Source organism: Podarcis cretensis, assembly GCF_951804945.1.
Source record: "Podarcis cretensis genome assembly, chromosome: 8".
In the NCBI taxonomy this organism is placed as follows: domain Eukaryota; kingdom Metazoa; phylum Chordata; class Lepidosauria; order Squamata; family Lacertidae; genus Podarcis; species Podarcis cretensis.
Genome location: NC_137177.1, coordinates 38052331 through 38105352, shown reverse-complemented (window position 1 = coordinate 38105352; position 53022 = coordinate 38052331). Strand labels below are relative to the sequence as shown.

General features: G+C 47.5%; 1 protein-coding gene across 1 annotated transcript; it reads right to left on the bottom strand.

Annotated features, from left to right (window-relative positions):
- Window positions 1–13787: 13787 nt before the first annotated feature.
- CCDC102A (coiled-coil domain containing 102A) lies at window positions 13788–51476 on the bottom strand. Its single transcript, XM_079988430.1, has 9 exons — window positions 50741–51476; window positions 33334–34261; window positions 29277–29503; window positions 29073–29181; window positions 27325–27441; window positions 25656–25865; window positions 23753–23923; window positions 22298–22401; window positions 13788–14819 (listed from the first exon to the last, which is right to left on the bottom strand). Exons 2-9 carry the CDS (start codon window positions 33934–33936, stop codon window positions 14693–14695), a joined length of 1668 nt encoding a protein of 555 aa, XP_079844556.1. The 5' UTR covers window positions 33937–34261; window positions 50741–51476; the 3' UTR covers window positions 13788–14692.
- Between the last annotated feature and the right edge of the window lie 1546 nt (window positions 51477–53022).

The following is a 53022-nucleotide window of genomic DNA, read 5'->3' as shown; positions in this document are numbered from 1 at the left end:
TTTCTGGGTCAGCAGAGTCTGTAACCTGAAGCGTATGTAACCCGAGGTACCTCTGTAGACCTGTAAAATCACTTAGATCATCTGGGGAAAGTTCACTCATAGAACCGCACCCTACAAATTATCACACCAATGACTCAAAAACAGCCTTTAATGCCATTGCCCCTTCCCACTTCCATACATTACTGTTGGTGTTGTTATTATTTTTATTACCTGCCCTTCACCCTAAGGTCCCAGGGCAGGTTACAACACAAATTCAAAAACAGTTTAAAACAACAACCACAAAAATAAAGTGGGTCCTAACAATACAGATTTCAAGTGTCAAAACTCTACACCTCAAATGTCTTCAGACAGCTTGTAAAAAGAAATTTTTGCCCAGCCTTCTCCAAACCCATAAACTAATCCTGAATTCTTATTTCCCCCAGCTGTTTTTTATCATACTGTATTGTTTTTTAAAAAGAGATGTATATTGTTTTTATGTTGCATTCTGTACATCACTTACAAGATTTCAAAAAAAATATCAAGCAGTTTAGAAATGCTTTCAAATAAATGAAACAAGAAACAAACAAACAATGCTACTAATGTTGCCAGGATACCCTTTTCACAAATGATAGGACTCGGAAAGTGACATTGTCTACGCGGGGGGCGGGAACCATGCTGGGTATTCATGGCACTGCCTGGCCCACCTCACAGGGTTGTTCTGAAGCTAGACTGTCGCTCTGATCTGCTTGGAGGAAACAAGGGGTTCAGAGATAGAAAAGCAAGGCATGGAGAGGTGGGGTGCATGTTATGCTTTATGGCTGGGGGGTGACCAGTTTTTTATAGTCCTGTCAAAACACAGACAGAGCGCCCGGCACGGAGGATTTCTGAGAATTACGCGCATCCATGCGCGCGGTTTCCAGGTAGAGCGGCTCTCCTGCCAGCCCTTCGGGGATCACCGGTCCCTCCGATCGCTTGCAGCTGAGCTAGAAGGTCCCGGATCCGGGCTGCGAGGGCGGGATGCACCCCCGAGAATACAGCACCCCATCTTTCCGTGAAGACTCTGGAAAGCATCCTTTGGAGAGGGGGCAAGACGGCGACGGGGAGGAGACCCCGGGCCCCCTCCTTACCTTTCCTTGCGGGGAAAAAGGCTGGCCAGCCGCAGCTCCGCGCTTACCTGCGCCCCTGCTCCAGGAGTCGGTCCCTGCAGTGGTGCGCCCTGGCGTCGGAGCGCGCAGTCGGGGCGCCTCTCCTCCTCCCGCGCGGCGTGGCAAGCCCGGCCTGGCTCAGGGGCGCGGGCAGCGGCCGAGCCCGGCGCCAGCGCGTGCGCTCGCTGCTGCTTGTGGGTCTCCGCCGCCTGCAGACGCCGCCGCCGCCTCGCCCGGCTCCGCAGCTCGCCTCTAATCTGTCCCAGACACGTCGAGACTCAGCCCCGGAGGAGAAGGGAGGGCCCCTCGCCTGGCCTCGCCGCGCCTCCTGTGCTCTCCAAAGCCTGCGCCAAAGGAGAGGGAAGGAGGAAGGGGGGCGCTTGCCCTGGGCACCCACAGCGGGGAAGGGGGTGCCCAGCCGAGCTCGGGCAGGATTCTCTGAACAGGGAGCAGTCCGGGGGCATCAGGGAGTGGGCTGGCAGGGGCATCGCTGGAAGGGCCTCTTGCACCGTCCCTCGAGGCTTTGCAATGCTGCACGGGCTGCGCAGCTTGCAGAAATTGGCCCAGGGTCCGATCTTTTTAGGCCCTGAATCTCCTGGCCTTATTAGCCACACACAGAGAGATACCGGCTTTGAGACGACCACGGGGAGGACTTCAGTGGCAAAGCCCCCACTAAACGTTTCTCTGCTTCGTCTCCCCACCCACCTTCCAACTGTTGTGCCACAACTGCTCTCGCCTTCCTGGTATGTTAGGGCAAAATAATAATAATTTTAAAAATCGGTTTGGCAATCAAGATATGGGAGGGGTAAGCTCTGATCATGTGCAGCTTCACATTTTAAACTCAGTGAAATCATCACAGTTGGGAGAGTTGGCGTTGAATTTGCTTCTACCTCCATGTAAGCACATGCATTTGGGAATCAGCACTGTTTTGCTTCATGCATACATTTGTTTATGAACCCCTTCCTTTGAAGCATCTGAAAATGATTTCACAATAAAAAATAAGGAGAATACGAGCACCCACAAGGCAACATACCATATTTTGAAGAGCAAAAAAAGAGGACACTATGGTGGCTATTCAAAGCAAATAAATGCAATTTGTCTCAAACCTTACCCCTGAAAAAGAGGGTGTGTCCTGGAAAAAGAGGACACATCGCAACCCTACCTGCTTATCAGTAAGGACATACCTGCTTGGCCTCCATCTCTGGACTAGAAAACTTATCTTGAAAAGAAGGTGGAGGAGGATGTTGTGTCAGCACCAGCCCCTGTAGACCTCCAGCTTGGTCCAGGGTTGGTTAAATACCTGGATATTTTATCTGCTTTAAGATATTTTGCTTAATCAGGTATTTGAGCTGTGGAGTTCTGAATTTGTTTGTTAATCCCCTCCCCACACACCTTGATTCACCAGGTTTACCTCCTGAGACACATCAAAATCCAGCAGGCTGTGGCCCCGACTTCCCACAATCTGTCAAGACACTCTGCTCTCTCTAGTCAAAACCTCACCTAAACCAGCTACTTGTTTATTAAGTATAAATAAGCTAAGGGCAGCATACATGGTTTTGTCTCCACCCATTTGATCCTCACAACAACCCTGCGGGGTAGGTTAGACGGAGAGATAGTAAGTGGCCCGAGGTCGCCCAGTGAGCTTCATGTCCATGACCAGTTTTGAATCAGTTTTCTAACCCAAGTATAGAGGATCTTCTGTTCCAGAGGCCAAACAAAGCTACCCAGGCTTTTCTATCCAGTCCTTGGGACCGTTCCCAGACTAAAGGTAAAGGGACCCCTGACCATTAAGTCCAGTCACGGACGACGCTCATCTCGCTTTACTGGCCGAGGGAGCTGGTGTACAGCTTCTGGGTCATGTGGCCAGCATGACTAAGGCACTTCTGGTGAACCAGAGCAGCACACAGAAACGCTGTTTACCTTCCTGCCAGAGCAGTACCTATTTATCTACTTGCACTGTGATGTTCCTTTGAACTGCTAGGTTGGCAGGAGCAGGGACCGAGCAACGGGAGCTCACCCCATCGCGGGGATTCGAACCGCCGACCTTCTGATCGGCAAGCCCTAGGCTCTGTGGTTTAGACTACAGCGCCACCCGCGTCCCTGTTCCCAGACTAGACACCCAGTAACTGGTCCTGCTTGGTGTCCTTTCGAAGTGCTTTTGCATGGCTGGGCTGTGTCCTTGAACTGTAATAATACATCTTGATGGAGGATAAAAACATGCTGAATGAGTGTGTATTAACCCTTTGGGTTTTGCATGTCCAATGTGTACCCAACTGTACACAGATAAAAGTCATACAGAATAATGTGTGCAGTGCAATAAATAAATAAATATTGCCCCACCCACTTTTGCCTCAAGCCCCACCTACCACTGACATGCGGCTTCCAGAAGTTTGCCCACAAAGGAATATGTGCTCTCAACCACTACGCCATGCTGGTGAAATCACAAGTTGCCAAGAACTTGCTTTCCCCACCCCCTTTAATTGGGGCTGTCAGACCCAGGGCCTGAGGCTACTCCTGTACCTTTAATAGAGGTTTTGGGTTTTGTTTGTTTGTTTGGTGTTTAGTAGCCAAACAGTAGAGAATCCATTTTAAAAATAGAGTCTGGTTGACCTCTGTTGTAGTATATGGAATCGTTTCTGGAATGGTTTTGGGATGGCTGACTGAAATTTGACTCCTCTGCCATTTCACGCCGACCAGGCGTTCTCTCCTTCAATCCCTCTTTTTAATTGTTACTCTTTATTCTGCTTTCTCTTTGATATCACAGCATCCTGTGGTTTCTTGTACAGCTTTAATTATGTCGTTTCTGGAACATGGAAAAGTGGATGGCTGCAAATATATAAGAAGGGGAGGATCTGCCAAGATTATCATTTGCTGGTATCTTGATGCTGCGCATTGCAAACCCACTATGTCTTGAGCACTAAAAAATTAAAAATGTTTAATTTTATAACATTGCCAGTTTCTTGTGGTATCTTCTGTGGCCACTGATAAAGGAAGCCTTAACTTTGTAAAACTCTTGTCTTCTATGCAGGCCTTAACAGCAGAAGAGCTCTCTCAGGGACAGAAACTTGGGAAGCTTGTTTTGTTTTGTTTTGTTTTGTTTTGTTTTGTTTTGTTTTGTTTTGGTGACCCCTCCCCTTCCCCAGGCTCCCTACTGAGCATGGAGATGCTTCCTGAAACATTTATTTCTGGCAACATCCTGTAAGGAACCAAAAGGAAAAGCACCAACAGCTTGTGACATCCTGGAAAACCTTTTCAATAGGAAGCAGAGGAAGGAGGAACTGACATACAGCCTCGTCTTGAAGGCTTTCACAAGGGATTTTTGGTGGTGTTGAAGAAGAAGTAGAAGTAGAAGTAGTAGTAGTAGTAGTAGTAGTAGTAGTAGAAGAAGAAGAAGAAGAAGAAGAAGAAGAAGAAGAAGAAGAAGTTGTTCTGTGTCCTGGCCAGCAACCATACCCTTAGGCAGTGTGAGGCAAATCCACCATTTTGGAAATCATGCAACTGTTTACTCTGGGCATCTCCGAAAGACCTGATTATTGAGGATTTTTCCAGATTGGCTTATGGACTGGCTGTACAACTGGTCTAAACCACTGACCCCCTTGGGCTTGCCTATCAGAAGGTCGGCGGTTTGAATCCCTGCGACAGGGTGAGCTCCTGTTGCCCTGTCCTAGCTCCTGTAAACCTAGCAGTTTGAAAGCACGCCAGTGCAAGTACCGCTTGGATGTGCTAAGAATAGGTACCGCTGGCTGTGACAGGAAGGTAAATGTGGTTTAGTCATGCTGGCCACATGACCCGGAAAGCTGTCTGTGGGCAAACGCCGGCTCCCTGGGCCTGAAAAGCGGGATGAGTTCCGCAACCCCATAGTCACCTTGGACTGGACTTAATCATCCTTTACCTTTTTTTTTTACCATTACAACATGTAGCATTAATTTGCTTTCAGGATGTTTATATGTCTTCCCTTTAAACATGACATAATCTTTATTACATTGTCATGCTGGCTGGGCCTGATGGGAGTTGTATTCATTTATCTGTTTCATTTCTCCTTTCCTCCAAGGAACTCAAGGTGGCGTGCTTGGTTCTACCCAATTTATCCTCACGAGGCAGCTTAGGTTGAGAGACTGTCACTGGCCCAAGTGCCACCCAGAGAGCTCCATGCCTCAGCAGGGATTTGAACCCTCGTCTCCCAGGTCTTAGTCAGACCCTCTAACCACTACACCACATGGGCTCTACACAACACCATGGTGGCTATGTAGGCCAAAACCTCTGGAGGGGTCACCATGTTATGGAATGCTGCTGCGGAGGAAGCAGAGGAAAAGGAGGCATAGGATCAAGGGAAAGACCTTCATCAGAAACCTCAAGCCTGGCTCTATTGGAGAGTTGACTACTTCCCCCAGCTCACTGGGGAGGGGGTGTGTCAGATTCCCAGGGTTGAAAGAGCCTGTCACTTTAATGCAGACAGATGGGGGTGCAGGGAGAAAAGAAACAGGCCTGGCCAGAATGAGTGACAGGCAGACTGGGCTAAGCATTTTTCCCCTTAACCCCTCGCATGCCATCCAGCATCTGGAGTTGGGGGCAGCCCACTGGCAGCTCTGGAATTGACTGCTTTGCCCCAGAGTAAACTTGAAAGTAGGGTGACTGTTATACTTAATGTCTTTTTTTTTTAAGGCAGCTCAAGTTTATCTGTTGAGATACACCCCTGGGGGAGGGGCATAGCCTAGTGGCATCTCCAAGGACCTGGGAGGTACGTTAAGTTGAGAGTCAGTGGCTGGCTCCCCAAAGCCACCCAATAAACTTCATGGCTGAGTGGGGAGTCAAACCCTCATCCCCCAAGTCCCAGTCTAACACACTAACTGCTACACCAGTCTGGCTCTCATCTTACCCTGGGCTTTAACTGAAGTGTAGGCAGCCAGGAAGGCTACAGAGCCCACAGCGTTGGTGGGATGAATTTCAGAATGAAAGAAAGGAATGTTCACAAACACCCCTCTCTGGCAGCACAAAAGCAAGGTGAGTGCCAACAAAAACCCATCGGAATTTCACTAAAATGTTTCCTCTTTGTTAATAACTTTAGATTGTCATTTATTTTCTTATTATCTGTTGGCAAATGGCCAAAAGACAAAAACCACCATAAGATAATTTTTCAGCACAGCACAGAGAATAGATTCCCCACCCAGAATTATGCGCCTGAGGAATGGGGAAAGGCCGCTATCAAATGGTAGCCTTTGGACACAGTTCGTAGGTGTGGCATCCCCTCTGCATGTTCTCGGAAACTGAGGCCTCCTCACACAATCCCGTATGTGAGATACAGGAAAACGGAGGAGGAGAGAAGGAAACCCCGCTTGGCATTGAAATGTTGAAAGGCTCAGGGTGGTCTCCAGCTAAGTCATAAGGCAGTAGGTCCACTGTAGCCAATAGGCTTAAGTTACTGTTGCTCATTGAGACTGAGTGTGACTGACATTAGATATTGCCCTTAAAGGGAGACAATTGAGTCAAACATCATATTGGAAAACAGTAATATACATAGAGTGACAAGAGCACTAAAAAGCCATCAGCAAATGCAGTTGTTCAGTTACAACCCCCCCCCCCCAAATTACTGATGGTAGATTCTACCACCTCTATTTTCAGATAGAAAAGCCCCTTTATCTGCCCCATGCCTGGCATCATATGCAACGGTAGGTGTAGGGTGGATGGCTTTGGCTTGACCAGACAGCCTCGCCAGCCCAATGGGGAGGTCCACTGGGCCCAATTGGCCCCATGGACCTTGTTTGAAAGTATGGTCACATGCGCAGCAGAAAATTGCACTTAAATTTCAGCTGCCTCCCATTTGCACCCACGATGTAAAGCGTCCCAATAAATCAGCCCCAGAAAGTATGGCCAGTGGATAGGAATGGTGGCAACTGTAGTTCAGCAACATCTGGAGGGCCAAGGGTTGTCCACACCTGATTTAAAGTGACCATCAGGCTAGCCCCGCCCACTAACTTGTTGGCAGTGGGTGGCACACTCACTGCATATCTATCTGCTGTTGCCACAGGTGTCTGCTGAGACCTCACTCTCAGTTGCCATGTTTACACTGGCTACCATGTGCAAACAAACATAGCCGTGCCCATGGAAACCTGGAGGTGTAGTCATGTTTATGGGCATTGCCTGTATATTTTATACTGTGTGTGTGCGCGCGTGCGTGCACGGGCATAGAGTCATAAGGAACCATACCTGTAATTTTTGCTGTTGCAAGCCTTGCAAATACTGCAAGGCACAAATGGTTGGCATCTGTTTCGGGATACAATGGAGCATAGCTGTCAACTTTTCCCTTTTCTTGCGAGGAATCCTATTCGGAATAAGGGAATTTCCCTTAAAAAAAGGGAAACGTTGACAGCTATGCAATGGAGGAGTGCCCTTTGGGGGTGAAGTCAAACCGTTAGAGCGTTATAGAGCCTGTGCAGCTGTTGCTGTAGAGACAAATATGGGAGAGACATGTTTTATTATAGGTGGGGCAGGTAAACACGTCCGGTTATGCTGTTGCAGATGCACCAGGTTATTTCTTCTTTCTGCACTCCTCCCAATGCTCATTTCTCCTCTGGTCACTGCTGTAGCTACGCCACCTGACTGTCTCCAGGTGCTGTCGTCATCTGCAAGGGATGGATGTTGCCAGTGTTCATGTCACGGTTGCAGACATCTTTGTGACACAGAGTTGGTCTGCCAGTGGGCCTGGTGCCTGAAGCCAGAACATAAGCTTGAGGCACAAACTTTACTCAACTCTCTGCTACTCCTGCAATGGAAGTCAAAATGGCTGCTAAGCTCATTGCTTCACTGGTGATTGGACCTCGGATCTCCTCTGTGAAGAAGACCTCCTCCGCTGCTGAGCTATGGCCCTTCCTCATCTGTGGAACTGCTTCCACAGCAAACGGACAAGGAATCTGAGCCCCATCCTGACCAAGACCAGCTTACCTCATGAAAACTGTCCTCCCAACCTTTGCTATGTGCAGCTGTCTTAGCTGGTGCTTATGATTTGTGGGGACACCTCATCCACTCTGGGCTTGATTTACTTGGCTATAAAATTTATTAATGTTTGCCACAATTTTTTTGTATTATAAAAAAGAACAACAAGCAAGGGCGCTTCCTTTTAGGCAATCAATTAAAAGCCAGAGCAAGCAGAATTATCTCATTGAAATATCAATTTTTAATACTGTTGCATTCCCTGCTTCCTCTCGGCCCTTGGTTCGAGAAGGGCTCTGTGGCTCTCTCTTCCTCTCTGTCACTTTTGCATGGCATAAACATGAGGAGACCTCCTCCTTCCAGGCAAAATGGGTTTGAAATGAGCCTGCCAAAGAAGGATTGCTTTGCTCTCCCTCTGCGGACCCATAAAACCTCCTGCTTTCATCTTGACTATCCTTTCGGCAGGAAGGAACCAGTGGAGGCTGGTCTCAGAGGGCATATGGATCACTGCCCTGCCAACCTCAGTGTGCCCTCAGCCAGCACCCACCTGCCTGTGTTTTTACATAGAACTGGTTCAGGAAGCAACTCTGTCTGTCAGTTTCCTCCTCCTTAGTCTCAATATTGCTCTTGTAGGACTTGCAGGGAGGAGGCGGGCAACACATCTAGAATTAGCTGATTGTACCTGTTGTTGTCTGCCTGTCATTGGCTGTGGCGCCACCTACTGTTGGTCTCCCTGCCTTCTGCCCTATCAGGCCTGATGGGCACCAGCCACCACTGGGAGGAGCAAGGCTTTTTACCTCACCTCCAAACACTCAACACTGAAGGGTTCAGAAAAGGGCAACCAAAATGATCAGGGGGATGAAGTGACTACCTGATGAGTAAAGGTTTCAGCTTTTGGGACATCTTAGCTTAGGGAAAATGTGCAGAAACACTTAAAGTGGTACCTCAGGTTAAGTACTTAATTCGTTCTGGAGGTCTATTCTTAACCTGAAACTGTTCTTAACCTGAAGAACCACTTTAGCTAATGGGGCCTCCCGCTGCTGCTGCCGTGCCGCCACTGCACAATTTCTGTTCTCATCCTGAAGCAAAATTCTTAACCCGAGGTACTATTTCTGGGTTAGCGGAGTCTGTAACCTGAAGCGTATGTAACCCGAGGTACCACTGTATTTATCTCTCTCTCTCTCTCTTCCTCCCAAAGCCTTCGAACAGAAAGGAACTTAACAGCCTATTTATTTTAGCATTAAGCTCTGAGTCCCGCCGCCACCTTGAGTCTGCAAACGAGTCTCTTTATTTTAGGGGAGCCATGTTGCTTGATTGTGGGATTTAATAAGCATTTATCCCTGATGTGTCTGGATAGAGTCGGGGGGGGGGCATATTTGTCCCTAGGCCTCATCACCCCTATTTAAAGCTTACTTGGGACTGTCACCACTGCACTGTGTGCAATGCCTCCCTGTGGCCCACTCGGTTTGTGCGACTGCAGTTGTTCTGAGATGCATCTGCAATGGCAGCCTGAACTGCCCACCTGCCTGTCACAGGTGTGGTTCTACATTATCAGCTGTTACAGGTGGGGGTAATCAGAAGCAGATGGGCAAAGATTTTATATATGGCAGTTCAAACATGGCAGGAACAGGAGCTCCCACAAGCTGTAACTCACTGGCAAAGCATGTGCTTTTCATGCAGAAGGTCCCAGGTTCAATCCTGGCATCTCCTGGGAGGGCAGGAAGAGACCCCTACCTGAAACCCTGGAGAGCTGCTGCCAGTCAGTGTAGACAGTATTGGGCTAGATAGACCAATGGTTTGACTTTGTATAAGGCAGCTTCCTGTTTTCTAAATGAGAACCAGTGTGGTGTAGTGGATAGAGTGATGGATTAGGACCTAGAAGATGAAGGTTCAAATCCCCTACTCGGCCATGAAGCCCACTGGGTGACCTTGGGCCAGTTATTGCCTTTCAACCTAACCTACCTCACAGGATTGTTGTGATAGAATGAGGAGGGGAAGAATCACGCACACCACCTTGAGCTCCTTAGAGGAAAAAGGTGAGCTATAAATGCAAAAAATTAACAAAATTAAAGCAATGGTTCTTTCCCAGCAGTGTCAAAAATGGAAATCACAGAATGCATAACACACACACACACACACCCATTTCCTACTAAAGAGACACAAAACATGATTCCTGAGCATACTAAAGCTGTCCAATATCGGAAGCGATGGGGAAAGCAGCAGTATTTTTCGGAAGGGATCCCAAGGTTCATCTAGTTCAGCCCCCTGCAATGCAGGATCTGATCAGACAGAATCAACTCCCGCCCTGCCACTATACTATGTGAATCAAACCTTGGATCCTCTTAAGGGGAAAGTAAATTTTCCCCTCAGGGCCCATCTGTGCTTTTACAAGGGCCTGATCACCATTAAATCAGGATTTTGGACAGGAGATGCAGGGGCCAGTGTAGATGTCAGCATCCCCTGTTCCACTCCCTTAAAGTGCCCCTTCTTGGCAAGGCACAATGTTGGGACGGAGCAAACTCCCATGGAGGACTAGCCTTTGAAAGCTTCTGCCGTAATAAATTTGTTCGTCTTTTAAGGTGCCGCAAGACTCTGTTATTTTTCCACCCTGTTAGGTTTCCTGCATGATTGGTGGGAGCCTCTGAGCGACTGTGTGTCTCTGTGTGTGGAGGAAGTGAGCTCACGCCAATTACATCACTCGGCAATGATGGAAATATAAACCTCACATTTGCTATAAAACTGTTATCACGGGCCATTATTGCTTAATTTTTAACCATTGTTTTAGGCTCATCTCCAAGAACCATATTAGCCGTAAAGCCAAACGAGCTTCGGTGAGCCTGGTAATTGCAAGCAATGATGTTTTATTCATGGAGCAACTCATGGAAAAGATCCTTTGTGCACACACAGAAGTGGGGGGAGAAAGAGGGGATTTGATTTTGTCAGAACATTGATTGAAAGGCTGTCAAATGGAGACCCCTGTTTCCCCCCCGCAAAAGCAGATCTCAGAAGGGTGCTGCTAAATGAATGCAGAGGGCACCCAAATGCTTTTTCTTCACCAGAGACCTTTCTGTCCAAGGGGTGCAGGAGATGATGTTCGACTTGGAAGAAGATACTTGCCAGATGAAGCAAAATGGAGTGAACTGCTCATCTTCTCCATTCTACAGCTTCTACTGCCCCAGATGCTTAACTAAATACCACACCTAGAGAGGGATCATAGAATTGTAGAGCTGGAAGGGACCCCAGGTCATCTGGACCAAGCCCCTGCAATGCAGGAATCACAGCTGGAACATCCCTGACAAATGGCCATACAAGCTCCGCTCCACTGTCAAACAGCTCTTATTGCCACAAAGTTCTTCCTAATGTGTCAAGATGAGAAAGGGCAAGGATTAGGTTGCATGTGCCAATGACCTGAAGTGGTCCCCTCCATTAGGGCAAATTGCTCAGAGTTGCAAAGCAAACTCAGAGGTTGGGGTTTTATGAGGTTTGGTGGTGCCTCATAATTGGTACTCAAGGTCGGCTGACAGCACTGAGTCAGGCGGAGAGGCTTGTTTGGCAGCCTGCAGCAGCCAAATGACGCCATTGAGGGACACAGTCCAGCCTCCTTGTGAAAAAAACATAGTCCTGGGGCTCCATGGAAGTTCTGGGGTCTAGTTGCCGGGAACCCTGCTTTGAGAGATGGCAGCACATGCACACACACACCCTTTTATTCTCCAATATCCAACTCTCCCACTGAACTACACCTCGTACAGGCATTTAGTATAAACTCTGTTTTATTATTACAAAAGGTTGACTGAACGGTTGCCGTGCTGTTTATAAATGATACCTGTCAGAGGCAGCTGTGGCCCCCTGAGCCTCGCCCGGCCCCCTCTCATCACATCGGGATCAGCTCAGTTAAATGAAGGGCCACTCACACTCTGCACCAAACAAATCCAAATTCTGCATTAAGGATGTCTGATTTAGAAACCCAAACCCACCAGCCTGAATTCCTAATGCAAACCACGGGCAGTTCCATGCTCTTGATCGTTGGATTCTAGGAGTCAGTGTTGCAACCACAAAGTATTTGGAATTCTCGAGCATGGGATGAGGGAACACAGGAAGGGTCCAGAGATTTACAGGCTGGGAAGGAGGGAGCCAAGAAATGGGACCCATACAGGTAAAGCCCAGTCCCACAAGTCCCCCTCAGTCCTTTTCTGCCCTGAGTTTGCCAAATGCAGCCCCAAGAGTTTGTTTAAAGGGTGGGTGGGGGAACAGATGGAGTTACATGGGAAATTTGACACCAGATGTCCAATTCCACGAAGGCATTACTATCCAGCAGATCTCCGGGCCTAGAAGCTGAGATGGTCCCCACCTCTTTCAGAATTGCAGAGAAGGCAAAATTTCAGCAGGTGGGGGGTGAGCAGGCTCCCCCATTATTGCAGTCCACAATGCTATGGCAAGGGGCCTGCAGAACCTGTGAGTTACCAGGCTGAGCGCATCCCATCAGCCCATGTGTGGACACCCACCAGGGGCTCAATGTACTCCTGGTTCTGATACACAAACAGGTGGGTTGTCAAGCATCTCCCTGACCATCACACATGACTGATGGATGGTCTTCTGTTGGGTTGTGCTACCTTTTATAAGCAACCATCTCACGATTTGAACTCATAAAAACCCAAGAAGTGCCTGCTTTATTGGGTCATCTAGTCTGGTTCTCACAGTGGCCAACCAGATGCCTGAGTGGTAAACTTGAAAGCGGGGACCTGAGCACATGAGCCCTCTCCCCTCCTGTGGTTCCCAGTAACTGGCATTCAGAAGTATTGCTGCATCCAACCATGGAGGCAGAGCATAGCCATTGATAGCCATCTCCTCCACCAATTTGTCTAATCCTCTTTTAAAGCCAACCAAGTTGGTGGCCATCACTGCATTTCCTGTGGGAGCAAATTGCATAGTTTAACTCCACATACCCAGGAGCAGAATGCACATGAACTGGCAGAGGGCATTAGGCAGGAACTACTCAGAAATAGGGTGAGGGGCTGTTACTGCAATACTAATATTAATTAGCCTTCATATAGAGCTTTCAAGTCCTAAAAAGCGCTTCACATATACAGTGGTACCTCAGGTTACAGACACTTCAGGTTACAGATGCTTCAGGTTACAGACTCCACTAACCCAGAAATAGTACCTCAGGTTAAGAACTTTGCACCAACAGTAATATATGGAAGTGGGAAGGGGCAATGGCATTAAAGGCTGTTTTTGAGTCATTGGTGTGATAATTTGTAGGGTGCGGTTCTATGAGTGAACTTTCCCCAGATGATCTAAGTGATTTTACAGGTCTACAGAGGTACCTCGGGTTACATACGCTTCAGGTTACAGACTCTGCTGACCCAGAAATAGTGCTTCAGGATAAGAACAGAAATCGTGCTCCGGCGACGCGGCAGCAGCAGGATGCCCCATTAGCTAAAGTGGTACCTCAGGTTAAGAACAATTTCAGGTTAAGAACGGACCTCCAGAACGAATTAAGTTCTTAACTAGAGGTACCACTGTATTATCTCGCAATCCTTGCAACCCCAAAAGGCATGTGAGTGTTATCATCTCCATATTGTAGTCGTTGCATAGAATAAGAGAATTGGAAGCCTGCAGGTTTGTGGTAGAGGTTGTTGTAAATTTGGACTGGGGACCTTCCAGCTTCTTGTTGTTTCTTTTTGTGACACCAGGAAGGCATGGAAGCGAGACCAATAATTGCAGTGCTGGCTGGGATTCCATGGCTATCTCAAGTTTTATAATACAAATCATATACAAATACATAAACGCACGCACACACACACACACACACACACACACACACACACACTGGGCAGTCTGAGAGGATGAGATGCATCTTCAGGGGTGTCTCTCCCTATACCATCGGTCTCTTCCATCACCTTCCCACTAGATCTTTTATTCAATCATCAGTTCAACTCCTGAGACATGGAAGAACCACTTTGGCGGATGGACCTAAGAGATTTCAACAATGAGATTCCTCCCTCCAATGTGTTGATTCCCCGCTCTGTATCCCTCATTATATCCATCTATCTGGGTTGAGGTCAGAGGTATTGTGGTTAACTTCCAGAGGAGTGCTGTGTTTGCGGAAACCGTGTTGGTCAGCTGTGGAGAGGCATTAGCTGGACAGGAATTAAGGCCAGAGCAATGGAAGGGTTTGAACAAAAATCTAGTCCAATCCTCTGCAATGAAGGATTCTTTTGCCCAATGTGGGGCTTGAACCCACAGCCCTGAGATTAAGAGTCTCGTGCTCTACTGACTGAGCTATCCCTCAGGTCTAAATGATTCTTGCTTTTTTTTAAAGTATCAGCAATGATTTATGGACTGGAGCTGTAGAGAAAGCGAGCCTTCCATAAAGTTTAGCAACTCCCTCCATGAAATCTCCCCAGGGCCTCTATTTAGCCCCCATCCTAGTCACCAAACCTTCTTGCTGGAGGCCTGGCTTCCCCTTTCCCAAAGTCTTCCTCACAGCTTCACATTCGTTCTCCCTGGGGTTGGCAAAAGAAGAGGCCAAAGACCATTCTGCCGCTCCAGTCACTTGTCCTAAGCCCACAGGCCATGCCCAGCTCCACCAGCATCTGGTGTCTCTGTCATAGCCTGGAGTGTCTCTCCAGTGGCAGCTGCTAAGGAACTTGGATCTGCAGGTCTTCGTCTTCATCCAGGTCGCTGTTGCCATCGCCAGGGTTGTCAGGGCCAAAGCGTGAACCGCGAATCTTCCCAAAAAGGGGGATGTTCTGCTGACGGCGAAGCCTGTCCCAGGAGAAACGAGATTTTTGGCTATTATTATTAAACAATTATTATTATTATTATTGGTGGTCGTGTTGCATTTGTGTCCTTCATTCCCATCACCATCACCTAGTGGCCTTCAATGTGATACAGTCAATAAAACAGAACAGCGACAGCATATTTCAGCTATCAAATGCCGGGGTAAACAGGAATGTTTGAAGATAGCCCTATATGGGCTATTGGGCCATGCATCCCTTGCACTGGTGCTATGCTGCAACCATGTTCATGGAATGCGCTCCCAGGGGGAGCCCTCTGTGCATGCTTCTCTGTTCCACAGTATATATACAAGTGCAGGATGACTCCTGCCAAGGAATGTAACATCATCTTTGTTCTGAATTTAAGGTACGTTCCCAAAGAGGAATTCTGTGTAACTCAACAGCTTGATTCAAGGAGTACCTTTTTTAAGCTCCCAGGGAATAAACCTTGGTCTGCCCTATACATTGAATGAAGTGGCAGAATGGGTGGCGCTGTGGGTTAAACCACAGAGCCTAAGACTTGCCGATCAGAAGGTTGGTGGTTGGAATCCCCGCGACAGGGTGAGCTCCCGTTGCTCGGTCCCTGCTCCTGCCAACCTAGCAGTTCAAAAGCACTTCAAAGTGCAAGCAGATAAATAGGTACTGCTCCAGCGGGAAGGTAAACGGCGTTTCCGTGTGCTGCTCTGATTCACCAGAAGCTGCTTAGTCATGCTGGCTGCATGACCCAGAAGCTGTACGCCGGCTCCCTCTGCCAGTAAAGAGAGATGAGCGCCGCAACCCCAGAGTCGGTCACGACTGGACCTAATGGTCAGGGGTTCCTTTACCTTTACCTTACAACAGATTGCATGGCTTTGAACTACAAGTAGGGGAATCACATTTTTAATGTTTCCCCGTTAAAAATCCTCTGCAAGTAGCAAAACAGTATAGCTGGCAAAAGGCCAGGATAGAACCATTCCTGTTGTGCTCATTTTTGATTTGCAGGGCATTTTTAATATAAAAGAACGCTGTACATAGTATAGAAATATGTGAGCCCTGCCCCCTCACCCCCTGCAGTCTGAAGTGATAGCGCACGTTTGACTTCTTTTTCCTGCATGTGCAGATCAGCTCCCATGCCGGCAGATGGAAGCTGCAGTCCAAAATATCTGGAGGGCAGCAGGTTAAGAACACAAGTCGAGCCTGCTGGATCAGGCCGACCTAGCCCAGAATCCTGTTTGCACAGTGGCCAACCAGGTGCCCCAATGGGACACCTGCAAGTAGGACCCAAGCGTGAGAGCAACTCTCTTCTCCTGCGATTCCCAGCAAACTGTGGTCAGAGGCATTCAGAGACTGGGGAAGGCTGTGGAGGAGACTGAATAATTCATCGATTTCCAACCCCTCCTTTTGTTTTAGCTTAGATATTCAGCAAAAAACTAACCTTTCCCATTAAGGTCTATGAGATATAAATAAATCTATTCCCCCACCCCCAGCTACTGCTTCATGTTTAAACTTCATCCAGCTAAGTGGGTGTTACATGCTGATAAAGGCAGATCTGGACGACCGTCCCTCAGTGGTTCCAAGCAGCACTTAATAGACTTTTGATTAAAGCAAGCAAAGTTCACTCGAAACCCTTTTCAGATTCAGGGTGCTTAACCAACAGCACATTATTGTCTGGAAGCTTTTATCAAGGAGTGGGAAGGCAGACATGGGGGCCTGCGGGCTGAACTACGACATCTAACACCCCTGTATTCAGTAGTCCAATAATACGCTAATAATATAAACACCACCAGCAATTAGTTGTCTCACGTAATTAGGGCTTTATGTGAGAATTGTTTATATTTGTACAATTCTTATTCTTTGTGTCTGCGTAGAAGAGAACTGTGACCCTTCCCATTTTACAACACAATAGGGAAAGAAAACCTCTCTGTTAGAACTGTTGCTAATCCTGCACCCGCCTTCGCCCTCCAAAAAACCCCCTTCTGCTACAAATCATGGCTGTTTAATACTGGTGGTGTGGTAGGTTGTAAACCAAAGAGAGAAGCAATTACCCAGATGTCCTTTTTAGACAGATGAGACAGTGGTGGAGGAAAGACTGGTGTTAACAAGTGGGTATTAAGAACACATTAGGTGCAGCACCTGTGTATATACAGTGAATCTGGGGAGGTTCACGAAAGGTAGTGTGGTGAGTTATGAATCAGGGAGCCCCTTGTTCGAATTCTGCCTCTGCCACGAATTCACTGGGTAGCTCTGGGCAGGTTGCCTTCCCTCTGTCTTCGGCTGTAATCCAAAACCTCTTTGTGCTGGTCTGGTGTTGGACTGGGTAGATGTGCCCCTCTAGCCAGTCCTGTCACCCTCCGCCAATGTGGAATTTCCTGTTCCAGACACTGAATGTTCAGGATCCTGCCTGGCAGCAGCCTGTGGAGATTCCCAAACCTGGTTGTTGTAGACGAGGGTATAGGCTTGTGCCTTTGCAGCTGAGGATTCACCTGCCCCACACATGGTATCGGATGAGTGACAGGTAGTCATGGCCATGGGGCTGGGAAACAGCCTTGTGGGCCAGATTAGAAGCTTGGTGAGGCCTAATTTGCCCGCAGGCCAGAGGGCCTCTGTGCCTGCTGTATAACCTAGGTCAAATTGCATGACAGTAGAGTTTTAAAAACAGGAATCAAGAGTCTTGAAGGAAACATAGAGGTCTTTAAGATGCATCTAATACTCACGCCTGCCTCTGCCCCTCGAACCACCCAGGGGAGGGCATTCCTAAGGGGCCAGTGGTGGTGCTACCACTGAGAAGGCCCACTAACAACCAGCGGATTTTAAACCGCGGTCTGGTCTGCATTTGGGGAGACACTCCCTGTATTGGGTATCCCAGTTTCAAACTGCTTAGGGCTTTTCATGTCAACAGGAAGGCCTTGAGCCTGGCTTGGGAGCTAAGAGGCAGGCAGACTCATGACACTGCAGAGGGGTCCCAAGGCTCTGCTTTGGTGGGAGCGCGGAAAATGTTTGCTGCTATGAGCAATTGCTGGGACTGGTTTTGGAGGAGCCCACAGCTCCCGGAGACTGTAGCCGGTTCCTAGACAGCAGAGCAGCGTCTCAGCCCCTCTGCTCCCTTCATAGGGGGCCTTGTTACCCTTCAGCCTCGCCAGTGAGGCATTCTCAGCACTGTCAGCTCCCTGATCATCCCAGCATTAAATTCCACCCATGGAAATTTATGTGCTGGATTTCCCATCTGAAGCCACGCAGGAGCTCGCAAGGAGGACGCCACTCCGATAATTCTCTAGGTGCGGCAGCCTCTGACTCCAGTTGCTTTTTACTGGAAAAAGGCATGAATTATTTAAGGAAAGAGGGTGGTGGGCTCGGCGAGGGAGGGGGAGGGGGAGGGAAGGCTCCATTATTCTCGTATGATTTAATGCCAACCTCCCCAATAAAAAGGAGGAGATAAAAATCATCGCTTTCTTTCCTTTCTTTCTTTTAGAGCTCAGCTGCCTCCTCAAAAGCTCTTTGGATCGAGCAGAATCGATTTGTCTGGCAGGCAACCCAGTGTTTTATTGCTAGAGAAACATGCATGCATTTTATAAAAAAAAAAAAAAAAACTTTTTAAAGGCAATAAAATGAAAGTATCTCTTAAAGGTGCTTCACTTAGCATGCCATGGGCCCTCTGACCCTCATCCTTCCATGTTTCTAGATCTCCTTGAGGAAGTGGGAGGCACCCTTGAGACCCCTTTCTCTCCCTCTTGCTGTTCATCATTCCCACGCAAGGCCCTCCACGCCCTCTAGTGGAAGAGGAGAGCATGTGCAAGGGGCCTCTGCCACTCACCTTCCGACTCCTGCTGGTCCAGTGTTTCCAGTTCCTTGGCAACATTCCACTCTTGTAAACGATCAAGTCTCCTTCATTGCCTAACCTCTTGAGGGAAGGAGCTCCAACTCTTTGATCATTTACTGTATCTCCGCTCGCTCTACCTAACCCATTTTTTTAAAAAAGATCTTGTTGAGAACCCCACAGATTCCATACCATCCAACTTTTTCTAACGCAAAACTGGGTCTTCCGGGATGTGCTGCTGGGTGAGTCACTTGACCCGGATCTCACTCTCATCTTTCCCACCCCCAAAGCACTTTGGGGGGGCAAGATCTCTTGCAGCCCTGGAAAATGCACGTTTTCGGGGCAAGAGCACAGTGCGAGATCACGGCACCTGAAATGGCTGTCAAGATCTTGCATGAAAAAATGGGCTGTCCTGTCCCCCCCCCCCCCGGGCACTTGGAAGGAATGAGATCCCTGCAATTCAGAAGACAGGAGCTCATTTTTGCCTTTGTAAGAGATGACACAACCTTGATAGCAGAAAGTGAGGAGGAAGTAAAGAACCTTTTAATGAGGGTGAAAGAGGAGAGCACAAAATATGGACTGAAGCTCAACATCAAAAAAACGAAGATCATGGCCACTGGTCCCATCACCTCCTGGCAAATAGAAGGGGAAGAAATGGAGGCAGTGAGAGGTTCTACTTTCTTGGGCTCCATGATCACTGCAGATGGTGACAGCAGCCACAAAATTAAAAGACGCCTGCTCCTTGGGAGAAAGGCGATGGCAAACCTAGACAGCATCTTAAAAAGCAGAGATATCACCTTGCTGACCAAGGTCCGTATAGTTAAAGCTATGGTTTTCCCAGTAGTGATGTATGGAAGTGAGAGCTGGACCATAAAGAAGGCTGATCACAGAAGAATTGATGCCTTTTAATTATGGTGCTGGAGGAGACTCTTGAGAGTCCCATGGACTGCAAGAAGATCAAACCTATCCATTCTTAAAGAAATCAGCCCTGAGTGCTCACTGGAAGGACAGATCGTGAAGCTGAGGCTCCAATACTTTGGACACCTCATGAGAAGAGAAGACTCCCTGGAAAAGACCCTGATGTTGGGAAAGATGGAGGGCACAAGGAGAAGGGGACGACAGAGGACGAGATGGTTGGATAGTGTTCTCGAAGCTACCAGCATGAGTTTGACCAAACTGCGGGAGGCAGTGGAAGACAGGAGTGCCTGGCGTGCTCTGGTCCATGGGGTCATGAAGAGTCGGACACGACTAAACAACTAAACAACAACAACAACAAAGAAAACCTGCAGGATCAGGCCAAAGGGTCCCTGAGCGTCATCTTGTCCAATTCATTCTGCTCCCTCCTCTCCCTCTGACCACTCGTCCTTGTCCCCCCCTGGGCTCTGAGCCTTCTTCCCTTGGAGTTTCCTCAGCTGGTTCTTCCCACCATTCCGCTGCGTCCAGCCAGTCTATTATTTCTTCTATGCAAAGTAAAACTGATGAGCAATGCTGCGTCTGTGAGCCCTTTATCAGTCTCGGGGGCACAGGAAAATGCTCATGCCTGCCAGCCTCTAGAGCCAGCCCCAGACTTCTAGGCTTGCACCTGCAAACAAGCCCTGCTCACGTTTGTTCCCCCTTTTAAGTGGGGCGAAATACGAGCACCTAAAAATCAAGCAGCTTTCCCCTGCCTTTAGTCACGTATGTTTTGTTTCACAACCACTGGCAGGGCCAAGCTGATTGCAGAAGCGGCTGCAGCTGTCATTGAGGGCGGTGGTGCCGGGGGAATGTTTTTAAGGGCACTGGGGAATCGGCACACCCTAGTATCCACAGGGAGATTGCAAGGGACCCCGGGGTTGGAACTGACTCAGTGCATTTGACAAGGCCCTAACCACATGGGTTAAAGGATTGAGTTCCCCCCACATTTAACCTCCCAACCTGCCTCCAGCGAACATGACAGAGAGAAATGGGGTGAGGGTGACCGAAAGCCACCCTCCAGGCTCTGTAGCATCCATCACTGTTCTCTGCTGATCAGGCACGACATTCCTTCCCCGCTCCCACCCTCTCATCCGCAGCCCGCGGCTGACAGGTAAGCTGCTGAGAAACGGATGGCTGCAATTTGAAGAGTTCCCCTTGATGCTCTCCTCCAATTTATCAATGAGATCATTCTCCCACCTGGCTCCCCTCCCCACCCCCTTTCAACCCTTTGATGCAACCTTCCTTTCCTGGAAAGGACTCTCGCTTCTGCAAAGCCTCCAGGGAGACAACAGTTCGTCCAATTAGTCTTCGAACAGCGCTTAAGAGCTAACGCCCCAGCACTCACTCTCGTTTGCAGTCTAAATTAACCCACAGCTGATTTGCATGTTCTCTTGTGCTCGCAAACTACCCGGAGTTGGTTCAGGAGGATGCTTTTTTAAAGAAGGCAAAGATTTCAACTTCAAATTAGGAACTGGAGGATGCGTGGAACAAATCCAGGAAGGGAGTTAAAAGGCGAAGGATGCTAGTGTGGTTGTTAAAGTTTCGGACTAGGATCTGGGTTCAAATCCCCACTTGGCCATGAAATTCACTGGGTTGCCTTGGGCCAGTCATGTGCTCTCAGCCTAACCTACCTCACGGGGTTGTTGTGAGGTTGAAATGCAGAGGAGAAGAACTGTGAGATCTTTGGAGGAAAGAAGGTGGGATAAAAATGTAAGTAATAATAACACAGCCATCTGCAACAGCCTGTCCTTCAGATGCTTTGGACTGCAGCTCCCATCAACTCCAGCCAGCTGATGTAGTCCAAAACATCTGGAGGGCACCTGGTTAGAGAAAGCTGTGTAAAGTCATCCAAGGCAAGGAGAGAGCAGAGCTGAGACAGCCACGGATCCACTGGAACCTAAACTGGTTCAGTGAGCAAGAGGTTGTACTGGGGTCTGCTCAGTGTGCCTGACTGAGGTTAGGATTGTACTTGTAGCCACCTAAAGCAGTTTGCTAATCCAGGAAGTCTGTGTTTCTGTTGTCCATTCATTCTGCCTTTATGAATCACCCTGTTACCAGCCCTGGATTATGCAATCTGAACAACAGCATGCAACGAACAGAGAGCAAGCGCATCAGAGAGCAGAGAGAAAAGTGGAGGGAGAACAAATAGCCAAAGACCACTCAAGTAAGTGAGCCAAGCTAGATGCTGCTGTGTGCCTTCAGGCACACAGGAAGAAGGCGCCACTCACTTTCTCTACCCTGGGCATACCCAAATGAAGAAGATGTGATGCATGTCTGGCAATAAATTATTTTGACTTGTCTCTGCAGCAGCTTCCTAAAGAGGCAAGCCTTTCTAAAACACTGAAAAGTGGCATGCCTCTTCAAGAGCTGCTGCAGAGAAAACCTCAAAAGAAAAACTGGCTGCGTACGCAGCACCTTTACTTGTGCACGGATGAATACTTTGGGTTTTGCAACCAGTTGTGCCACCTGATGTCACAGTCATCAAACAACGAATGTGTATGTGTAAAATAAACAGCCCACCCTGCAAAAGCGGAAGACAACTTTGCAGGGATGGAATTTCATTCCCCCGCCCCAAATACTCTGCCTCTTAATACATCAATCCCCAAGTACTGTAGATCCACCGCTTGCTTTATCATGCCCACCACATCATCCGAGTCCCTTTTCCTCCATCCCTGAGCTCATCTCTCACCTTCTCTAGCCTGATCTTTGCTTCCCCCTACCTGGACTGCAGGTGCTCCAGCTGAACTTGGAGGTTCTCACTTTGCTCTGTTTGCTCATCAAGCGACCTCTGCAATTTCCGTGCCTGGTTGTGGGCCTCGTCAAGCTGCAGAGCAGACAGAAACACAAGACAAGTGAGGGCAGCAACCCAGTCAGGGAAGGTGGAGTTGAACCCTCACCACCAACACGCTTTTTGCCTTATTGTTAGCCAGACACCAGCAGCCAAGTCTTAAGTTGGATGCTAGAATCAGCAGCACACAAGCCATAGTGGTAATTTATACACACCTTGTGTGCAGTTTGATCTTGCTCTGACACAGCTCTCGCTCCCAAAGAGGCAATCAGCTGTTTGGTTTTGAAATACTGCTTGCCTCTTCAGAAGCGGTAGCTCGTGCACGGGTAATTCAAATGAATTTTGGGCTCAACACACAGTGTCCTCTAACACAAGTACATTGTTTTTTGGGGGACTGGGGTTCCGGGAAAGGTCCAATCCATCTTCACTTATCTCCATACCTTGCAACAAGGCTAGTACCAAGCAGAATGCAGAACCCTGAAGCCACATCTGCCAGCCTGCCGGTTCCTTGATATCCTCCCCTCCCATCATCCTTGCAGTTCCAGGCAGCCAGCAAAAAGCAGAAGGGATTACCAAACTGCGAGGCTGCGAGGCTGTGTTTGGATTAGTTGTGGGTCACCAAGCTGGGCAAAGCCCAGCTTGCGATAAAACAGCCATGCAGACAAATGGGCAGTAGGAAAATCCAAGAATTGTTTTTGACTCTCATATGACTTTTCACAATTGGGCATATACTGAGTCCGATCACTGGTATATTTTTGCTCTGGCTTGTAGCCCTAACCCTGAGATCTCAGACAGAGGACCCTTCCCCAGCCATAGCTGGAGACGTCAGGGATTGAACCTGGGACCTTTCACATGCAAAAGCACACGCTCTACCACTGAGCCAAGCCCTTCTCCACACAGATCATGCAAAATGTGGCATACAAAGGCACATAACTGCATCATTTCGAAAGCTGTAATACAGAACATCTGGAGGGGACACCCAGGCTGGGGAAGGATGATTTCTACCAATCCAGCTACCCAAATTGAGGGTAACCCTAAGCAAATCACTTCCCTGGGCTCATGAGGTAATAGACATTATCTTAAATATGCCAGGCTCCATAGAAATTTAGAGTTTCAAAAGCCATGCCCTGAATGGTACCCATATTTGAGCAAGGAGGAACTGATGCTGCTGTGTTACTGTTGAAATATGCGGGCCTGTCCAGATGAAACAGCCTGTGCTGTCATCATATAGGGACAACAGCTGGAGGAGGAGGTGGGTGGGGAGTTGAGTGAAGGGACAGAAGCAGGTCCCAAACCATCCTGGAACAGTGAGCACCTGTTCCCCAGAGTAGAAGCTGCTGCAAGGTCAGGGAAAGGAGACACAAGTGTGGAAGGTGCAAAGGGTTACCTCGTCCTCCGCTTGGGCCAGCTCCTTCTTAAGCTCCTCGACTCGCAGGCGCAGCTTCTTCACCTCGCCCTCGTGCTGCTCCACCCGGCGGTTCGCGTGGGCCAGCTCGGCCATCTTTTCCTGGCACTGTTTCTTCAGCTTGGCATGGACATGCTTCAGATCTGCCAGTTCCTGTGGAGGGAACGGCGGTGAGGGAGTACTCAACCTTCTCCGAGAAAGGAAGCCTGCTGCTTAGGGTGTGTTTTGCATGTGCTACAAAAAATAGCGCCACTTTGCCTAGTCCCCCACCCCCACCCTGTATTTTAAAGGGAAAAGTGGTGGTTTCTACTCTTGTGCCACCTTCAAAGAGGATGTGCAATTTGTGTGTTTCATTCTTAAGGATCTCTGAGCATCACCCCCCAAACTATCAGTATTTTGCAAGAGGAATTTAATTGCATACTGGAAATACGAGTTTGTTTTTGCAGTTAGGGAAGTGATGAGGAAATGCATTAAAAAGCATGGGATAACCATCGATTGATTAGAAGAGGTGTAACCTTTCTGCAAACAAATTCAACCAAAAGTGCCAATATTGTATAGTGGTACCTCGGGTTACAAATGTTTCAGGTTACAGACGCTTCAGGTTACAGACTCCAGTAACCCAGAAATAGTACCTTGGGTTAAGAACTTTGCTTCAGGATGAGAACAGAGATTGCACGGCGGCGGCGCAGCAGCAGCGGGAGGCCCCATTAGCTAAAGTGGTACCTCAGGTTAAGAACAGTTTCATGTTAAGAACGGACCTGCAGAACGAATTAAGTTCTTAACCCGAGGTACCACTGTATAAACCTCTGTGCAAGTTTGTGAAATTAAATCTGGACAAATGCTCAATAAACAGGTCATCTGGAGGAGTCCTGAGTGTCTCTTACCAGTTCCTATTCTGCACAGAAAACAACAACCAAAGTCTGCGGCAACTTAAAAGATGAACAGATTTAATGAGGCACCTGTTTATGCCACAAGACTCTTGTGTCAGCTTTTCTCCAGAGATGTTTAGTGTTGCAACTCCCATCGGTCTCATTCAGTGCTACGGATGGGAATTTTAGTGCAAAGCATCTCCGGAGGGCTGAGGCCTGGGGAAGGCTGCTCTATATTGTTTTTGCTGCAACAGAGTAAGGCAGCAGCCCTGTGGAAATTACTTTGAATTGGTCTTCTATCTCTTATCTCTGCAAATGGAAAGGGTTGGCTGCCCCCTGGTGTTGACTGTCAGAAAGCAACCTTTGATGCGCCTCTTAAAATAAACCCCATCAGCCTTCATAGAACCATAGAATTGTAGAGTTGGAAGAGACCACAAGGGTCATCTAGTCCAATCCCCCTGCAATGCAGGAATCTTTTTGCCCAGTGTGGGACTCGAATCCACAACTCTGAGATTAAGAGTCTCATGCTCTACTTGGCTTGGCCCCTCTTTGAGTGTTTCTGCCTGGCTGAAATATGTCTCCGAACTCCGATAATATTCTTCCTTGTCTGGACGGAGAACAGAAATGTGTGTGTGTGTGTGTGTGTGTGTGTAGAAGTACAAAACTCTTTAGAAAAAATACCTGGCATGGAGAAGGAAATAAAAACAGCCCAGTGAGCTGTCCAGCATGCTCAGGTGGCAGCAGAATACTGACTTGCGTGTGAAATAGAACGGATTGGAGTATCCTGGAAGAACACATAGCTGACGGGCTGGAACACAAGAACAGGAGAGCTCCCTGCTGCAGTGCTTTGGAGTGGGTCCCAGTTATTTATTTAGGAATGTCACAGCTGAGTAAAGCAGCAGTGAGATCAGCTTTTTGCAGTGTCCAAAGGTCAGCTTTGACAAGTGAGGTTCCCTGAGGTCTGAAATACCACCTTCCGCCCCCAGGGTGATCGCCCTCCCTTAAGCTTATGTCACCTTGTTCTTCTCAAACAGCTCCGCTTGGATGGTCTTGAAATCGGTGTCGAGGGCGCTGACCGTCTGCCTCCTCTTCCGGGCCAGAACCTCCTCCACATCCTCAATCTGCGCCCGCAGCTTCTTGTTCTCTCGCTCCAGATTAAGCTTCTCTGTCTCCAGGCGCTCACGCTTGCCCCATTCCGCCGCGTTCTCGGCCTGGAGCCGCTCCATCTTTGGGGAAAGGAGGGTGTAAGGGGATCAGTCTTGCTGCTGGAAAGATGTCTGTGGGAACCAGCTTCCCCATTATTAAATTTGCTAGTCACTCTTTTTCTTTTTTCGCTATGGTGACTCAACGAGATGCACAAAACGAACTAAACATACGTAACATTAAAACCAAGGAGAAAAATACATTAGAAAAATCCCACCCATTCTAAGAGGACATAGATAATTAAAAGCCAAAGGCCTGGTTAAAAAGGAATGTTTTCTCACGGTGCCTGAAGACATGTAACAATGGCGCCAAGAGAGACTTGCTGGACAGAGCATTCCACAAACGGGAAGTCACCACTCAAAAGGCCCGTTCCTCATGTTGCCACCTTCCAGCCTTCTGTGGAGGGGGCACATGAAGAAGGGCTTCTTCAGATGACGACTGCAAGGTCCTGGTCAGTTCATTAGACTACCCATGGGGCATTAGTAGCCAGTTCAAAAGAGCAAGCTGAACATGCTGCCTGATGTCTCCAGATGCCTGGACAATGCTGGCATTAGGTGGGCCTCCTTGGCAAGAATATTCCACAGCCAAGGGGCCACCAGTGAAAAGGTCTGTACTTTCACTGCCTGAACAGAACACATACCAAAGAGGCTATAATTCTATATATAATCCAATAAAGCCATGTGTGATGTGCAAATCTGTGATGCTGCAAGGGTTACTGGGATGGACACAGGAAGCTTTCCAAGGGTGGAGACTTTGGTTCTACCTAGGCCAATGCTGGCTTAGAGAGCTGCTGCCAAGATCTTTTCCAGCTGAGCAATCAGAAATCTTCTGAAGCGGAGGTGCCAGGAAGTTAACCTGGGACCTTCTGTCTACAAAGGATGCTCCTCCACCACCCTTTCTGCGACTTTGCCATTTGTGGCAGCCCAATGTCTCAGTGACATCTCTTCCAAGCTGTGTGTGGACCAAAAAGGCAACTTAACATTGGCTGCCTGCAACCAAGGCTGAAGTCAAACACCAGAGCAAACAAACAAACAAACAAATCATCAAGTCTGCCTCAGAATTTGAACTCACATCTCCAAATGTCAAAAGGAACAAGTTTGAAAGCTTTTGTACTAGCAGAGCCACAAAAGAAATGTTTAGAGCTCAGTTTATTTATTTATTTATTACATTTATATGATGCCTTTTCCTCAAAAGAGTTCAAGGTGGTGTACATGGTCCTCTCCCTTTCCTATTTTCTCTTCACAACAACCCTGTGAGGTAGGTTAGGCAGGCTGAGAGGCACTGACTGGCCCGCCCAAGGTCATACCCAGTGAACTTCATGGCTGAGTAGGGATCTGAACCCTGGTCTCCCATGCTCTAGTCCGACACTCTAAGCACTACACCACACCACACTTTAGGGGGGCAACTAAGTGAGCAATGGGGAAACACAAAGGACACCGCTGTTCTTGCAGGTTTCCAGGTCAACTTCCCCCTAATTCTCACCTCTGATCGCAACTCAGCTAATTTCTTGTCCATACTTGATCGAGCCCCCAGTTCGTCTTCCAGATCCTCAGAGATGCGCCCCAACTCGTCTTGGTGGATCTCCTTGAGAATGTTCAGCTGTAGACAGATTGAAAAGAGAAGTTGGAAATTACCTCTGGTGTCTGTGGGCAAAATCAATAGCAGCACTTTAAAGAGCCACAATAAGAGCAGGGGGATGCAGAGAGCTGCTGTGTTGATAAGAAAATATCCTGCCGTTCTCCGATGTTTCAGAACCCCCCTGTGCTCATATTTATAATTTTTTCCCCACATTTTAAAAAGAATTTGCTTTAAAATGTAGATTTGCAGGAGTGGCTGCATGAGGGCACTTTCTCAAGAATGTTGACTCAGGAGAGGATGATAGTAAAAAATCACCACTGACCGACTTGAAAGATGTTTGGGATTGCAATTCCCACCAGCCCAAAGTAGTCCAAAGTGCTTGGAAAGTGAAAACCTGGGGTTGGTGGGTTGGTGGCTGTTCTAGCCATTGCAGCAGGAATGGGGAGTCTGTGGCTCTCCGGATGTTCAACTCCATCCCCCATCACCCCTCACCACTGCCTGGGGTTGGGACTGACGAGAACCGGAGTCCAACAACACAGTCCAACAAGAGGGGCTTTGGGGAATTCTCTGCAAGCTTGGGGACATACCTGTCTAACACCCAAAATCTAGGGCTCAGATAGCGGCTTGAGACATCTTACCACCCTCACTGCCCTGTTGAAAAGCTGTGCCCCAAGAATCCCTGGGCTGCAACTTGCTTCATTGTCATCAATGAAAGCACCCCACTCCAAGCAGCCAGATGCAATTGCGCAGTCAGGCAGTCTTTAACTCAGAAGTACAGAACACAGAAAGCTACTCTATCTTGATCTACACCTGGAGTGGCAGTCAGATGGGTGGCATATATTATTATTATTATTATTATTATTATTATTATTATTATTATTATTTTATTATTGTCGTCATCATCATCATCATCATCATCATCATCATCATTCTCCACTCCTATGCTTTCCAGAAACTAGTATTCAGACACATGGAGGCAGAGCACAGTCATATCAATAGACTTCTTCTCTGTGAATTTGTTTGATCCTCTTTTATAGCCATCCAAGTGGGTGCTTCGTGACCATCACTGTCTCTTGTAATAATAATAATAATAATAATAATAATTAAAAAAAAAAATACCCTGCTCATCTGGCTGGGTTTCCCCAGCCACTCTGGGTGGCTCCCAACAGAATATTAAAAACACTTCTAAAAGTCAGACAGTTGTTTATTTCCTTGACATCTGATGGGAGGGCGTTCCGCAGGACGGGTGCCACTACCGAGAAGGCCCTCTGTCTGGTTCCCTGTAACCTCACTTCTCGCAGTGAGGGAACCACCAGAAGGCCCTTGGCACTGGACCTCAGTATCCGGGCTGAACTATGGGGGGTGGAGATGCTTCTTCAGCTATACTGGGCCGAGGCCGTTTAGGGCTTTAAAGGTCAGCACCAACACTTTGAATTGTGCTTGGAAATGTACTGGGAGCCAATGTTGGTCTTTCAGAACCGGTGTTATGTGGTCTCAGTGGTAACTCCCAGTCACCAGTGTAGCTGCTGCCAGCTGCTGTAGCAATGCAATTCCTGTTTAGCTATGAGTTTCCTGCAGGGGACTGTGCCAGCCCCACCTAAAGATGCCACTGAGGTCTGAACCTGGGGCCTTCTGCTACAGATCTTGCCCACCTGCTTCAACACCTCCTGCTTGTTCTTGTTCAGCTCCTCATACTTGACCTTCCACTGGCTCAGCTCCCCTTCCAGCTTCTCGATGTTCTTGCTGAGGGACAGCTTGTCCCTGAAAGAGACAACAACAACACAAAGGGCAAGGCTGAGGGCCGCACTCTGGGCGCTTCCTCAGCAAGCGAGGGGGGTGGCACAGGCAGCACTCACTCCCGCTCCTTGAGCAGCACTTTCTGGGACTCGTCCAGCCTCAGCTTCAGGGCTGTGATCTTGGTGGCGTCCTCCTCGATGACGGAGACGTCCTCCCAGAGCAGCCGGCTCCTCTCCTGCCGGGCGAAAGATGAGCGGACGCTGACCGTGCTCCGCTGGTCCCAGCACTCCTGCCCTTCTTGTTTGCTCTTCAGGAGGTTCTCCATCAGCTCAAACTCCTGCAGCGACTGTGGATAAGAAGAGGTCACAAATGCCAAAGTCAGGCCTGTCTACAGACTCATGGTATGCTCAGGTGTGGTCCGTTGTTCTGGCCGAGAAATTGACTTGCCAGGTCAGGGCAGCCAGAGGCAAGGCAAGTACAACAACAAAATTGGATTTTTAAAATTTACAATGGGTTTTAAAAATAAAATGCTTTTGAAGGAAAAATCTTTCTAAAGATAGTTTTCTATTTAAGTTACCTTATAGTCCAAAGGCTATTCATCAGTAAATAATTATTTGTTTTAAGTTTTTCATATGTACTAATACTCATTCCAAGTTTTTTTTTATGTTTAACCACATCAGTTAACAAACATGGGTACATATGCAATAATGTTTTTGTTTTAGTTAAAAAAATTGTTTAAATTGTTATTACAGAAATGATTATATTTCCTTCCAATAAGGTGCAGCAGAAAAGCTGTCCAAATGTAAACAGTTAACTTATTAAACCTCACAATAATTTCATAATTATCTGTCTATGTATTTCTAACAGTATAACCAAATCAGTAATTTTTGACATAACTGCAAAAACTACTCTGAAAATTTATTATTCCAAAAATAAAACCTTCATCTGGTTGTAAATATTAAGATTATACCAGCAAGAATGAGTCTTTCCGTAAAAAAAAGATTTAAATCAAGTCTTACTGACTAGTGACTTAAATCATGATTTAAATCAATTTGATTTAAATCAAATCCACTCTGTTCATTCCCCATATGAGACGTGATGGTCAATAGAAACAACCTCCTCAGACCCACGGAAGCAGAGACCTACTGGATCGGAGACTGTAACATGTATTATAAACAGGCTCTAAAATGTTGCGCTTTTTTCCAATAAAGATGAGAGAGTAGCTGCAATTGTTTTTTGCATTTTAAATTATGTTTATTATATGTGAAAAAGCAATAAAATGCTTTTTTGAAATGACAAAGTCATGCAGGGCTTGACAGCTGATTACCAGAGTGCAGGTTTCGACTCCCACTCTCACCTTACCCTGAGGACAACCCTGGATTACGGCTAAGCCTGTGGGTGGCTTAGCGGCAACCCTGGCCAGGAATGCACCACTAACTCCAGGGCTGGAACATCAGAGCTCGCTCTCCTGAGGGAAAAGCTGCTTCCACCTCTCTGAGAAGTGTCTATGAGTGAGCGGAACTTGTTTTAGTCCTCCAAATCGATGCATTCTGGAAAAGCGAGGCTTGCATAGCAGGATTTCTGCTCTAGACATGCACAGCAAGGTGAAACACACAAGTAAAACAGGATATGGGCAGATATTAATGATTGCTTCATGATCTTATAATGGCTTTTACTTAGTTGGTGGTTTATAAACAAAGCAAAACAATGTGCATGGGAGAAACTGGAGGGGGCTATTATGATTTTTCTAGTGAATGTTGCCCTCCAGATGTTTTGGACTACAGTTGCCATCAGCCCCAGTCAGCTCTGCCAAAAGAACTATAAGACACCAGGTTGGCAAAGGTTATTCTAGCATGTTCTACATGCTGCAGTGTATTATTTAGGTATATGTTTATTGTTGGAAAGTGGCATACATACAAACAAACTGACAATGCCGATCAGATCAGGGGCCATTAATTATCATCAATTTCTCGTGTAAAACACACAAAAAGCATTTGCTTGCAAGCAGCTGCTCCTGTGCTATTGGCTGAACTGCTGTGATGTCACAGAATATTCATGAACATTCTATCTGCAAAGAAGGAATCATTGAACTTGAAAGTGCTGAAATTCTGTAAAGGAATAAAAGTTTGCTAGGAGGGAAAACTTAACACAGAATCTATGTGCTGCATAGGGGACTGAGAGGAGGAGGGGGAAGGGAGAAGCTCTATTCAAGACTCGCAGACACATGTTGGGATGGGATGGCAACTCCAAACCATGGTTTCAAGGACAGGAAATGAGCCACAGCCTTCCTTGCGCCTATTTCCTCTCTCTCCATCACACCTTCATTTTCAATTTATCATAAAACATAATTTGCCATGGAGAATGTCTGAAGCTCAGTAGCAGAACATCTGCTTTGCATGCAGAAGGTTCCAGGTTCAATCCTTGGTTATCTCCAGGGAAGGCTGGGAGAGACCCCTGCCTTAAACTGTAGAGAGCTCCTGCCAGTCTGTGTAGTCAACACTGAGCTAGACAGATCAATCGTTTTGACTGTATAAGGCAAAATAAGCTTCCTACATAAGCTTCCTGTGTCCCTGCATCTGAATCAACCATGGTTTCCAATGTCCTCCAAACTGGAATTGAAATCCCACCTCAAACCATGGTTTGCAATTCAGGTTTGCAAGTGCAACTGATAGTTACAGATTTGGACATCATGGCAATTGGAACAGAACAATGGTGAGTGAAGCTATGCAAGAAGAGAGAGAACCTAAGGATCATTTCTGGTATTTCACACAATGACTGGAGGATTGCCTGAACTAGGCAATTTACTGGTACTCAATGAAACCTGCCAAATTGTTGTCTAAGAGTGTTTAGTATAAATATAATGAAATGTCAAGGTGAATGAGTTGCCCATTAGCCCTGATTGCAACTCTCTGCCCACAGTGCTGCGGTTGGCCAGTAAAGCCAAGACACCATAGAGCAATTCCATCGTCTTAGAGCACAGGCAACAGGGAGGAGTTTAGCAAATTGTAACTACTCTGAAGACGACGAATTGCTCTACCCTCTATATTCTGCATATGTAAAATTATCTTCTCAGCCATCAGTTCCCATCGGCCTCTGCCTTTGAGTCCAAGCAATTTCCTTTTGATGTGCACCAGCTGGCTCTTTATGGGAGCCAAAATTCCCATCCCTGCACTTTCTCACAGCAAAACGCCTCATTATTTTGCATTTCGGTTGCTTTGTAAAAACCTCCTCATCCCCACCAAAATATTCAGTTTTTTGGGAGGGGAAACAAAAAGGCCAGAGAGACGTTCAAGGCAAGCAATTCAAGGCAATCCAAAGGATTGACAAAAGCAAAAAACAAATGAGGGTCTGCAAAAACCTTTCTCTGGCTTTCTGTGAAGATGCAGGGTTTTTAGAACCCCCAAAGAAATTTGTACACCCACAAAAATGTCTTGCTCCACTTGCTTGTATTTCAGTAAATCAAGATATAAAACAGGAAAAGTATGTGGATACCAGAAATTGGTGTGGGTTGTTGTGCTAAACAAGAGGAAGTAAACTGACAGGTTAAATGACTGCTGACAATTATCCTGGCTGGCCCCACTTTCCACGCGACCTCCTCAAGGCCTCCCTGTCATGCATGGAGAAGATTGCCACCTTTTAAAACAGCCCTTGCACCTTAAATATGCAGAGTGGAGTTAACTGAAGCTGTTCCTGGCACTGAAATAACTGGTGCGAAAAGCTCCACCTGTTCAAGTTCTGAATTCCAGGCTGCTCTTATTTACTGAGAATTGCTCACAAGGAACTTTGGCAAGGTTGTGCAGTTGAAACTTTGCACTTGCTTGGTACAATTACTGGGGCACGAGATAAACACACAGGCCTTTCCCCTAGCCAACTCTACAATGGCCATTCTCCCCTATAAGTATATAAGCCATCTCTTTCTTCAGAACCATGAGGTCTGGAACCTTGATTTGTTTTCAGTGGAAGGGCTGCAGTTCAGGGACAGAGCATCTTGCGCCATGTGCAAGAGGTCCCAGGTTCAACCCCCAGTCAGGGCTGGGAGACGCTCTCACTTGAAATCCCAGAGTGTGGATAATATTGTACGAGATGGACCAAATGGATTGTTATGAGGCAGCTTCCTCTATCCCTACGAGTTCTCCGTATGAAGCAGGCCACTCGTGCCCCGATGCCCCTACTTACCTTGTTTTTCGGCAGCCTCTCAGAGCCCACATCCCGCACGGGCTCCTGCTCTGGGGAGGCCTCGCTCTCCTTCTCAGACACGACTCGGTTGTCCAGCTCCTTCTCCTTCTCCCCTTTGCCCTCTCCCTTCAGCCGGGCCACCTCTTTGCCCAGCTGCTCGTTCTCATTCAGCACCTCCTGCCTCTCCCGCCTCAGGCCGGTCAGCTCCTTGGTCAGGGTCTCCAGTTTCTGGCGCAGCTGGCGCACCTCCTCTCGAGCCTTGTTGCGCTCGGCGCGCACCTTGCTCCACTTCTCCCGCCAGTTGGCGGTGCAGTCTGACCACCAGCGCATCGTCTTCTCCATCTGGGCGGCTCTGGCCCGTGCTTCCTCCAGCTCTCGCAAGCGCAGCTCCTCCCGGCTCTCCCAGTCACCGTCCAGGCAGCCAGCGCCCAGCAAGGGGAGCTGTGGTGGGGGGCCGGGCGAAGGGGTGCCACTCTTTGGGGTGGCGGGCAGGGAATCGGAGAGGCTCATCCTTTCGGGCTGAGGACTGCCTAGGATATTGAGCAGGCTGCTCTTGGAGAGCTGGGGTGAATCGGCCAAGTGGGAGTTGGCGTTCTGGCTCATTTCGTGTCCGGGACGTGGTCTCAGGTTAATGGCAGTCACCCGGCCTGTTCAAGAGGCATATGGCGTGGGAGCAGAAGCCGCCATTTTGCTCCCCAGCAGGAGTTGTTTTCTTCTTTGCCCCAAGGAATTCTTCAACTGTACACACTCAGGCCAGCATGACTGAGGCCGCACCACCTTTCCTCTCCAAAAATTACCTCATTGAAAGCCAAGCATGTTGGAGGCAGACATCCAAAGAGAATGTTATTGGTGCTTCTGGGCCGAAACACAACTCTGGCTCCCTCTCAGTGAGTCCAGTGTCGCTGTGGAAACCAGCAGATAGAGAGACCTGAATAAATAAGAAGAAGGAATTAAAACCAAATCTACTATTGTGGCCCAAAACACCAGCAATTCTCAGTTGCAGCCTTTCACCATTTGTTATTTCTTCTGCTTTTTTAAGGGAGGAAAAAATGTTACAAATCCGCAGGAACATAGGAACATGTTCCTATACTGAGTCAGACCATTGGGTCTGTGGAGCTTGCGCATGGCTGCATGTGACATCCTTAGCTCTGGTTTTCATTACCGTCTTCCATCACAATGGATGAGGGAATGAGGTGCGTGCACAGGAAAGAATAGAAACTTATGATTTGCACAACGCTTTTCAGGTGCTCAAAGTCCTTTGCGTGCGTGGTCAGGTTCAAATCCCTGCTCAGCCATGATGCTCACTGGGTGACCTTGGGTGCCAGTCACTGCCTCTCAGCCTAACCAGCCTCACAGGGTTGTTGTGAGGTTAAAATGGGAAGGAAGAGGGAAGCACGTCCGCTACCTTGAGCTCATTGGATTAACGGCCTTTCATGTTGCTAGCTTGGGATGTAACAGGCAAATTCCTTTACAGTGGTACCTCGGGTTAAGAACTTAATTCGTTCGAGAGGTCCATTCTTCACCTGAAATTGTTCTTAACCTGAGGTACCACTTTAGTTAATGGGGCCTCCCACTGCTGCCACCACACAATTTCTGTTCTCATCCTGAAGCAAAGTTATTAACCCGAGGTACTATTTCTGGGTTAGCGTCTGTAACCTGAAGCGTCTGTAACCCGAGGTACCACTGTACATGATGAAGTGCTCTTCAATGAGCACAGTTTAGCCCTCTTGTTTCTGGCAGCCCCAACGACAAAGGAAATAAACCTACCGGTATTTGTGCTGATTGCCTAATGTCTAGTTAAGAGGACATATTATCATTTGTAAAAAGCTCAGAGATTTTTTAAAATTTATTTTACAATCAAGTGGTGTAGAAATTTTATGAAATAAATAAAAAGTATCTCAAGATTTGCACACAGAAATGTGTGGAGATTTTAATCACAGTAGGTTTTTAAAAATAACAATAATATGGAGGTCTTAAGCAAGAGAGCTTTATAACCCTCAGTATTATCCCCACCCCAAAATGGAAACTGATATTGACCCTCCACATCCAAAAGCACAAGCCTCTATTTTGTCTTTTGTCAAATGTACTTGCAAGATTAGGTTGGTGATATTTGCACTCTTAAGATATTGTAAAATTTCTGCGATTTCGCTTTTTAAAATAAAAATGTTTGTATGCATATAGAAATGGGCAGAATGGGAAAAAAAAGTAGTGGAACGGGAGAGGAGCGACTAAGGAGAGAGACAGAAAGCACATCCAAGATACATTCCCATCAAGTTCCTCCCACTGACGTGGATGACAAGCAGCAGAATAGCAACTGAAGTCCAGGGCCAAAAAACCAGGCATGTGTGCATGATAATGTCCCAAATGCACACACAGAAAAATAAGTTCTAACGGACCCGTGTGCAATAGTCCCTGTCTGGAAGCCAGAGCTACTAAATCTTACTTGATCAAATCAACATCCCCCTGCCTCCCCACACATGCTAAAATGGTTTGAAAGGATGGTCTCCAAGAGCAGCTTGAAAATGTATATCCCAAACTGCAAAAGCACACGATCATTCCTTGTTTAAATTAATGCAAAGGGGTTCACTTTGTGCTTTGGCAACAGAGCCTGGAAAGGGATCTACCCCTTTCTCAGAGGAACGTAATGCCGGGGGCAGCAGCAGCAGGGCACAAGGTGACGTCATGTCATTTTCAACTCCTTTTGGAACCTGGCCTGGAAATTGTAGGAAGGAGACGGACAAAATTGGAGGGAGCGGGTGGATGGGGGAGCGGAGGAATAAATTTTTAGCCTGGAAGAAAGGGAACAAACAAAAGCAAGGAGGATAATTGCATTCAGACTGATACAAACACACAGAAAGAAACATACATGCAACGGAAATTGAAAACCACAAAGGCACAGACTGAGGCCAGCGGGCCTGCCAAGAGACTGTCATTAAGCAATACCCACACAGTTTCTCCACTGGCCAAAGATAAAATGGATCACTTGCCCTTGGCCTGTGCTTAAAAATGAGGCAGGAAGCATTAGGCAGAGAAGTGAACCGGCTCTTGAAAGAACCATTTTTCCTACCTGGGAGGCAAAAATGTTCACTCCCAGTCAGATACAGTACGGCAAAACAGGAGTCTTGTAGAGTCACATTTTACATAGGCTAAAACATCTTTCTGCATATGAGGCACCAAGTTAGCCATTGACGTGAGTTCCTGTGATGCTATGGGATGTTCGTGGACATTCTAGCTGCTGAGGGGAAATGTGTCAACAATAGAATGCTGATGAACAGAGCAGCTTGTAAGAAGGAAGTGAATATTCAGCTTGCCTAGGCGCATTTGGTGGGTGAAGGATACTGTTCCTGGCAACCCTGAGATTACTGGATGGAAGAATGCTTTTAACTGTAACTGTTTTGGACTGTTTATGATCGCAATTGTTTTTTAAAACACTATAAACCAGGCATGTCTAAAGTCCGGCCCAGGGGCCACTTGTGGCCCCTGGGCTGGTTTCAAATGCCCCCCCAGCAATTTTGAAAAAACAATCTCTTGCGGCCCCTAAGCGCCTGCCCACCGAAGCCATTTCCTTTTTGTGGGCTTGTCATGAGCTTTCCCCTCTGCACAGGGGGAGTGGCCATTAGGGAGTCCCCGGCTGTGTGACTCCTTGGGTCAACTAATCTGGTCATCCGGGGGCGGGGGGAGGATGTGGCTAAATAAATAAATACTACAGTACACGTTCAGGACGTTGATGCTGCAGCGATGGCGGTGGCAGAGGGGCGGCGGCCACCTTGACTTCAACTGCCATGTTTCCCCTTCCTCTGAGGCTTCTATCTCCTTTCTCCATGAGCCTGGGCAGCCCCTGAGTTGTTGGTTCTTCGGTGCATGGTGGGTCAGGCATGGAAGGCGGAGGAGGGTTGAGAGCAGCAGTGGCAGCGAGGCTTGGGCAGCGCGGTGCCTCCCTTCCCATCGGAGCAGCCCCATCCCAACTCCAACTTGCGTGCAAGCAGGAGAGGACAGGGATCCCTTCAGAGCAGCTCTGATCCTACTCCTACTTATGTGCAAGCAGGAGGGGGCGGGGATCCCTCAGCTGCAGTCCAGAAGATCTCAGTTTCACCCTTCGCGTTTGTGCAGGCATCCCCCCCCCAATTGAGATGAATACATTGTAAAATCTCAGTTAATATCAGTTGGTCTAAATCAGGTATAAATATATTTGGACACAACAAGTAGACCTGGTGTTATGTTCCTGTTCATATGTTGTGAACTTAAAAGTTGACAGACAACCTTTATTACTGTGTAATGTACTTTACAATATTCCTGACATATATTTCAACTTTCTGGATTTATTTTTCATCTGGCCTTCAGATATGAAAGGCAGAGTGATTTAACACCTGTATAGATTTGTCATCCATGTGACGAAATGAAAAGTATGCCATTTGCAATAAACTTAGCATAAAATCGTTGCATAAAATTTGCATTCGATTTTAATGATTCTAAGGTCAGGCAAAATGGTCGGGCCTCGCGCATGTTCACTTCATCAAATCATGCCTCTATTATACTTGCTATTGGCTTAAGGAGACTAACAGAAGAGATCGTAAAGGAAAAAGAGAAATTATACGAACAAGATATGATGTGGCAACACCAAGATAAGACTGGATAGAATTATGAACTTTGTTTGGACTGATTGGGACTGATTTGGACATTAACGCAGTAATAAGAAGATGATCTGAATTCCCCTTTGGATCTTAAAGTATGGGTTCCCCCAGCAAAATTTAAAGATTTGGCTTTGTAATTCGGAATTTATATGATGTGATTTAATTTGATGTGATTGGCCAGTTAATAATTTTTTTTTTAAAAAAAAAACAAATCATGCCTCAGCTCTCATGCTATCTGTTGCTGTTGCTGTTGCTGCTGCATGTTGTAGTCTCCATCATCTGGGGCAACATGTTGACAAAGGCTGCTGTAGAGTCTCAGGAGTTAAAGCCCTGGAAAGGAGATGTCAATAATAATGGAGAGCTTGTTTCATTGAAGTTTGACCACAGTCACTGTTCTCTTCTGTCTCCTCAACACGTAAATGTAAGTTAAACCCAACAATTTCTGTGGGGAGCAATCCTAAAAGAAGCTCAACAACTTTGTCCAGCGCTCACGCATGTTCACTTCATCTTTGAAAAAAGTTTGGACACCAGTGCTATAAACTGTTCTGAAGGTGTTTGCTTTTTGTTTTTGAGTTAGTGTTTGCTTGCTGCTCTGTGGTCCTTGGGGTATGAATTCAATACAAAAAATTGGTCCCTGGGATGACAGAAACAAGTGATGTTTTCCTGCCAGCATTAACCAGGGGTGATGCCTTGGGATGGGGCAGTTTAGGCAGGGAGTGTTGTGTGATATTGTTGTCACTTTTAAAAGTGGTTTTTTGTTGGGAATCTATTATTATGTACACAAATCTCCTAGTTAGGAGGGACTGTGTGTTTAAATCATTCATATATGCATGCAATAGTGAAGCTTGTCTCAGAGATGGTGGCACCTTGCCCTGCTCCCACCCTCAGCATTCGCCGCATTTGCCTCAAACCTATTCCAACTCTACCACTTTCTCACCCTCTACTGCTTTGACTGCTCCACTCTCTTGGCTGCCTAAAGATGATCCAGAGAAATCCCGGGCCCCTTTCCTCCCTCTCACAGGAAGTCTGGCTTGCGTTTACATCCACCCACAAGAAACCAAAAAATAAAACAAGGAAAGATGGAGCCTCTTCCAGACACATCTTTCCAACCCAAATTCCTTGGCTGCCTTTCTCCTTCCCCCAGTCCCAGTCCAGAAGTCTGCTGCTCTCTAGTTACTTAGCAGACAAGCAGCTGGAGGCAGAAGCCCCCTAAATGATGACAGGAGACCCTTCCCAGTCTCAAGAGGCTGGCAAATAGGCAGAGATCTGTGAGATCTTCCAAACCCATGCCCTGTTCCTCCTGCCTTGCCCCCTACTGCCCCAGATGGTTTCCATCAATTCACAGTATTTTCTGGGCCCAGCTCTAAAACCATGTGAGAAAGGGCCAATTTGGAGGTTCCACGTGTACTTGGACTGAGATCTGCGAGCTTTCAATCCTGGCTCGAGAGGTGCTCATGGTGGAATGGATGTAAGGGCAGCCTGACAGAGACACAGGGAGACAGCAAGCCTTGCATTTGCCAGCAAAGGTGCATCAGACTGCGAACCCAGCTGATTTCCTGCATATATGTTCCAAGACTGCTGAAAAGCAATTGGCTTTTACACAAGCCGTGGTCCTCCACAGCAACAAGCAGATGTGGCCCTCCATCTTGACTACATCTCCAATTGTTCCTGGCAATGTTAGGCAGGGCTGATGGGATTCCCACAGCATTTGGAAGGCCACAGATTTCTCTACCCCAATTTGTACTTGATATACATTAAAAGTGAATGTCCGAAATAGAGCAGCAGTCGGCACTGGTATAAAACAGCTGGTAATCTAATGTTGTGAACGTCTAAAAAGTTGGAGATTCACCTATGAGCATCAGCTACATGTGATTGCTAGCATTATTAGTTGTGTTATGAGAATTATGAGGTCTAAGATATAAAAGAAATGTACCAAGCAAACACATACATAAATATATAAACCGTAAGTCTGAAACAGTACAGGAAAAAGTCCTGAAACCACTTTGTCTCCCCCAAATGGACCTGAAATGTTTCTCTGCAAGGAGGGAAGAAATGAGGAAAAACCTCCCCATTGTTTGTTTGCTCACAAATCCTGCCTTAAGGACACATTTAAGATATGAATAGGGCGAGCTTGTGACCTGGACTCAGGAATTAAGTATTTATCATCACAAAAGAATAACCAGGCTGTCCAGGTAAACTCATTAACAGCCAGGTAAACCCATCAACAGGTTTCCTGCCAGACAGGATTCTGTTCTAGACTGCTCATTCTCTGATGTATGTATGATGTATGGGGGGCTGGTGGTCTTGGGCTTCAGGATGGACAATTTCAAAAGTCTATATAAGGGCTTGCGCGCCACTGTTCAGGGTCCCTCCTGCCTCCTGCGTGTGGTTGTGAGCACCCTGTTGCAACAGTTAATAAAAATCAGGCTTACTAGCTGCTTTGCTTCTCAATATTCTCTGGTTGACCTCTGCTATTTTCTCCTACCGATAGGGAACCTACAAAAGGACTCTATATGGGCTCTTGGGTACCCCATAAGGGAAAAGGCACATTTTTTTCTTATAACAATTGCATAAGGAGAAGGGGGGAAATATAGGGGAAAAAATTGGGGTGTTCACAAAATTCATCCAGGATGTTCAACATCCCCCACCCATTGCTACCTAGTATGCTCCTCCCCACTCTCTCACATCTTTATACCCTTAAAAAAAAAAAAGGAAAGGGCTCCTAAGAAAGAGGATGCCTGTTAAAAGGACAGAGAGGTGTGTAAGTCATGGAGGAGACATGGCCAAGAAGGGGGAGCAGTCGGGGGGAATGGAAGCCATTCAGGACATGGCAGATGGCCACAGAGAGACACACTGGCAGACCAGGAAGGCTTGAAGATGTTGCCAAGAGGGTCTGCTTCAAGGCTAGTTGACCCAAGACCATCGGCTCATCAGTGCAATGGGGGAGTTTTGCCCAAGCGAAACACTTGCAAGGGTGCAAAGGATTCTGGGATGTACATCATCATTAATAAGCGACCCCCTCCTCCCTGTGACCATGTTCAGAAACGGGATAGCGTGACTCTCCTATGAGGAAAGGTTGCAGCATTTTTAGTTTACAGAAAAGGCAAGGAAGAGGCGACATGATAGAAGCTTATGATATTATACATGACATGGAGAAAGTGGATAGAGAAAAGTTTTCACCACTCTTTCATAATGCTAGAACTTGTAAAGGTAAAAGGACCCCTGACCATTAGGTCCAGTCATGGATGACTGGGGTTGCAACGCTCATCTTACTCTATAGGCCGAGGGAGCTGGCGTTTGTCCGCAGACAGCTTCCGTGTCATGTGGCCAACATGACTAAGCCGCTTCTGGCAAACCAGAGCAGCGCACAGAAATGTCATTTACCTTCCCACTGGAGCGGTACCTATTTATCTACTTGCACTTTGACGTGCTTTCAAACTGCTAGGTTGGCAGGAGCAGGGACCAAGCAACGGGAGCTCACCCCATCGTGGGGATTCGAACCGCTGACCTTCTGATTGGCAAGCCCAAGGTTCAGTGGTTTAGACCACAGCGCCCCCCGCGTCCTTAGAACTTGTAGAAATCCAATAAAGCTGAATGTTGGATGTTTCAGGACAGAGGAAAAGAAAGTACTTCTTCACGCAGTGCAGTTAACCTGTGGAACTCAACTTAGATGGCTTTAAAATAGAATTAGTCAAATAATTCATGGAGGAGAGGGCTATCAATGGCTGCTAGCCATGGTGCCTATGTTCTGCCTCCACAGTAACGCTCCTGAATACCAGTTGCTGGAAACCACAGGAGCAGAGAGGGCTCTCGTGCATAGAACACGACAGTACTTCTGCACAGTCCCCATGAGTTTTGAGGGGGCCTACACAGCACCCTTGCCAGATTTATCATATTTGGTAGGTTATGAACAATGGAATTGGGGGCTCCTCTGTGCAAAATTACAGAACGTGGGCTCCTGGTGCGTATACTATGACTGCCAACAGAGTGATCTTTTCCCAGTCCCAGCAGTTCTGATAAATGACTAATCTGTTCCTTCTAATCTTCAAACACCCGAAATCTTCCTTCTCCATGTTGGAGAACAGCTGCCGGGGGCTCCCTGCCTTTGTCCCCTGAGCAAGCCTAGATAAACATGCCTGACCTTTGCCCTCCCACTCAGGGCTCCTGCAGCTAAGAGGGGCCACCACAGCCCAACGATCTTGCAAGCACCTCCCTCCCTGCCGAAACACACATGCTCTGCTGTTTAGTAGGTTTCAACATTTCACATTAAGCAGGCCACTGCTAGCCATTCCTGAACCGTTATTCAGTACACAAAGTGCTCTGGAACTCTCATCTTATTTATGTCAGGTAGGTAAGGCTGAGAAGAGTACAACATTCCCAAGGCTGTCAAGGTTTCCCATGCACAAAGCAAACACACTCCATGAGGCTGAGCTGTGGTGGAGCTGCCACATGGGCAGACGTGTGCCAGAAGTGAGAGTGGGGGAGATGAGAGCCCACCATTGCTTGTTTGCATCCGTTAATCAAAGCAAATGGACGCAGTTTTTAAGTGCTGAAAGGGAGCCACAAGTGGGCATTTCCCCAAACCTCTCAAGATCCTGTAGGACTTTCCTGAGTAAAGTTAATGCCAGCTGGATGGCAAAATCACCTTACAAAGCATGGCATTTTCTTTACAGACCATGCTCTCCTTTCCACAGAAATACAGGACCTTTTCATTTAATAAGTGCACAACTGTCACTCATTTTTGGAATAGGACCAAGGCCTTTTCTCTTAAGGTAGCATTTTTGTAGCACTTAAGATTGCTGTCCCCACCCCCACCCCGCAGACACAGATACTGTATAATCCTTTACAAAAAAGACAATGTAAATGTTAGCATGGGCGCATCCAGGAATTTTGTGGGAGGGGGCAGAACCCAATAGAGAGAACTTGAAGGCTTCTACTGGGGGGGGGGCAGAACCTTGAGTTCAATGCTTTTCAATAATATTTCTGGACCTGGGGGTGGCGGGTCCAAGAGCTATGTGCCAATGGTGGGCAGGGCCTGAGGTAGAAGTGGGCAGAGCTATAAATGTAACCCCCCGCCACAGTTGTCTAGTTTTTACAAACACACACACACAAAGACCTCCATCCAGAGAAGCAAGAGGGATTATGGGAGTTGACAGACACATTTTAGCCAGGATAGCACCCCCTTATCCCACTGGTTCGGAGAGCAGACATTGCTTCCCCCTCCTGCCCTTTTAAAGAGAGGGGAAGCTCAGGGCAGGGAGAGGTGAGCTGAAGATGTCTCAAGAGGGGCTTTGCAAATCCAGGCACACCCAGCTTGTGCCGGTTGCTTCCTTGTTAAGCACCAACTCACTGCCTGCCTAAAGGCATGATGGTTTAAGCTGGTTAAATAAATCAAACAGGACAGGAGATGCTGACATATTGGTAAGTCTGCTCTGGGAATGCCTGGGAAGGGCTGAGCTGCTTAATCCTTTTAGGACTTTCTAGGGGGAGAAGTATGCAGCAGAAGGGAGTAAGTATTTGGTTCTGAGTGGCAGGGATGGCAGTTGCTCTCGTTTACATAAAAGACGTTGAAGAAACTGAGCCAGGATCAGGGGGGTAATCTTTAGTATGGAAATGTAAGTGCAGTATAACCAGGGGCTGCACCCCCTTGCCTAGGATGGTCAGTTGGAGAAGAAGGCAAGGCTTCTGTGATGTTATTTGCTGTCTGGAAGCTGGAATTCCAGCAGGTGTGCCTTGCATTACAGTTATTTTTAACTCCACAATATTTGGGTCTTTTTAATTTGGAAAAAAGGTGAAGTTCAAAAGAGAAGGCAAAGCTGTTTCATGCCCCAGATGCATTGATGGAGTGGCTCTGCATCCCTTCTCTCACTAGCAGCCCAGCCCACTCTGCCCATCACTGGCTTGGATGATGCCCACTGGCATGTGGCCCCAGACTGCCCACCTATCACCGCACATGGCCCTCATGGGCAAAACGTTCCCCTGTCCTGCACCACTCAGTTGCTGCCTAATGTAAGTGGGTTGTAACAGCATCTTTACTGTAGAATCATAGACCTGCAGAGTTGGAAGGGACCCAAAGGAGCATCTGCTCCAACCCCTTGCAAGGCAGGAATCACTATCAGAAAAATAAATGGCAAAAAGATATATATTAAGATGTGGATCCTGAAAGGCATGTCTGGGAAACAGGTGGAACATGGGTCTGAAAAGGATAAGGACTAGTATTAATCTAGCGATATCCTCTGCATTCTAGGGGACACAATCCAGAGCCTAACGTGTGATATTTTATTGTATTTTTGCTTTCTATGGAAGCCGCCCAGAGTGGCTGGGGAGGCCCAGCCAGATGGGCGGGGTATAAATAATAAATTATTATTATTATTATTATTATTGATTGTCACCAGCTCAAAGAGGAGGAAGAGGCAGAAAAATCAGATCTTTGACCACTCTTGATCACTCAACGTCCTACAAGACAAGGTTTAGTATGTTTTTATATGTTCTGTAAGCTGCCCAAAGTGGCTGGGGAAACTCAGCCAGATTGGTGGGGTATAATAATAATACTAATAATACGCATACTAATAATAATAATGTTGGGGGGGGGGGTATTTTGCCTGAGGCAACAAAAAATATGCCCCAAATCTCCTCACCTCTACATATTAGTGTTTCTGCTCCATTTGGGGGAGGGTGTGTGTGTGTCTTTTTGCCTTTTGGAAAGGATCCACCAGAGCCACAGAAATTGCGCCGCCCACAGCTCGTCCTAATTGTTTGCAGGCATGCCCATCTGCAGAGAGCTTTGCCCACATGAAAGGACCCCAGTGCTAGCAGCCAGACACCAAGCAGACATTGCAGGAGGGAGGAGGAGGACGGCAGGGGTCTACTCAGTTTCAGGGGCGGGATGTCTGCTCGTTTTCCACTGAGCCCTTCAGAGGCCCCCAGACTGCCTCCACCAAACTCCACAATGCCAGCTGTTCCTGTCCAAAGGGAACGTGAGAGGGAAGTATTTTGGGGTTTCTATGCATTTCTGCAGCGCTGCAAGATTCCAGAGATGCAAGGCCCATTAATGTGTTCCCAGTTGATGTGTTGGGCCATCGCTCAGTAGCAGAGCATCTGCTTGGCCTGCAGAAGTCATAGGTTCAATTCCAGGCATCTTCAGGTAGGGCTGGGAAAGACCCATTGGTGCTGCCAGTCAGTGTTTACAATACAGAGTGGGATGGACCAATGGTCTGGCTTGGTATAAGGCAACTTCCATGGCTCCTATTTAAATCAGCCCACTGTTTGGAACCATAAGGACGGTGCCGATAACACCAAGGTTGCAGGTTCAATCCCCCTATGGGACAGCATTGCAGGAGATTGTACTAGATTATCCTCAGGGATCCAAGTTCCAGATCCAAAACTCTATGATTCTATAATTGGAATCTTACTTTATTTTTAAGGCAAGGGCTGTAGCTTAGTGGTGGAGCATCTGCCTTGCATGCATAAAGTCCCAATTTCAATTCCTGCCATATTGAAGGACAGTTGAGAAAGACTCCCTGAAGAGCTGCTGCTGGTCAGTGTAGACAATACTGAACTACATGGTCAAATGATCTGACCCAGCTTTCTATGTCACTCTCTGGTTGCTGTGCACAGCCAAAGATGCGGGTCTGCTATTGAATGAGCAATACTGATAGATAACAGCACTTGGTTCTGCATTCCGATGCACACATGGTTTTTGGATAGATGGGACTTTGCACACCTAGCTGCTGATTATTTTCCTGCCCAGCAAAAAGCAAATGAGCCATAAGTATCATTGCCGACAATAGCAGAAGAACAAGATCCATTCCGGAAATCAAACCTAGCCAAAGACCTCAATGCCACTACCTTTCCCCAAGAGATACGGGGTGGGATGCTTCTCTGCCATGGGATCAAGAGACAAATGCAGGAAGGAAAAAAGGGAGGCACCATGTGGCAGACAACTGCAGCGCAAGAGGGACCCTGGTTTGGCTGGTGCCCAAGCGCATAATGGCTAAACCAGCTGTGCGAACAAAGCACCTTTTCCTACAAGGAAGGAGTCCTTTTCCACAGCTACCCCCCTCCCCCTCAACCAGCCCAGGCTTGGCAGCCCCTTTTGCTTATTCCTTTGTCCAAGATGCAAGCAAGATAGTGGGGTAGTAGAGATGGTGGAAACTCCTGAAGATTCTCTAGCCTTTGCAATATCACAACAGGCAGACAAGAGACTAACACACAAGGGCTGAAACTGGTGTGTTTAACACACAAGGATTGGGGTGGCGGCAGTGTTAGAATTGGCTACTAACCATGATGGCTATGCTCTGGCTTCACAACCAGTTACGCTTCTGAATGTCAGTTGCTGGAAACTGCAGAGGGGAGAGTGCTTTAGCATTTAGGTCTGCTTTGCAGGTTTCCCACTGGGGTATCTGGTTGGCTGCTGTGAGAACAGGATGCTGGACTAGATTGGCCATGGGTCTGATCCAGCAGGATCTTCTTATGTTCTTAAAAGCTAAGGAACAGCAGTAGCAAAGGTCTCCCCAGCCCCCTACTCTGCTCTGCTTAGGACTCAGAAAATATGCAGCTACTGAAATATCATTTTTTTATATAGTTATCAAAGATAAGAGTTGGCCAGTCCTCTCATAATATAGTACCTGGCCACCCTATTATTGTGGCATCATATATGCCTTATGCCAGCCTGGTGCCCTCCAGATGTTTTGGACTACAACTCCCATCAAGCCCAGCCAACACACCTGGGGCTGATGAGAGTTGTAGTCCAAGGCATCTGGAGGGCACCAGGTTATTCATTTATTTGATATCTTACTTCTCTTTCTCCATATAGTCCCAGGGTAAAAGGTAAAGGAACCCCTGACCATTAGGTCCAGTCATGACCGACTTTGGGGTTGTGGTGCTCATCTCGCTTTATTGGCCGAGGGAGCTAAGGAACAACAGTACAGCTTCCAGGTCATGTGGCCAGCATGACTAAGCCTCTTCTGGCGAACCAGAGCACCACACAGAAACGCCGTTCACCTTCCCGCTGGAAGGTACTTGCACTTTATCTACTTGCACTTTGACGTGCTTTTGAACTGCTAGGTTGGCAGGAGCAGGGACCGAGCAATGGGCGCTCACCCTGTCACGGGGATTCGAACCGCCAACCTTCTGATCGGCAAGTCCTAGGCTCTGTGGTTTAACCCACAGCGCCACCCGTGTCCCAGTCCCAGGGTAGGTTACAACAATATTAAAATCAGTTAATTTAAACAATGTACAATAAGAATAATAGGTTGGGTCCTAATATTTATATATATTTCAGATGCCAAGGGGTCCTAATATTTATATATATTTCAGATGCCAAAGGCCAGAGTAAAGAGGTACTCCTTCAGCATATGACGGAAACTATAAGGTACCAGCCATACCTCTGTGGGGATGGAATTTCACAGCTTAGCGTAGGGGCAGCCAGATAATGCCCTTTCCTGGTCTTCATCTGCCAATAGTCTGAGGCAGCAGAAATACCATGAGGGCCCCTCTGTTGATCTTAACACACAAGTGGGTCTGTAGGGAAGGTTGGTGAAGCACAGAATAGCTATTTTAAAAAGGCATTAACTATAGAATTCATTTTCCTAAGCAGATTCTGTTTTGTTTTCAAGGAAAGCTTCTACTCCTTACAGCTGCCTGAAAGTTTGTGGTCAATGCCTAGGAAAAGCCAAGCAGCCAGAGGAATCCCTGTATATGCTCTGCAGGGCTCTTTCTCATCCCCTGACTAGCAACAATGAAGGGAGAAATCAGAAAACAAATCTGCATAATTTATAAAGGTCACAAAATGCAGCTTTTTGTGGCACAGAATTCTAGTTACTAGCCAAGAAACTGATTTGTGGGTCTCCCTGCCAGTGGAAGAACCCAAGCCATGCTCAGCAGGCTTCTGCAGGGGCTTCTGTGCATTTCATAGGCTCCCCTCTGCAGAGCGCCTCTTGCTTCCAAGAGCTGAAATTAACTCAAGCTCCTGAAGGATTTGCAACCAGAGTGGAGCAGCCAACAGCTCTGCCAAGCTCGAAAAGTCTCCAGGAAACCTTAATGGGAGGGTGCTGGAGAGTCTTAATTGGATAAGTACAAGGCATGGAGGATGGTCAGCCCACTGCTGTCAAGGCAGCCTAATTGCCTAAACCCAATGTATGTACCGCAACGAACAGGAATCAAGGAGGCAGGAACCTGCTGTTGGACATGGCTGCCGTGATGATGCTCTTGAGACCTGCTATATCGGAGGTCTGTGATACTAGGGAGGGATGCTAGATGCTGCTGTTCTTCTCAGGTCCTGGTTGTGGGTGTCCCCCTGGGGCACTGGGTTGGCCACTGTGAGAACAGGATGCTGGACTAGATAGGCCATGGGCAATGAGCTGGTGCAATAGGCTCTTTTTATGTTCTTGCCGTTTTTATTTTTCATTGTGTTTTTTATGGACCAACTGTTATTGCAACATTTTATGTATAGCATTTTGGGAGCCCTTGGACCACAGAACTGCATACAAGTATTCCCAAATAAATACAGCACAATGTTCCAGAAGGAATTTGGAGAGCCACAGCTTGTAGCACACAGGAACAAAGACCAGCACCTCCTGCAATTTCTTCTCTGGCACAGCTATAAATAGCATTTACAGGAGTCCTCATTCAGAGGCTGATCTAGTGGCAGGTGCCCCAAGGGATTCTTTTTTTATGTATGCCTTATCTATTGTATAGGTCAGGGTTTTTTGTCCTTATGTATAATTTATGCTCATGTGTTTTTGTTTTGCTACAGCTTGCATTTGAGTTGCCTTATTAATAAATTTGAATGTGATTGTCTGAGGTGCTGGGTTTAGAAAGTGCCTGTCACGAACTACCAGCACACAAATTTATTGTCTTATGTGATAGGGACAAAGTATGCATGAAAACGCTGCACTGGAGTCTTGAAATGGGCAGAAAAATGGCAATAAAAATAGAATGTCAAGAGTTGAATAAATGACAAGCTGCTTATTGAGTTTGCATCCACATATATATGTGGGGAGGCTAAATGATGTTGCATCGGGGTCATCCCACACTTTCCCACAGGTATCTGGTTGGCCACTGTGAGAATAGGATGCTGGACTAGAAGGGCCCATTGGCTATTCTTATGTTCACCGTCCAGTGCATCTTCATGTCACATTTCTTGTCACATAAAGTCCAAACTTTTGGGGAGGTGACTCTGTTGCATAAGGCCTCCCAATCAATGCTGCTTGTACAACCTGAATTTAGGAACATAGGAAGCTGCCTTATACCACATCAGATCATTGGTCCAACCAGCTCAGCCTTGTCTACCCTGAATGGCAGCTGCTTTCCAGGATTTCGAACATGGGTTTCTCCCAGCCTTACATGGAGATGCTGAGAATTGAATCTGGGGCCTTCTGAACGCAAACCAGATTCTCTACCACTCAGCTAAATCTGTGACCAAAGATGCATCTGGTCCACCAACACATTTACACCAAGTCAGACCATTAGTTCATTCAGCTCAATACTGTTGACACTCATGGACTGCCTAAACCCTTATATCTCAGCTTGACCACTGAGATCACCTGCAGGAGCATTTCTGGTCCTTCTTAGAGTTGGTGAGGCTCGTTTGACAACAAGAAGAAACCAAACCCTGTCCTGTGGAACTCTCTGCCAAGGGAGATTCAGCAGACATCTTCTGCGCCAACTTTTAAACACTTGCTGAAAACTTTTTTAGCCTGCCAGGTCTATGTAGGCAATTAAGAGTACACCCCCCACAATGGTCTACTGATCTTAGCTTCTAGCTTTGTTGTTTTCAACTTTTCGTGCTTTTATTATATGGTTTTATCTTACTTTTACTGTTGTAAACCACTTTGATACATTTTGGTGATATAGTGGTATATATAAATATAAACAAACAAACTGGCAGCAGCTCCAAACACTGAACCTGGGACCTTCTCTCGCAGTGAACCTGGGACCTTCAGGAATGCAAAACATCAGCTCCCACGTCTGTCTAACACTCTCAAGCATTTGGAACCAGAGTTGCAAAAATACCGGGACTTCAGCATCTGCTTCAGCCTCCCCACCAAAGCCACACATGAGTCACCCCTTTCCCTCCGACTTGAACTTTCCAAAAAGAAAAGTCCCTCTCCAGGGCTGTGGGCCGATTACACAACAAACCCCATGAGCCCCTATCTTCGGCTCAGCTGCAGGGACAAGGCTGCAAGCGCCGCTGCCACTCACCCATTCACACTCCCCCGGCCTTGCCCGTCGGCTCTCCCATTGGCCGAGAGCGCCTTCTTTGGCTACATTCGTTCCCAGGCGCCAACCTCTCATTGGCCGGCGCCGTCCTCCCGCCCGACCATTGGCCGAGGAGAGTGACCACCTAGGGCGCTTCTCCCCATTGAGAAGCGCCGCCAGCCCTCCCGGCATTCCAAACGCCCCCCTCCCCGCATAGCTGGGCCGGCCCGGACAGGCGACGGCGCTTCCTCGCCCTCCCCAATCGCTGCGCCTTGGAAACCTCTCCAAGCGCGCGGGCGGCTCTTCCCGGACTCCCTCCCCCACCGCCCCGCTGCAGACACCGGGCAGATAAAATCCGGGGGGGGGCCTACTTTTTCTGGGGGGAGGGCGAGAAGCGACCCCTCCGCAAGAGCCCACCCGCGAGCGCAGCATCGAGACTTGCCGGGGATGCATATGGAGGATGACCGCGCCTTCCCTCCCCACCTCCCTTCCCGCCAGGACGAGGAAAGTGGGGGTGCCTATCCTCCCCGCCCCGCTTTCGGGCGCCCCATTCCGATCCCCGACTTGTCTCTCACCTCGGCGGCCCCCGATGGCGCCTCGGCTCGGGCGCGCGCTTTCCGTCCGCCTTGCTGCCGTGGCTCGGATTGCCGCTGCCGTCGCGGCTCGAGGAGAGGGAGAACTTTTTAGTCTCCTCCCCTTCAGAGTTGAAGGAAACACGGGGGGAGATGGAGGGGGGCTTGGCGTTGTCTGGGAAGGCTGAACCAGGAGCAGGTAGAAGGCGAAGGAAGGGGCGCCTTCGCACATGAGTTTTACAAAGGGTCGAGTTCTTCTGCTTAAATAAACGAGGGGGCTTCCAGATTAATTTTTTGGGGTAGGGAGAGGGACTGACTTTGCAAATAGGTCGTTGGCAACCGTTTCTTTTCTTTTCTTTTTACTTCCCTGGTGCTTCGCTGGCGGGTATTTACAGTATTGTAGAATGGGTGCTCCTCAGGTCTGGAGATTTTTCAAAGTGCCGACAAGATTGCCAGCCTCTTGGGGGTAGTCTTCTCATTTCGGATATCTTAGCAACCAGTTTATAACACCAAACTATCTGGGACGTGATGAAGGCCATGCTCAGGGGAGTTTGTGTAAAAGAAAATGTTTTTTAAAAACAACTTCGGACAAGAAATTTCCTTGCTATTACGGAAATATGAGAGGACTGTCAACTGAAACGTGCAAAATAATTGGAAAAAAGTAGAAGGACGTTGACTATGGAAATTAACTGTGGACCTGTTATATGTTAAACTGGTTTTTTAAAAAAAAGTTTGGTGGGGAATTAAATACACTTCAAAATATATTTGCATAGTGTTTGTTTCATTCTATTTCTTCCTTTACACATCTTCCTGTCCAAATGCTGTTCAAATTAAAGACTTCTTACATGTATGACCCTGGGCATGGGGGGGATCAGCTGCCTCCCCAATCAAGTAAAACAATAGAAGTACTTAACTAACTGACCAATCACATTGGTTCTGCCCCCCCCCCCAAAATATTTGCTATGCCCATAGTGACCATCTCACTATGTGAGGAGAGCCAAAGATACTTAGATAACAAAGTCAGAGGAGGTAAAAAGAGTGATCTAAATCTTCTGCACCTTGGAATGCTATTCCCAAGCACTTGTGGTTGGAATTGGGCTGCATGGCTCCTACTTCTGCCACCATCACTTAAGAGGGAGCCCTGATGGTGTGGAAGAGGAGTCACTTCTGGGTAACCTGTGTGTGGGACCAAGCTGCAGGGACTTGTGGCACACCAGATGCTTAAGCCAAGCTGAAAGCAATCTCAGGCATGCCTGCTCAGGAGTAAGCACCATTGACTTCAAATGGGGATGGCTTCAGGTAAATATATTGCATTGAAGCAACAGCTGTGTGCACATCATACAGTTAAAAACCATGGCTTCCCCCAAATAATCCTGGGGACTTTGCTAAGGGTGCTATCTCTTGTGATAGCACTATCTCTGTGAGGGTAAACTATGGGTCCCAGGATATAAATGTAAAAACAAATATTTATTTGGGTAATGTCCAGCCACTACTGATACCGTTGGGACATGGTTTAACCATCTGCATAGCTATGTTTTCAGTTTCTGCTCTAGGTTTTGGAGGGTCTTTGGGCAAGACAGGTCGCAATGGGGGAAGAGAACGTAAGAGGAGCCTGGTGGGTCAGGCCAGTGGCTCCTCTAGTTTGTTCAACATCCAACCAGCATCACAGCGACCAGGTGCCTGTGGGAAACCTCAAGCAGGACCCAAGCACAAGAGGATTCTCGCCTCCTGGGCTTTGCAGCAACTGGGATTCAGAAGCATTGCTGCCTCCAAATGTGAAGGCAGAGCATAGCCATCAAGGTTACAAGAAGGGGCAGGTCCAGGGGGCTCTTGTCCATGGGACCCCAGGTGTGATTTGCACCCTCACAGGCTGCCCCAGTTTTGCTGGATCGTGCCAATAATACACAATGTAGCACTCTCTATTTCTCATTCATATATATATGTGTGTGTGTGTGTGTGTGTGTGTGTTACACACACACACACACACATTGTATGTCTATCAGCTGCTTGGCCAGGCAACATCATTCCAAGAGAGCGATGCTTTTGTCATTAACAAGAGAAGATTTATGAACTGTATTTGGCAGCGTTCTAGGGATTGTGTGTGTACGCTGCAGTTATAGCATTTTTCTGGAATGCCATTATGGAAACAAAACTCCTATATGGAACAGTTGAAAGAGCCGAGTATGTTTAGCCTGGAGGAGAGGGGATTAAGAGGGAGACATGGTAGCAGCCTTTAAATATCTGGAGGGCTTTTCTCACGCAAACAATGGAGCGGGCTGCTTCTC

What these genes read in the sequence shown, in the direction of transcription:
- CCDC102A (XM_079988430.1), bottom strand. Translation starts at nt 33,936, where the DNA reads ATGAGCCAGAACGCCAACTCCCACTTGGCCGATTCACCCCAGCTCTCC. An exon ending in TGGCCCAAGCGGAGGACGAG is followed by an intron (nt 22,402 to 23,752) that starts GTAACCCTTTGC and finishes TCTGCTCTGCAG; the next exon opens with CTTGACGAGGCCCACAACCA. An exon ending in CTGGAGCACCTGCAGTCCAG is followed by an intron (nt 14,820 to 22,297) that starts GTAGGGGGAAGC and finishes CTCCTGGGACAG; the next exon opens with GCTTCGCCGTCAGCAGAACA.